This window comes from Rosa rugosa, chromosome 4, assembly GCF_958449725.1.
Source record: "Rosa rugosa chromosome 4, drRosRugo1.1, whole genome shotgun sequence".
Lineage (NCBI taxonomy): Eukaryota > Viridiplantae > Streptophyta > Magnoliopsida > Rosales > Rosaceae > Rosa > Rosa rugosa.
In genome coordinates, this window is record NC_084823.1 from 52,072,958 (window position 1) to 52,143,411 (window position 70,454).

The following is a 70,454-nucleotide window of genomic DNA, read 5'->3' on the forward strand; positions in this document are numbered from 1 at the left end:
AGGCCCCACGTTGAGTGAACCCATGGACCGATGATGATCGACAGTGGTTCCGCCGGTGCATGTGGGAGATCAGCATATTGTTGGCATTTGTGGCAAGATCTCGATATCCGCCCGGCGTCATCACCGAGTGTAGGCCAAAAGTAGCCTTGTCGCATTGTGCGATTGGCCAAGGATCTGGCGCCCGAGTGGTTTCCTCATTCTCCGCCGTGTATCATTGCCAGCACGACCTTTCCCTATTCTGGGGTTAAACAACGGAGGTTGGGGTGGGTGAATCCCTGGCGGTAAAGTTTGCCATTCTGGATGTTGTAGCGGGTTGCTCTCCGCTTGAGCTATCGCGCTTTGACTTTGTCCTCTGGCAATGTCCCGTTGCGCTTGTACTCGATAATCTCGTCCATCCATCTGGGATTGACCTCAATGTTGAAGATCTCCGCCAGGGTTTTTGTAATACTTGGCCTGTCAAGACACTCCACTCTTGTGTCCGCTGGACTTTGATGTGGCTGAGCGGTTGCCAGTCTCGCCAGTGAATCAGCCTTGGCGTTCTTTTCCCTGGGGATCTGTGTGATGGTGTGAAATTTAAATTTTTTGAGCAGTGTCTTGACGTACCCCAAGTATGCCGCTAACTGTTGGTCCTTGGCCTGGAAGCTGTCGTTGACCTGGTTAACGACTAATTGAGAGTCGCTGAAGATGTTGACGTTGTCACCCCCTGAGTCGATGGCGCGGAGTAGGCCGGCGATGAGTGCTTCATATTCCGCCATGTTGTTTGAAGCTTTGAAGTTGAATTTCAACTCGTATTCCGCGTTCAGCCCCCCCGGTCCTGTTAAGATGACTCCGGCGCCGCTGGCCTTGGCGCTAGCGGAGCCGTCCACATGCAGGTTCCAGTTTGACTGCTGGGGAGCCGGCTCTTCAGCGGTCACCATTTTCGTTCCGGGTTCTGTCTCCCTGCTGGGTTCGAGTTGACACTCGGTGAGTTCAGCAATGAAGTCTGCCACCGCCTGGCCCTTCATGGCGGTTCTTGGTTTGTAATCAATGTTGAACTCCCTGAGCTCAATGGCCCACTTGCTGAGGCGCCCTGAATGTTCAGGGTTCTGCATTACCTGTCTCAGCGGTTGATTGGTTAATACATGGATTGTGTGGGCCTGAAAGTACTGGCGGAGGGTTTTGGCGGCAACGATGAGTGCGAGAGCGAGTTGCTCTAAGGGAGGGTATCTTGTTTCTGCTCCGTTCATGGCTCTGCCGGCGTAGAACACTGGGAGTTCCTCCTGGCCTTCACGCCGGACAATGGCGCAGCTTACCGCTGACACTGATACCGCTAGGTATATGTACAGTGTTTCTCCTTGCACAGGAATGGAAAGGAGTGGGATTGCCGCCAGGTATTCTTTCAAGCCCTGGAACGCCGCCTGACACTTTGGGTTCCAGTTGATGACTTTCTTGTGAGTCATTTTGAGGACTTTAAAAAATGGGGCACACTTATCAGTGAGTCTGGAGATGAATTGAGAAAGGGCAGTTAACTTGCCCTGGAGGCTCTGGACGTGTATCTTCCACTCAGGGTCCTTCATGTCGAGGATGGCTTGTACCTTGTCCGGGTTAGCCTCGATGCCTCGTTCGCTGACAAGATAACCCAGAAACTTGCTGGCGGTGACGCCAAAGAAACATTTTTCTGGGTTGAGGCGCATACCATAAGCCAAGAGGATGGTTACTATGATTCTGAGGTTTGCCACATGCCCGCTGGCCTTTATACTCTTGACCAACATGTCGTCCACGTAGACCTCGATTATCTTGCCCAGATGTTCAGCGAACATGGCATTCATCAGTCGTTTATAAGTTGCGCCAGCGTTCTTCAGACCTAAAGGCATAACATTGTAGCAGTACGTATAGGCCCTTGTCGGTGGTGAAGGTGGTGCACTCCTGGTCGCCGGGATGCATCTTGATCTGATTATAGCCGGAGAAAGCGTCCATCATGCTGAGGAGCTCATGTCCGGCGGTTGCATTAACCAGTTGATCTATGCGGGGTAGTGGGAAACTATCCTTTGGGCATGCCTTGTTGAGATTTTTGAAGTCGACACACATCCGCCACTTGTCGCTGGGCTTTTGACCATAACCAGGTTGGAAATCCACTGGGGATAGATGACTTGGCGGATGAATCCAATGCCCTGGAGCTTGGCAACCTCTTCTCCTATTGCACAATACTTTTCTTCGTCAAAGGCTCTCCTCTTCTGCTTGATAGGATAGAAGGATGGTTTGATGCTCAACTTGTGTGTGATGATTTCAGGGGAGATACCCGGCATGTCTGCGTATGACCATGCAAAGACGGCAGCGTTGTCACGTAGGAACTGAGTGAGTTCTTCCGCCACCTCTGGGTATAATTGAGCGCCTATGCGGACCGTCCGCTCAGGGTGCTCGTCAGAGATGCTGACAACCTTCAACGACGTTTGCGGATTGACTAGCTTCTTCTTTACATATTTCTTCTCGTCATCCCTGGGATCCTCAAAGATATTTGGTGGCGGTGAATGGTTTCCCACCGTTAGGATTTCATGGCGGCGGGTTGACCGTCCTATAGTCGTTGAATAATATTCTCGTGCCAACTGCTGACTTCCCCTGACACAGCCCGTGCCGTTGGGCGTGGGAAACTTCATGAGAAGCATGTATCCGGCGATGATGCATTTGAGCTTGTTGAGTGTCGGCCGGCCAATGATGGCATTATACGAGCTGAAACAATCGACAATTATGAATTCTGTATGCACCACCGCCATACATGGACTAGCGCCGATAGCTAGCCGCATGTAGTCAGAACCAAACGGTTGCGTGATGTCACCGGAGAAGCTAAGCAGTGGCTCATGATCTTGGAGTAGTTTTCTGTTCCGCTTGAGGTTGTTGTAACAACCGCTGAATATGACGTTGACAGCGGACCCGCTATCCACTAGAATTCTCCCCACTGACCATTTGTCGAGAATGGCGTCGACCAAGAATGGGTCGTCATGGGGTAGATGTACTCCGCGTTCCTTCTCCTCTGAAAAGGTAATGGGCTCCCAACCAGACTTTGGGAGTTTGGAGGATCTCTCGTAGCGGATGTTGCAGACTTCTTTTGGGTGATTAGCGCGTGCATAGCGCTTTCTTGCCCTGTGAGACATGTTGGTGATTGGAGCACCGCCGTCGATGGTGTTGATGCAGCCCAAGGGCTCAATGTTGGCGATCACAGGTGGTGGTTGGCGCACCTTGAATTGCTTCATCTTGCCGTCACGGTACAAGGTCTCAATGGCCGTTTTGAGAGCATTGCAGCTGTTGGTATTGTGACCGCTGTCCTCGTCGTATTTACACCACCTGCCGGTGTTTCTTGGTTTTCCCGTTTTTGGGTATCTTCCTGGGGGTGGCGGTGGGATCTGATCCTTGCACTGATTGTATATTTCCTCATACGAGGCTGTGAGGACTATAAACATTGCATACCACTGAGAGGACTCCGTTTGTTTGTTACGGTTATCCCCATGGGATGGGCGGTTGCCCTTGTTGTAGTATTGGTCCTTCTGCCGCTTGTTCTGGTAGTGGCCCTGTTGCCACTCCCTCTTCTTGTCAGTTGGCGGCGCAGCAGGGGTCTTGCTAGCGGTCTCCTGATGACTGGAGGAGGGTTGTGTTGACTTTGTTGGTGTTGCTGGTGGCGGTGGGGTTTCTCGATATGTGATGAATTCTGCTTGGGCATGAATGATCGCTTCACTCATGACGTGGTCGTACACCGCATTTGGATGATTGTAGTTGAGGTGATAGAGGAATGGCCCCTTGAGGAGTCCCTGCTTGAAAGCCGCCGATGCCATTGCTTTATCTAGATCGCGACACTGAGATGCTGCCGCCCGCCATCTTGTGACAAATGCCTTCAGTGATTCGTCTGCCCCTTGCTTGACGCTGAACAGCTGACTTGTGTTGTGATGTCCGGCGGACAATAAGATGAACTGAGAGAGGAAGGCGTGTGATAGCGCGTGGAATGAGTCAATGGATCCCGGCGGACATTCGAAGAACCAGTTCATTGCCTCACCGTCCAACGTTTCGCTAAACAAGTGGCACAGGGTGGCGTCGTCAAATCCCTTGTTGTTGGTGACCTTCTTGAAGGTGTCCATATGGACGAAGGGGTCAGACATGCCGCTGTAATGTGACATCTTTGGGGTTTTTGCGTACGCTGGTCTGATAGCCTGCAGAATCGCAACGATGAATGGTCCAGGTCTGGACGCGAAAAGCGGATTTGGAGTTGGCGCTGGAGCGCCCGACTCCGCCCGGATTAATCTCTGCTCCAATTGTTGCATCCTTTCCAGTATTTGGGCTGTTGCGTTGCAGGCGGGATCTGCCTGGATACTCCGCTGAACCTGCCTGCGCCTTGGGGCAGGCGGATTGCCCTCAGTCCTTGCCCTAGCTTTCGAGCGGTTGGTGCGCGGTAGTGATTCCGCCTCCTGCTCCAACATTAGTTGGGGGACGGGCGGTGGTCCCATCCCCAATAGTTCAGGTGGGTTCAGCGGTACCTGCATCTATATGATTGGTCCCGGTACCAACGTGCCAGTGTTGGGCCGGCTACGCCTGGTGCTTTGTGATTGCTCGCTCTGCGCTGGGTTGGCGTTTGCATCCAGCGTCCTCTTTAGTTCATCAAAACGTGACATCAGCGTAGCCACTTGTTTTTGGGCCTCGGCCTTCTCTCTGCGCTCCTCTTCACGCTCTCTGTTTGCCTTGTGAAGGTCCGCCAGTGCCAGCTCGTACAGAGCGGTGAGATCTTGGTTTGGTGGGCGGCTGCTACCTGGATTTACCTCACCGCCGGGGTTGGCCGGGGTGCTGAATAGTGCGCGGTTAATGCTTACCACTGGGTTGGTGGGTTTGGGAGTGGCGGACTGGTCCACCTGCTCTTCAGCGTTTACCCCGCTACCGTTAGTCATGGTAATTGTGGTGGGATGACCTTCTGTTTAAGGAATTCTCACAGACGGCGCCAATGTTAATGCTCAAAATTCGGCGGTAGCCGAACCTTCGTTTAACGCGGGTCCGGTGGGTGGACCGCTACTCTGAGGACTTGGTGATCTTTGCTAGCTGTCAAATGAAAGATAGGGCGTCAGAGAGAGACCGCGTTGGGCGGTCTTCACTTCTCCGATGCCTAAGTCAGTCGATGCATATAGACAGCATAATAATAAATGAGTAGTAAATGCGTAATTATTGAGGAGAGAGGAGAAAACCTTTTATAGATGAGGAGAAGACTGATCTTCTCCTTGTTTTCGATGTGGGACTGATGTGCTTCAATTCCCAGCATTAGGAGCTTCTGATGCTATCTTGGCACGGCGCGTGGCGGCGCGTCGGCGGTGATCTGGGGGCAATCGAGGCTCAGGCGGTAGCTCACCTGGCTGTGTATCCCTAGGCCACTCCTTTGGTGGGAGTCAGTACCTCTGGTGGTACCATGAGCGTAGCTCATTTTAGCTAATTATGCTTGCAAATGCACATGTAGGTACAGAAGAACACCCATTTTCTTTTTTCATGTTTTCTTAGAAAAGCATGCTTTGGTTTAGGATTAATATCAGATGTTCCCTGCTCTTAGATTCTTGCTCAATTATAATGTGGGAGTGGTCAACTTTTGCTGGGCCTGCAAGGCTATTAACTCCGTAGCTAATACGGCGATAAATTTCAGTCATGAATGCGGTGATTATTATAATAATAACTACGCACAATGCTTACGGTTATGAATGCACGATGAATAACCATCGTAAATGAGTCATGATTAACCGTCATCAATGCAGCAATAATTATTATCATAAGTGTGAAAGCAAATGCGACCATAAAAGCGGGAGTAATGGCAGCTTGTCCTCCAAGTAACTCATCCCTTATATAAAGGCAGCCCGACGTCAAAGTAAATCATCTCATTCTAATTTCTCTTACTACACTTGACTAAGAAACGCACTGACTTAGGCATCAGAGGGTCTTTTGCAGGTACTCTCCTCCTCTTCGAGCCGACGGTCAACCTTTCGAGTCAACGCCCCAAGAAAACTTCTCGAACGTTCTTGGTCAACTCCCGCTCTAGTCCGCATTCATTGATGAGTCAAAATCCTCTACGGAATTTTTTATCACTAACAAGTAGCGCCGTCTGTGGGAACCATTTTTCTCTAAAAAGTGATGGCGGGAGCTGCACCTTAGGAAATATCATTTTTGTCACTAAGGACTGGGAGTGATGGAATACAAGCCCCAAAGAGACAAAAGTTCGGGTAACGTAGACTAGCGTTCATTTCTTTAGTAACCATATTTCTGATTTTTGCTTCCTTTTATATTCGAAATATATTTGTGGTCGGTGTTATCGAAATGTATGTGTAAGGCAGGCGACCAAAGTAAATAACCAAGGTCGGTGGCCAAAAAGAATAAAGTGTTATTTATCAGAGCCTGAGGAAAGAATCGGGATGGCCAGGGCTCAAGGAAATATTCGAGGCAAGATTCGAAACAGCTAGAGAATGGAAATTTCCTCGTAGGACGAGTGTCCAAAGAGAAAATTTGGGGGCATTGTGGGAGTGGTCAACTTTTGCTGGACCCGCAATTAAGGAGATTAACTCCGTAGTTAGTATGACATTAAATTTCAGTCATGAATGCAGCGATTATTACAATAATAACTACGCGCAATGATTACGGTTATGAATGCGTGATGAATGACCGTCATAAATGAGTCATGATTAACCATCGTCAATGCAGCAATGATTATCATCATAAGTGTGAAATTAAATGCGACCATAAAAGCGGGAGTAATGGCGACTTGTTCTCCAAGTAAGTCATCGCCAATAAAAAGGCGGTCCGACGTCAAGGTAAATTATCCCATTCTAATTCCTCTTACTAGACCCGACTAAGAAACGTACTGACTTAGACATCGGAGGGTTTTCTGAATGTACCCCCCTCCTCTTGGAGCCAACGGTCAAACTCCGAGTCAATGCCACAAGGAAGCTTCTTGATTGTTCCTGGTTAGCTCCCGCTCCAGTCCGCATTTATTGGTGAGTCAAAATCATTTACGAAATTTTTTGTCACCTACATATAACTTGTTAATTTGTCAATCATTCATGATAAATGTGTAGGTTCTGATGGTTGGATTGGTTTTATACCACCACTCTTCATGTACAAGAGTTAGGAGATAGTGATACTAATGTGTGCTTATCTACCTACTCATTTTTGACATATGAAAAGTCTTCATAGCTAGCTAATCTCCTTTTCAACCTAGCCAAGGAGAAAATCTGATAAGAGACTACAAGAAGATATAGTGCAACAACAACAACATTGGGGAATTCGAACAGTCAAATTAAAATATGAATTTAGCAGAGAAATTAACGATAGAACCGGCTATATTGCAGCCAATCGAATGAAATCAGTGCTACGTGAGAACTGCAGCTCAAGTGGTCTGAGATGGGTGCAACGAGGATAGAGTAGAGATGCTAGGTTGAAAACTCCTTGTCATATAAGGAGAAAAAAAAAATACTACAGCTGCTGATGTGCATAGAAAGTTAGAAACATTACACAAGCTAAATTAGTTTAGATGGATCTAAATGGCATAATTAGAGTGTATTGAAGAGGTCTACTTTACAGGTGACTAGGACATTTTTAGTAGTAGTTAAGAACTACTTACTCTTTAAATGATAATTAACAAAAACGTATTATACTAAAGAATACAAAGAAATCCCATCAAAAAAAAAAATACAAAGAAATTATACATATACTAAAGATGAGTTTACTATTCCCAACTATTAATCACTGTTCACCCAAAAAAGACGGTTTTGCCCCCATCTTTTGACTGAAATTACAATTCGGTCATCATTGTTCACCCAGAAAAGACGGTTTTGCCCCCGGCTTTTGACTGAAATTACAATTTATCATATCCTTTTTTTTTTTAGAAAGAACAATTGTGTTTTGTTTAAGGAAAACTGAATTTGGGAGAGAATTGAGTCATACATTCATTGATAATAGGGACCTCTTTATATAGAGGATTACAAGACATAGAATCAGAGTTGTACAAGGAAATGTAATATTACATTGATTGGATATCTCAAAGATTCTCCAATATTATCTCTAATTCTAACCATATTACCACTAGGTCAAGTAACCTGGAGTTTGGGTCAGACACATATTCTGGATTTCCTTGAACATTCTCCCCTGTGTCGCCTGTTGGTATGCACATACCTCCTAGGCACAAGTATCGGAAGCACAAGACTTGTATCGCCAATATAAGAAGTAAGCAAAGCCCTCAGCTGGCGATCCCGATACCCCACGGGCGATATCTGGATTCCGAGCGTCCCACATCGAAAGAAACGGAGCCAGACTCCCACAAATCTGCTACAATAAGGGCATCTCCAACAACCCAAAGAGGTAACTGTTTACTATCGCTTTCCATTATCATTATCTTATAACGATACTGACTTAGGCATCGGAACGTCGAAGGCCGGCGCACCCGGTATTTCCTCTGACCTTCGTCTGTTTTGCAGATAAGCGAGATCGATAGTAGCAGATCATGACATCCCGTGTTTAGCTTAATCAGACCCCTCTCGAGACAGCTGAAACATTTGGCGCTAGAAGGAGGGTTCCCCTCGCTCCTTGCTGGCAGAACAACACGCCGCCAATGGCCACCAGTACTCCCGATACTAGTGGTGGGGACCCACCCCACGAGGCAGCGACCCGTGAGGTCCAGCGCACGCTCTAGTTCCATAGTCCGAACACCGAGACACGCTCCGTCATGACCACTGACGTAACCACCGCACTAGAAATAGAGATGCGTGACCTCATGGAGACACGTGCACAGTCCGAGGCAGAGCGCGCGGCAACCATAGCGGCTCGCTGAGAGGTCGAAATATGACAAACCAGAATCACATCCTCCGAGAGTCACTCCAGCGACGAGTTGCGAACAACGAGGTATTGGATAGGGCTCGTCAGCAGGAAACCCCGATACCGACAATCGGTGGTGTCCCGACACCAGGATCAGTCCTCACCACCGACCCAGGCACGACCCTCGCTGGCACTTTTGTGCCACCAACCGTAACCTCTAGAAGCCCCACGGGCCCCACGCCAAGCAGCACCAGCACTGGACCATGCCAAACATGGTGCTCTTCTCGTTACCTCATTACAAACCTTGCCGAGTAACAAAAATCCAGTGTGACAAAAATAACCTCAGTCGAATGGGAAAAAGAGCACAACACACCCTTCATGTTTCGAGACCATACATGTAGACATCTCCCCCTGATGACTACGGTCATGGGAGTTCGGATAACTTCCTCAAACGATGCTACCAACACATTTCTCGAAAGTGGAATTTAGGCAATGACTTAGTGAGCGAGTCTGCCTCACTGTCCTCATATCGAACCTAATTCACTCTGATCTTGAGGAGAGCCTGTTGTTGCTGATTATGCTTGGTGTTGTCGCTTTTGATGTAGCCTTGCTTCATTTGTTCAAAACTAGCAGCATTATCCTAAATGCTCGTAGGCTCATCTATGGTAGACTTCAAACCACAATTGTTCGAACATGCATAATTGTGGATCCAATCCATATACATTCACGAACCACTTCATGAAGAGAAATAGTCTTTGCATTGTTTGAAGATATAGCGACTAGGGTCTGTTAAGTAGACCTTCAAGATATCGCGGTCTTACCCATGGTGAACACTTAACCAGTTTGGGAATGACATTTGTATGGGTAAGAGAAATACCTAGTATCAGCAAAATCTTCCAAAACACTAATGTCGTTTTGGGATGGGGACGAAGGACGCAGGCCAGTGTTGGCGGCGTTCCTAGTGTGTGATGGGTCCAAATCCATCATCTCTCTGTAGGGATATAACAAGTCCATATCAATCGTACATCTCAAGTATCGAAAGATATCTTTTACACCAAACCAATGACGTCGCGTTGGAGCAAAACTATATCTAGCTAACAAGTTCACGGTAAATGAGATGTCTGGTCTTGTGCATTGAGCTAAGTACAATAATGCGCCTATTGTACTTAAGTATGTCACTTTTGCCTCTAGCACGTCTTCGTCATCATCATTTGGACGAAGAGGATCCTTTTCAAGATCAAGATTATGGACAATCATGGGGGTGCTTGAAGGCTTGATCTTGTTAAAATGCTTAAGCATTTATCAACACGATGCTCAAGTTCCAAACCGAGACATAATAGTGTTCTCCCAAATCCTTCATCTCAAACTCGAATTTCAAGTGTTCAACGATTTCTCTTAACTCTTTAAAGGCTTCCAATGAAGATCATGTCCAACATGAACAGCTATAGAATCTAAAACTTGTTGTGGAAACGCGTGGGCATATCCCTTCCCAATCAAGTAGTCACTTTAGTGAGCGTTTCAACCTCTTTGTTAACGCGCTCCATGGTCTAGAGCCACTTGACTTGGGTAAATGAAGTTCACCATGAACCTTCATGTATGTTTTGTATCTAGATCCCTATAGAGATACGTAGTAACCACATTTGTAAGCTGCATGTTCAGTTATTCGGAAACTACCAAACTGACAGGGTAGTGGAGTGCAATGACATCCATTACAAGAGAATACGTCTCATCGTAGTCGATTCCAGCGCGTTTTGTGAGAAGCCGTGCGCTTTAAGGCGAGATTACCATCTCCTTTTCTCATCACGCTTTCTAACAAAGACCCATTAGTCAATAGGTTTTATGTTAGGAGGTGTTGACATCATTGGCTCGAAAACCTTCCTATTCGTTAGAGAATCCAACTTAAACTGGATCACATCTTTCCATTTAGGCCAATTTTCTCTACGTTGGCATTCATTCATCAACGGAGTGTGGTTCGATATCATCAGACTCAACAAACTCATGCACGACTACATCATCAATTATGATTGAGTTTCTGTCCCACGTCTCATGTACACTAGTGTAATTTTCATGAAGCTCTATAATCTTAGGAATATCTACTGACATCGAGGCGTCCCCCAACGATAACCATAATCTGGAAGATTCTCATGAGTTGGATTTTGAGTGTCGATGATCCAAGGATTGGGTTGTGCCAAAGTATCCTTCGAACCCACAGGCCTCCCATGCATCATTGCTGGTGCCATGACCTATAACGCCAGAGTGCCACTCTCTATGGCGTTGGCGCCATGCCTACCTCCGTGTAGGGTGGCGCTACGTCCTCTCATAGGGACGTCCATCCTTGCAGGCATGTTAACAGCATATATGTATGATCTCGTCACTTTAACAGGGATCAAGATGAGACATAGTGGGGACAGACCACGACAATTCCTGTCCTGTCATTTATGCTAAGCATCTGTGTTCTTTATCTCCTCCTAACGACGGGTAGACTGTCTCATCAAAGTGACACTCCGCAAGACATGCGGTGAAGAGATCGCCTAGCAAGGGCATTAAGTGGCGGACGATTGTTGGAGTCTCATATCAAACTTATTTGCCTAGTCGTCTGTGTGGACCCATTGTAGTGCGATGTGGCGGCGCAAGAGGCACGTAAATGGCTCACTCAAATATGCGTAAGTACGAGGTACTCGTACCCAGTTACTAGCTATAACGCATAGTTAGATTGAGTGGCGGTGGGTCGTAGACGAATTAGCATAGCTGCATGTGATTAGTGCGTATTACTAATTTCCGAGCTACCATCGTAGTCATTTCCGCGAGACCATTTGGGTGTGTTCAGGGGAATATGATGTCCAACATCAGTCTCAATGCAATAACCATCGAAAATCTTCGATGTAAACTCTCTAGCATTGTCAAGTCCAATTGGCTGAATAGGATGATCCGAGGAGTGAGCCTGTTGTCATATGATATGTGCTAGGAGTGTAGTATATGCAGCATTTATAGGTGGACAATGGCACAACACGTGACCAGCGTGTTTGCGTGTCAACCAACATCATTAGATATTTAAACGTCTGCAAGTTGGTTGAATCAGTCCACAAAATCCCCATGGGTTTTATGTAAGAACAGAATGAGTATTTTCATATCTTTTGCATAGGACGGTCTCAGTCCTAATTTCTCTAAGGATAAGCATCTGAAATGCTATTTGAAGCAAAGTTGTGACTACATCACCCACCATGGCGTCATAACCATGGGAAGTGGCATCCATGGTGTCATAGCCATGGGAATTGGCCGGCATCCATGGAATCATAGCCATGGGTGGCGCCTACTATGGTGTCATCAAGGGGGATGGTGGCGGCCCTAGGCCGGCGGTCACACTTAGTCCGGGAATCAATATTTGATTCTTGCTTCGTTTCGCTCGAAAGAATGGATGTCCGTGTGAAGTCTTTAATAGACGGATCATCATATCATGACTAGGATGACCTATCCTGTCGTGACAAAACCAATATGTGTCTAAATCCAAGAGATCTTATCTCACTACTTTATTGGATTTAATAGCTCAAATAGTGATATACAGTCCACTAGAGAGACACATAAACTTCTCTAAGATGTGTCTTTGTTCGCAATCATTAGAGGTATTGCAAAGGAACTTATTTCCGTTCTCTACATGCGTTTTCACATGGAATCTATTGGCTATTCATAGGGTGCGATTTGCCCTAGGAGCGTAGAGAGTTTCTGTGACAGTAATCAAGGTGCCGTTTGGCAAGAGGAACTTAGGCTATTCCATGTCCTTGACCTAATACTGATGACCTAATATGCTCAGAATCAAAATGGAGTCATAATGAAAAGAACTCGAAATTTTATTCATAAGCTAATGGAGTTACAACATTGTCTCTTTGACCAAAGAAAATCTAATCCAAAATGCTAGCTAATGCAAAACAATGGTAGTCATCTAACTTCTTTCGGTAACTCCAAAATAAATATGACCAGGTGAGTAGAGAGATGTCGGTGGAGCAAAACTCGCTTAAGTACCACTTATCTCAAAACCTTCCTAGATATCATAGTCATTTTGGATGAGCCTATATGAAGAAAAACTAAGCCAATGGCATTTACTGCAAAGTATATGACAATTGTCTATTACATCTCTTGAAAAATAAAGACTTAAACAGAATTGGCGATCTATTGATCCCAGCCAGATTTGAAGTCTTCAACCCTTCACTCTAGATCACCTTCTTGATCTTCTTGTTCTACATAGTGAGCTTCTCTTGCTTCACAATATGCTTTGTAGGCGGTGACAATATCTCCACGAGCTCTACAAATGTGTGCTCAATGACCAGACACACCACATCAGGAACATACATCTCTGTGCTCAGACTCCATTGATTGAGGCATTTTGAAAGCGTCATAAGGATGGCTCTTAGTGTTGGTGGCTCCACCAACATGGCCAGAGGCATTGCCTCCCTTTCTCTTTCCACGTTGACCTGTTCGGTTCCGTGTTCGCCTATTTTGACGGTTACCTTCCCAAGTAGAGCGATTATATGGACCAGAACGTCTAAAAGTATCCCTAAGATTAGGGTTTCACTCTTGACGGCCTCTCTTAGGGGCGCGACTATAATTGGACTCCGGAATATGCTCTGTTTCCACGGATCTCGAATATGCTCTGTTTCAGCGGCATTCATAGCTCCAATGAGCTCATGAAACCTTGTGATATGTTCTACAGTAACATCGATTCAATAGTTCTTAATAACCATCAATGCAGAGACGAGGAAGGTAGAGAGAGTCTTCTCAATCAACATCGCATCTGTGATCTCTTTACCACAGAATTCCATTAAGGACTTAATGCGAAGTGCTTCCGAGTTGTAGTCAAGAACTAACTTGAAATCACAGAAGCGGAGGTTATGCCATCTCACTTATAGGTCAGGAAGCAGGGAGTCACGGACGTTGCCAAATCTTTCTTCGAGTGAGACCCACAACCTTCTGGGGTCTTCATTCATATACTCGTACTGGAGCGAATCATCAATATGATGAGTCATTAGGATGATGGCTTTCGCCTTATTTGCCTCCAAGGCAGCTCTATTTGCTTCCAAAGCTTGAGCTTGCTCAACAATTAGCACGTCCTGGCTAGGCTCGAGAATCGTATCTAGGATTCCATCGGCCTTGAGATGCTGGCGAATATCATGAACCCACTTGTGATATCGAGAGTCAGTTGTTCCCAATGGAGCAAAGTCCAGTTTATTCAGGTTACTCATTCTGAAAAAGAACAAGAAATTAGGGTCAGTTTCGGAGCGTAAAAGGCTACCGCAAAAACATATAAAATTTCTGAGCGTAGTCGCTCCCAAGAAATTGTGAATTTCCGAGCGTAATCGCTTCCAAAAAATTAGGGATTTCTGAGCGTAGTCACTTCCAAGAAATCCGATTCCAAGAGGTATTGGATTAGATCGAAACAATGATGTGTTTGTGATCGATCATAACTTCTCAACAAACTCTAAGTTTGGAGGACTCTACAAGCTCCAAGCTTGGAATGAGCACGAACCCCCACAGTTCGGCTTTTGGTCTCCCCTATGAAGAAGAAAGGGGGTAGAAGAATGGAGGTTGCAAGTCCCCGAGAAAAAGAAGAGAAAAACAATAAAAAAAAATATTCAAAAACGGGAACTAAAAGAACTTTTAAAACATACCTTGAAAAGTGTAGAAAAATTGCCTGAAAAAGTCGCCGGAGGTGGCTGGAAATTGACAGTGAACGGAGGTGGTTGGCGGTGGCCAGCTGTGGCCGGAGTTGGCTGGGCGCTAGCAACCTTTTTTTCTCTTTCGACAATGGGTTGTGGGCCTTCTTTTTTTTTTTTTTTTTTCTTTTCTTCTCGTCCGCTGCCCCTTTTTTTGTCCTTTTCTTCCGTCTTTGGCTGCGGCCCACCCTTTTTTTTTTTCTTCTCTTTCTTTTCTTCTTCTGGGCCCCGCTCTCTCTTTTTTCTCTGTTTTTTTTTCCTTTGTTTTCTTCTTCTTCTTCTACCTCACGTGGGCTTCCTTTTTTTTTTTTTCCTTCTCTTTCTTTTCTGGCAGTGGGCCCATGCCCCTTTTTTCTTTCTCTCTTTCTTTCTTCCTTTGACCGAGACGCGTTCTTCGTCCTCCTTTGTGGGCTGATCCCTCTTTTGGGCTCCTCTGGGACTGGGCTGACTGGAACAGAGGAATTATTAAGGCTGGCGGTTCAAGGTGCAACAGCAATTTCGGTGACCGATTCACGTGTTTTTAGGCCGGTTCCTGGAATTATTTTTTCGGTTCCCGGATTCTGGGGCAGAGGCTCCCTAGGTGATGAAAGATGACGGCAGAATGTGGACTGGAAGGGTGCGAACCGGGCAGGGGACCTTTTGCTTCTTCTGGGGGCCAGTTCGGTATTTTTCCGGCCGGTTCTGGACTCCTAGGATTGAGGGTTTCAATATATGTGGCGGTGGCTGCTAGGGTTTGTAGGCTACGATTTTAGGGTTTCAAGGTTAAGGCTTCGTGCTGATAACGTGTTTAAGGAAAACTAAATTTGGGAGAGAATTGAGTCGTACTTTCATTGATAATAGGGACCTCTTCATATAGAGGACTACAAGGCATATAATCAAAGTTGTACAAGGAAACGTAATATTACATTGATTGGATATCTCCAAGATTCTCCGATATTATCTCTAATTCTAACCCTATTACCACTAGGTCAAGTAACCTAGAGTTTGGGCCAGACACATTATTGATTTCCTTGAACAGTTTTGTATTTGTAAATTTCTACCAATCATGAAAAAAGTTTATTTTTTGTTGTATCCCATTTGTTGCTAATCTATTATTAACAACAAAACAAATCATACTCTAAGTAGCGCTGATGTTTTTTAGATTGCGAGTATTCATCTATTACATATAAAACTTGGAAAAAGACAAATCCGCAGTATTGTGCAGGTCAATTTGCTAGTATGGTTTAATTAAGATCAGCTCAAACGTGTTATTTCATCATAATCATATGTAGTTTGAAGGTTCAAAGGTGGCCACTAAACTATTAATTAACATCACCAATAGTTGTCAAAGAATAAAAGGTTATCTCACAAAATATCTTGTAAAATGGAAAGTCAATTTTTTTTTTTTTGGGTAAAATATGATTGGAGAGAGTAAAGCCTCCCAACCGGATTTATTAAAAGAGTTGGATATTAGTCTATTACAAACAAAAGAAGGGAGGACAAAAACAGAAGAACTACTGAGGTACTAATCTCCAGTCTAACAGATTGAAGCGACAAGAAAACTACAACTCAAATAAACCGGGAATTCAGAAGACCAAGGGAGTTTCGTGGACAAGATCTAAAAGAAAAGGAGGAGCCTCATTCCACCAAACCAAGCCTAACGATGACAGACCAACATTAGCAAGCGCATTACCACCTGATTTCCCTCTCTGAAAATATAAGAAGATTTAAATTGCATGTGCGAGATACGGTGCAAACAATTATCCCAAGCAACACGAAGCCTCCAAGGAACAAGATCGATGGGGTGCATGAAGGAAATTAAGAACCAGAGTTGAATCAACATCAAGCCAAATGTGCTTCCACTCCCTAACCCAAGCAAGCTCAATTGCCTGAATAACTGCCATGATCTCTGCATCGACGGAACTAGGAATATCAAGATTAGAAGCAAAAGCACCCATAAAAGAGCCTTGATAGTCCCTAAACACTCCATCATAGCTTGCTCTTCCCGAAACACATTGCCATGCACCATCAGTATTAATCTTCACCCAACCAATAATTGGAGGAGACCAAATAACGTACCTCAACTATCCTTGGAGTCCGATGAGGACGACAACCAACCCCAAAAAATTCTAAAATTTGAAGCTCAACCACAGAATTACACACGCTCCCTGTGGCTAGCTTACTAGCAGCTTGAACATGGCCCATAATTAACCTCCTCGTAGCCTCCACAGTAACAACACAATTATCATGCTTCATTTTGTTTCTAGCTCTCTGATGTAGGACGAGATTTTAGCTAATTTCAACAAAAAATCTCGAAAAGAAAGAAGCGTCTTCACATTAAGAAGAATAATTTGAATATTGGAAATTGGTATTCAAATAGGCTTCTTAATGATGGAATTAATCATAAATTACTTTTTTGGATATATCGGGATTCTCGAGCAAAATCTTGATTGGGATTCCAAGCGTAATATTCTTTAGTATCTAGGATTCTATTTCTGATTTTTATTTAATCAGGTTTAATTAGGTTTCGTAGTTTTAGTCTACAATAAATTGTTCTTTATGTTTTCTAGTTGTATTAGGTTTATGCTATGTGCCCTATATAAGACATCTCTTAGATTGTAATTTTTATTCAAGTTATCAATAAAAAAACCAAATATTAGAGAAGTCTCTATATTTCTTACGGCTGTGCCCGTAATTGCTAGTGGATTCTAGCTCATCTCATATGACTTTCGACGCTTGATGGAGCCTGTTACTATCGTGTTCGCGCTTCCCGCATCACTCTCCATATAAACCACAAAGTAGTGGTGAAACAAATAAGCCAAACTTCCTTTATTTGGGAGTGTTGGATGCACCCCAGGTTCAATAAATCCAACAATGAAGCTGGCATATATGTCAAATTAAAAACTGCCACCCAGCTATCCCATAACGAAGCAGAGAAAGTCAACTTAGACCAAGCAACCTTGGGTAAACTAGTGTAATGATCTGTTCCAGGTTAAGGACTTTATAAGCAGAAGCTAGCCATCGACTTTCACAAGCCTAATATATAATTTAAGACGTGCCATATACTCATGCTTATATACATATTATCCTCTATATATACATAATCTTGGTTTTATAACTTTATATATATATGCTGACCATGAGTTACATGATCATGATTAATTAGTATAATTCTGAATTTTGTACTTGTAATTTAATTACATATACTAAGACGATGACTAGTTAACTACATGGCACCATGGAATGAGGAAGCTGCGCTGAAAGTTTCTCACTTCTGACCTTGCAGCTAGTATTAGTTGAGCTGTTCAGTTTCTCTGGCATATGCACACAGAAAATGAGTACTTCTATGACGAATCTGGGATCCTCTTCCTCTTCTTCCTTCACTCATTCATGGACATATCATGTCTTCTTGAGCTTTAGAGGTAAGGATACACGCAACGGTTTCACAGGCCACTTGTACAAGGCTCTAGTTGATAAGGGAATTTACACATTCATTGATGAAAGCAAACTTAAAAGAGGAGAAGAAATATCAGCAGCACTTCTTGAAGCAATTGAAGACTCAAAGATTGCTATCATTGTATTCTCCGAAAACTATACCTCATCTACGTGGTGCTTGGATGAACTCGTTAAGATTCTTGAATGTAAGGAATCAAATCAACAAATAGTCATGCCCATCTTTTACAAGGTGGATCCATTTCATGTACGATACCAGAGAGGTAGTTTTGAGGAGGCATTTGCTAGACATGAATCCAAATTCAAGGATGACCTGGCCAAAGTCAACCGATGGCGAGCAGCTCTTAAAGAAGCAGCAGATTTGTCGGGGTGGCCTTACTTGGACGGGTATGTTGAGTTAAATCATTAATAAACATTTGTTTCTGAACCCAACTATTTTTCTTATCTTTTCTCAACTCTATCATCTGAGATGAAACATATGGTATTAAATTTCATATATATAGCAAATTGTCTGTAGAGTATTGCATTATTCTTGAAAATCTCTTAAATTATTTCGTATACATAAGCGACAGGTACGAATATCTATTTATACAAAAGATTGTTCAAGAGATATCATCCCAAACATTAAAGTGTACCTATTTGGATGTAGCCAAATATCCCGTTGGAATAGATTCTTGTTTAGACGAGATAGAGGAGCTTTTAGGGCTCGAAGAAAATGATATTCGCATGGTTGGGATATGGGGCATTGGTGGTATAGGTAAAACCACACTTGCTAAAGCTGTTTATAATTCTTTTGCTCACAGCTTTGAAGGTTATTGTTTTCTAGCAAATGTCAGAGAAAATTCAATGTCAGATGAAGGGTTAGTCCGACTACAGAAGACTCTTCTCTTTGATACTCTAAGAGACGCAAACTTGAATGTGACCAACGTTGGTATAGGAGCCTCTGTAATAAGGGAAATGTTGAGATGTAAGAGGGATTTCTTAATTCTTGATGATGTGAATAAATCAGAACAGTTATATAACTTAGCTGGGGGGTTAAAGTGGTTTGGTCCTGGTAGTAGAATTGTCATAACATCAAGAGATAAATGGTTGTTAACTACTCATCGAGTTGATTCAATATATGAGGTCAAAAAATTAGATGCTCATGAAGCCCTTGAGCTTTTCAGTTGGCATGCCTTCGAAAGAAATGAACCTTTACCCAATTATGCGAAACTCACACAATGTGCAGTAGAATATGCTCAAGGGCTTCCCCTAGCTGTGACAGTTTTAGGTTCTAATCTTTTTGGTAAAAGCATAGGCGAATGGCAAGATACATTAGATTGTTATAAAAGAGTTCCCAACCAACAAAGTCAAGAAATTCTTAGAATTAGTTACGATGCTTTAGAGGATCCTGTGAAAGAATTATTGCTTGACATTGCATGTTTCTTTAAAGGTGAAAGCATGACTCATGTTAGACAAATATTAGAAGGTTGTGTGAGTGGCATTCAAGTACTGAAAGAAAAGTCCCTCGTAACTATTGGCCAAAATAAGAAGATTCTCATGCATGATCTGCTAGAGAAAATGGGGAAAGAAATAGTACGGCAGGAATCTCCTGTTGAACCTGGCAGACGTAGTAGATTGTGGCTTCCTGAAGATGTTTGTCATGTACTAACAGAAAATACAGTAAGTATATGTTATACATAGTATATGCATAAGAAAGTTGAGCTTTCATATGATGATATGATGAAGAAGTTGTATTCTAACACTTGGTTTTGCTTGCGTATTACAGGGAACATATAATGTTAGAGGCATCATCATAAAGTTGCCCAAACGTGATGCTATATGCTTGGGAACTAAAAGCTTCGAAGGGATGAAAAATCTTAAATTTTTTATAAACTGCAATGCAGACCTTTCTGGAGAGATTAGTTATCTACCGAATGAGTTGAGGCTGCTTGTTTGGCCTGGATATCCTTTGAAATCTTTGCCACCTAATTATCATCCTGGGAAGCTTATCGTACTCCGTATGCCTTCTAGTAACATTAGACAGCTGGGGACTGGTTTTAAGGTATTTTACATATATATATTCATGTATTACTGTACTCTTACAAAGATGACGTTCTTCTAGCTACCTGTTCATAATCCTCATACAGATAGCTATTGTATGAGGACCGTTTTAATGTTGTTTAAGAGTCCATGCTCAAATTTGTTTTGTTACAATTTATCTGATCCTTCTTTTTTATTAGGTCTCCCAGAATTTGAAGACTATGGATTTGAAAGGAAGCAAATTCCTATCAAAAATCCCCGACTTATCTGGAATGCCAAATTTACAGACACTGAACCTAGATTATTGTACAAAGTTAGTTGAGGTTCATTATTCTGTTGGACGCCTTGAGAAACTCGTTACCTTGAGTCTTAAAGAATGCTGTAGACTTCAGATATTTCCAAGAAAAGTCAGCTTGAGTTCTCTGGAATCTATTAATCTTTCAGGCTTTAAGCTCGAGTATTTCCCTGAAATAGAAGGAAAGATGGAATCCTTAAGAAGTATAGATCTAACTCTCACTTCCATCAAAGAACTGCCATCATCAATCGGCTGCCTCCTCGGGCTTCGTGTGTTATACTTGAATGGGTGCTACAAACTTTCAAAACTGCCACCCAGCATTTATAAGTTGAAATATCTAGAGTATCTAGGGCTTCACAAGTGCGCCCGAATTTCAACATTTCCAGATGACAAAAACTCTGATGTTTCACAGAGGGCAGTCTGTAGCTTATTAGTTTTCACTAAGCTAGCAGAGGTTCAAATGGGAGGAATGAAGGAGAAAGTTATATCACAAGCATTTGGTTCGTGCATGATTGACTACTTGTTCACATTGCATAGGCTTGATCTCTCCAGAAGCAAGTTTTCTGGCATTCCTGTATGCATCAGCAACCTCGTGAATTTGACAAAACTCGACTTACATGGTTGTATACAGCTTAAAGAAATTCCAGAACTTCCGTCAAGCGTAAAATGGGTTGATGTCGCTGGTTGCAGATCATTGACAAGATTTCGACAATTGTATGATATACCCGGTGGAATTGAGTGGTTCAACTTGATAAATTGTATTGGAACATGTGTGAATCTGGACTATGGAATGATAATGATAAACAAGATTGTATGGAATCAGGTACGTACTCCTGTCTCTCTAGCTAACCCATCTAATTAATTTCTGTCTAAAATGTTAAGCTCCTGATTCGTAACGGTCTTGTTTATGTTTACTGAAGGTATCTTCCAAGCCCTTTAAATTTGGAACTGTATTCCCAGGAAGTGAAGTTCCCAAGTGGTTCAGTCACACTGTGATTCCAGATCATTTCCCTACCCTTCCATTTTACCGCCCCTCTGAATACCTAGTTCCCATATGTGAGCATGCAATTGAAATTCCTGCACAATTCAAATGGGAGAACACCGGAGTGGCTTTCTGTATTGTCTTCAACTTTAGAGACCACTGCAGCCAGGATTGGTACAGTGATTGCAATTGCTATTTCCGAGCTGTAGTTCACATCAATGACGTACACATCGGTGATTATCAGTCCCCCTTCTATCCTCGAAGGACGCGACAGGAACATATATGGCTGCAATATGATCCATTGCCAGTTGAGTTAGGCCAAGGTAGATGGAGAGACTGGGTTGCTGCGTTTGGGTACTCATTACAACTGTCGAGTTGAGTTTTACTTCTGGCTGGGTACAGCTGAAAGAAAGTCATGCATAAAGCTACACATTTTGAAATGCGGAGCACTCATAGTAGGTGGGGATGAGATTCCTGGTCTTGATTTTTGGCGGGAACGGATCCGGAACGGTGGCTTCCCATTCCAATCCAAAGTCTTGCAGAATCAAATATCAACTGGGACACTACGGAAATTAATCCGAATCGGGATGTCACTGATTTTCTGCATTATCCGATTCGCAATGTCACTGATATTCAGCATGTCCATAGTCTTTATTGCTTCAGTCCTTTGGAGCCAGATCCAGAATTCTGACATGCTGCAAACTTATCCAGAGGCTTAGCGACTCAATGAAGAGGAGTTTGTTATTTATATGCTGCATTAAGTGTGTTTAGTTTTCAGCATACCATGCTTCAGTGCAGTTCTTGTTTGGTGTGTTTTAGAGATGACATTTAATGTGTATATTGATGTTATTGGCTAATTGCCGGATTTTCTGTAGCAGGAAAACCATATTCCGATTTCAGAAGGGATCCCATAGCTGGACCCCGTTGTGGAAATCTCGTTTGTTTAATTTCACAACTGACAGATAAATGAATGATTCAATCCGTGGCCTCAAGGAACAAAGAAAAGGATGAACACCAATACTACAAGGGAATCAAGAAAGTCATGGGCTAAATTAGAAAGTCATAATTAACCATCTGATGAGGTGTTACTAGCCTGCTACATACACTCGGGCAAATCCTTGGTCATGGACATCATTGCCTACCCACAAAAGATGAGGCGACGGGTGGGGGAAGGGGTTTAACAAATTTAACAAAGTGTTGTAGTATACATGAAATTGTGGTAAAACTATTATGTCTATATCATGTAAATAGCATTATTATGGCTATGTATGATAGCACTTAAGAGTGGAGAAGTTTGGTATCAATCATGTTAATGTTATGTATGAAAGCACTTAAGTAAATGGATGATATTAAATGTAATAGTGGTAAGAGTAATGGAATGTAATAGTATTACTCCATGCTTTTTATCCCTATATAAACCCTCCATTGTGAGAAGAATAAACACACCAATTCACTCTTCATTCTCTCCATCTAAACTCTCTCCCTCTCTCTGTTAGTTTACGATTTTCCTTAAACACGTTATCAGCACGAAATTGCTCTAGAATTAGAATCGAAATTGTCAAAATAGAGGAAGTTCATAATCCGATCAAAGCCATTTTTCCAAACCTACAAAAAAACCTCCAAAACCTAGTACATATCAAAGCCCTTGATTCAAGAAGCCCAGAACCGGTTTCAGAACCTCCAGAACCGGCCGGAAACCGCCCGAACCGGCTGCCGGAAGTTTTGAACCGCTGCCGGACCGCTGTCGAGTTCTGCCAGACTGCTGCCGAGACCTGCCGAGCAGCTGCGCAGAAGCTGCCGAGAAGCCCTGCCGAGACCTGCCGAGAAGCTGCCGAGCGAACCCTGCCGAGTCCTGTCGAAAGCTGCCGAGACCTGCCGAGTGCATCTGCCGAGCCCCTGCCGAGCCCCTGCTGCGCAGCTGCCGAACAGCTGCCGAAGCACCTGCCGAGCTGCTGCCTAGCAGCTGCCGAGCTGCTGCCTAGCAGCTGCCGAGTTGCTGCCTAGCATCTGTCGACACTTTTCCGACAACTTTCCGACGACTTTTCCGGCGACTTTCGGGACACTTTGCCGGTGACTTTCCGACGACTTTTCCGGCGACTTTCGGGACATTTTTCCGACAACTTTCCGGCGACTTTCGGGACACTTTTCCGGCGACTTTCCAAGCCATTTTCCGGCGACTTTCCGGAAGCTTTTGGGCAACTTTTTCGGTCATTTCCGACAACACTATTTCAAGGTATTCTTTACTAAAAGTTCCCGCTTTTGAGTTTTTATTTATTTTTCTCCTCCTTTTTCTTTTTGGGAACTTACAATTAAAAAGCGGAATTATAGAAATTCACGCTAAACGAACTAAGAGCGTTCGTAGTCAATGAACTAAGAGTGTTCATAATATTCGGACTAAGAGCGTCCGCAAGCATCGACTTATGACCCTATTAAACATCATTGTTTCGGTCTAATCCAAATATTCTTGGAAATTGATTTCTTGGTAGCATAGCTCGGAAATCTTATTGTTTTAGTTTTTCGTGGAAGTTTTAAACTCCGAAACTAATACATCTTTTTCTTCTTATATTTCAAGGATGTCGAATGAACCTAGACTCGAATTTCAAATCCTTGACTCAACTGGTTCGGATTACCATAGTTGGAAAACTGACGTTGAGAACCATCTCACATCAAAAGGGATATTGCCCATAATCCAGGAACCAAACGCGGGCCTTGTGTTCCAACGAACACCCATAAAGCATGCACAAGCAATTATCTTGATGCGACGCCATATGGACAAAGCACTCAGATTAGAGTATATGTCCATCAAAGATGCAAGGGACCTATGGGTGGCGCTAGAAGAGCGCTTTGATAATATCCAAGATTCCCTCCTCCCTGACTTGAAGGTTCAATGGAACAATATACGCTTCTCCGACTTCAAGTCTGTTGCTGAATACAATTCAGAAGCTCTTCGGCTAAAAGCCATGCTGAAGTTCTGTGGAAAACCTCTCACAGAAGAAGAGCTAATTGAGAAGACTCTCTCCACCTTCCCCGTCGCAGCAATTATACTATCAAAGCAATATCGCACTGAATTTAATGCTGGACGACTTACGAAGTTCAATGAGCTTATCAATATTTTGTCGGTGTTGGAGAAACACGACAATATCCTTGTGAAGAATTATAATTCAAGGCCCGTAGGAACCAAAAGCGTTCATGAGGCAAATTATAATGCACCCAAGAAAGGGCGCAAGGAGCGGTACCCTACTAATAAGGGGCATGTATACCCTAATAACAGGGGACATGACGGACGAATGGGTCCATACAACCGCCCCAATAAGGAAGGAAACCGCAACTTTGGAGCGGGCACACGTGGTGGCAATTCCACACGTGGGAAAAGAGAATATAACAACACCATGGGCCATAACACTGTGGGCCGTGGAGGTCGCATAATACGCCGTGGTAGTAGCAGCAACAACCCGCCTAGGGAATATCCACAACGTGCACCTCAAATAAAGAAAGTCAACCACAATGACATGTGTCATAGGTGTGGATCAATCGAGCATTGGTTTAAGCAATGCCAAGCAAGTACTCAACTAGCTGCACGCTACAAGGAGTACAGGGAAATGAGGGAGCAAGAAGCTCACCTTGCTGAAGAAGAAAATGGTGAAGATGTTATTCTCACCATAAAAGACTTCAAAGCTGAAAATGAAGAGCACGAGGATGCCGCAGACTTTGATTAAAATAGTCTTTTCTATTTTCCAATAAAACGGCAAATGTGCCTTAGTCAAATAACAATTGAATTGACTCTTTCTCATGTGGCGTACCCAATGAAGTATGATGTCTAGGCAAGTAATTGAGATCGGGGTACTTAAGCGAGCCTCGCTCCACCAACATCTCTCTACTTACCTGGTCATATTTTATTGGAATTACCAAACGGATTGAGCAATTACAATTTGTATAAAGTTTGATTTTATATTGGAATAAACTTTGGAAACTTTGATGTAATCATTGACTATTTTCCCTATTAATAAAGTATCGCATTACCAATGTCATTGACATGTGTTAATATTCCGAACTTTATTTCTTCAGTATGTCTTCGGGAGAATTGGAATGCCTTCTTGATAGTGGCACCACACATACTATATTACGACATAGGCAATTATTCTTATGGATGACGCCTAGTCAATCTTCAGTGACCACGATGGCAGGACCATCTCAATTGATTCATGGTCGTGGACCAGCTCAATTTCTATTGCCGAATGGCACAAATATTAATGTCGCCGAAGCTTTATATGCTCCAAGGGCTGGAAGAACCCTATTAAGTTTTAAAGATATAAGAGCCAATGATTTTCATGTGAAAACACATTGTGAGAATGGACAAGAGTTCCTTTACATCACCTCTAATAACTACGGAAATACACGAGTATTAGAGAAACTCATGTGTCGCTCTAGTGGATTGTACGCAACCACTATTAGAGTCATTGAATCCAACCATGTCATGAATGAAAATTTATGGGATTCCGACACATACAAACTTTGGCACGACCGTTTGGGACACCCAGGTCGAGATATGATGCTCCGTATATTAAAAACTTCACACGGACATCCATTCTTTAAAACAAAAGGAAGTACGAACCAAAGAAAGGTTCAAAGAATTACTTCTGAAGCATATCATTCGTTTTGCAAAGCTTGCTCTTTAGCAAAAATAGGATCGAGACCATCCTATGCAAAAGACATTAAAGAAAATATACCATTCTTGCAAAGAATACAAGGTGATATCTGTGGACCTATACATCCAACTTGCGGACCATTTAGATATTTTATGGTGTTGGTTGATGCATCGACACGTTGGTCACATGTCATGCTCTTATCCACAAGAAATGCTGCATTTGCTAAACTCCTAGCACAAATCATTAAGTTAAGGGCTCACCACCCTGATCATCCTATTAAGTCAATTCGTCTTGACAATGCTGGGGAATTTACATCAAAAACTTTTGATGATTATTGCATGTCCATTGGGATCGAGGTTGAACATCCTGTCCCTCATGTACATACCCAAAATGGTCTCGCAGAAGCTGCCATTAAAAGACTTCAAATGATTGCTAGGGCATTGGTTATGCGCACCAATCTCCCTATTTCTGCTTGGGGCTATGCAATATTACACGCAGCTGTGCTTATTCGTCTAAGGCCCACTGCCACCCAACCTTTTTCTGCGTCCCAGATGGTAACTGGGTATGAGCCTAATATCTCACATTTACGCATATTTGGGTGTGCAGTCTATGTGCCAATTGCGCCACCACAGCGCACTAAAATGGGTCCTCAAAGACGATTAGGCCTTTATGTTGGCTATGACTCTCCAACCATAATCCGCTACATAGAACCCTTGACAGGTGATCTATTTACCGCTAGATTTGCGGATTGTCACTTTGATGAGACAGTCTTCCCGCCTTTAGGGGGAGACATGAACACTAATGTTCATCAAAAAGGACAGGAATTGTCGTGGTTTGTCCCCACTTTGTCCCATCTTGATCCCCGAACCGCACAATCTGAAAAAGAAGTGCAGAGAATTCTCGATCTTCAGAACGTAGCAGAATCGATGCCTGATGCGTTTTCTGATATCGCTAAAGTGACGAGATCACACATACCTGCTGCAAATATACCTGCAAGGATTGATGTCCCTAAAAGACATAATGCCATCTCAAAAATACATGAGAATGGCGCCAACGTTCCCTCTATGGGTGACACATTGGCTAGGCCCATGGCTCCTGCCAGGAAGCGCGGGAGACCTGTAGGTTCGATGGATTCTCGCCCAAGAAAGAAAGCGAGTTTGGCACAAAATAATCCATTAATCATAGATATGAATAATCCATCTCACGAGAATATTCCGGATTATGGTTATGTCCAAGAGACATCATTGGGGGACGCTCCAATGTCAGAACCAACTCCAGAGAATAGAGAAATCTCCATAAATTACAATAGTGTACATGAGATGATGGATAGAAATTCTATGGCAATTGATGATGCGTTTGCATATCATGTTGCAAAAGGAATCATAGAATATGATGATATCGAGCCTCGCTCTGTTGAAGAATGTCAACGAAGAGCGGATTGGCCTAAATGGAAAAATGCGATCCAGACTGAATTGGATTCACTAACAAAGAGACAGGTATTTGGGTCTATAATGCTGACACCACCAAATATAAAGCCTGTTGGCCATAAATGGGTCTTTGTTAGAAAGCGTAATGAGAAAAATGAGGTGATGAGATATAAAGCCCGCCTTGTGGCACAAGGTTTCTCACAACGCCCTGGAATCGACTACGAGGAGACATACTCTCCCGTAATGGACATTATAACGTTCCGCTACCTTGTCAGTTTGGTAGTTTCCGAAAAACTTGACATGCAGCTTATGGATGTGGTTACAGCTTACAGCATATCTCTATGGGGATCTAGATTCAGAGATATATATGAAGGTTCCTGATGGATTTCAATTACCAAAATCAAGTGGCTCTAAACCACGGAGCGCGTTTTCAATAAAATTAAGACGCTCACTATATGGATTGAAACAATCCGGACGGATGTGGTATAACCGTCTAAGTGACTACTTGATTGGAAAGGGATATGTTAACAATGAAATATGCCCTTGCGTGTTCATTAAAAGAACAAGTTCCGGATTTGCAATTGTAGCAGTTTATGTCGATGACATGAACCTAATTGGAACTCTAGATGAGTTAAAAGAAACTGCTAAATATTTGGAATCCGAGTTTGAGATGAAAGATCTTGGGAAAACACGGTTTTGCCTCGGAATAGAGCTCGAGCACCGTAGTGATGGGATTATGATCCATCAGTCAGCATATACTCAAAAATTACTAAGGCGCTTTAATGAAGATAAAGTAAAGCCTGTAAGTACTCCCATGATCGGCCGAAGTCTTGAGCCCACAAAAGATCCGTTTCGTCCAAGGGATGAGGACGAAGAATTATTAGAGGCTGAAGTACCCTATCTAAGTGCGATAGGCGCATTATTGTATTTAGCTCAATGCACAAGACCGGATATCTCATTCGCAGTGAACTTGTTAGCTCGACATAGTTCTGCGCCAACACGCCGCCATTGGATTGGCATAAAGACAATCTTTCGATACTTAAAGGGTACGATTGATATGGGCTTGTTTTATTCCTACAAAGAGAAAAGAAAAGACGGAAGCATGAGATCAGACCCCATGAGGCAAAAAGCCACCTTCCGTAATGTAGACGCCGGCGACACCATCAATGGTGACCGACGTTCTCCTCCTCCCCTCCATCAAAATAAAAATAATGTTTTGATGGGATTTGCTGATGCGGGGTATCTCTCTGACCCCCATAAAGGTCGCTCCCAAACAGGTTATGTCTTTACCATGGGAAGCACGGCGATATCTTGGAGATCTACAAAACAGACCCTTGTTGCTACTTCCTCAAATCATGCAGAGATTATTGCTCTACATGAAGCTGTGCGTGAATGCATATGGCTAAGGTCTATAAATAGACACATTCGAGGAACTTGTGGTTTGAAGTTTACCACAGATAAACCTACATGCATTTACGAAGATAATGCAGCTTGTATTGAGCAAATGAAATTAGGTTTCATCAAGGGTGACAATACTAAACATATATCACCGAAATTCTTCTACAATCAGCAACAGCAAACACTTCTAAACATTGAAGTAAATCAAATCCGATCAGAGGATAATGTAGCGGACTTATTTACTAAGTCGCTACTAAAAACCCCTTTCGAGAAGCATGTGAAGAGCATCGGATTAAGAAGGTTATCCGAACTCCCATGATCTTCAGGGGGAGAATAAATCAGGGGGAGTATCTAGAAACATACTCCACACTTAATGCGCGTTGCACTCTTTTTCTCCTTCGACCAAGGTTGTTTTTTCCCACAGGGTTTTATTACTTGGCAAGGTTTTTAACGAGGCAATTTCGAAGCGCACGGCTTAGACAAATACTATCGACATGAAATATCCAAGGGGGAGTGTTGTAGTATACATGAAATTGTGGTAAAACTATTATGTCTATATCATGTAAATAGCATTATTATGGCTATGTATGATAGCACTTAAGAGTGGAGAAGTTTGGTATCAATCATGTTAATGTTATGTATGAAAGCACTTAAGTAAATGGATGATATTAAATGTAATAGTGGTAAGAGTAATGGAATGTAATAGTATTACTCCATGCTTTTTATCCCTATATAAACCCTCCATTGTGAGAAGAATAAACACACCAATTCACTCTTCATTCTCTCCATCTAAACTCTCTCCCTCTCTCTGTTAGTTTACGATTTTCCTTAAACACAAAGTACTTACAAGTTACAAGAACTTGAGGCAAAACAGTTGAGTTAATTAACAGAATATAGAACATGGTTGAGTGCCTGACGCAACAATCAATTAGTGGTAGCTACAGTAAACTGGAAAAAAGTATTGACTTGAACAATCTAATCAACTACTCGCTAATAACAAGAAAGAATTGGTCAAGATCGGTGTGCTGTGCTAACCTGCATTGATATGTCTACATTCCACGATGACTTCCCAGTGCCAAAACATGACAATTTACAAGATGGTGAGGTGATTCGACAGCTTGTATAAGAAATACTGTTAAATGTTGGGGGTAGATAATACATTACCATCAGGCATAGTCATCATGGAGAGAAGGCTAGTAAACAAAAATTTAAAATCAAAAGTCAGCCTAGACAAAGGCAAGCATGAGTTCATTGATCCATATCCACAGCATAAAGCCATAAACTAATAGAACAGAAATGCAACCCTAAACAAAACAAGGGAAAGGAGCCACAAACCATTCACTTCCTACACTTGTCTGTGGCAGATATCCACTTCCTACACTTAAGATGATAGAACTGAAGAAGTGTCGTATGTAAAAGTGTGTCATGTACACTCTTGAGCATGGAACTTTGTCAAAGAGAGGAAGAGAAGGATGAACGTGGGCTGATCAAGGTTATGACTTCATAAACTTTTTTTTTTTTTTTGAGAATTATGACTTCATAAACTAGAATACCAAGAGAAGATGAAACAATATCTAATAGATATGCAGATTAATAAATGATGATAAGCCACACTAATAGCTAGATACTTACCACTGCAGATTCTATATAACTGACTAAACATAAAAAGGGAAAAGAACACGCTACTAGTCTTCTAGCAATGTACAGTGACTGGCACTCACATTTCGTCTGCATTAATCCAGCATTTGGCTAGCAAATCATCATACATGACGAACCTATAAAATAGAGTAATTTTAGTGCTATAGCTATCGACAAACCCAGTAATTTTAGTCACTCAAGTTACACAATATGATTTATCACAAACTGTTTCACTGTTCAGTACAGAATATTTAGCCAGACCAAAAGAGCAAGATAAAGAACACAATGCACTCTTCCCTATGGTACACAAGAATACACGAGGAACCTTGATAAACTTTTTTTAGTAGTAGTAATCCGCTCACAATTTATTATTTATCAACTGCACGTTTAGGGAGAGAAATTTGGCATTAAAGTATCTAAAATACAGCACTCGCAGTTCTCATTTCCATTTGTGAAAACCTGCCCAAGTGGTCATTTCTTATCTGAAGAAAAACATATTAAGGGTCTCTATACTTGAAATCTTTCTGTTTTCATATATCGTTCCACCACGTGAAACTACATGTCTTAATACCTTCTGCAGCAAAAAATTACAAATATTACGTCAAACAAATAGATAGCTTCATCATGAACCAAATTTGGTAGAATCAATGGAACACCCCTTTTTCCAAAAATTAATGCAGAAAATTATCTTTCAGTACTTACATATAATATCAAATTCACAGAAAAATTTATAAGGGTGTGATATTATCCTACTAGCTGAATTTATAACATAAAACAGAAGGTAACATCACGATGACAACAACAAAAAACACAATATATCCCACTGTAACTGTCGAAAACTCTACCTCATCCTTCTTCAGCACCATCTTCCCTACTCTAAATCACAATTCGAACTCATCTTCAAGCTTCAGCTGCTCAGCTGCAGCCTCTTCCTCCTCGTCATCGATCACAAAGTACGGATTGTGAGCCTCTGGCTTGAACTTGTACCCAGTAAACACATAGAAGGCCAGAGTAGCCAACTCGGCAGCCACCACACTGGTCCAAAGGTAGCGATATGAAGTAATAGTCTCCAATGCATAAACCACAACCCTCGTAAAGTAAATGTAGCATATAACCACAATGTAGTACTGCCTGAACAGAGTCAGCTTCATCAAGTTCACAGCCGCCTTCCCATCAGTCCTCGCAGCCTCACGCAAGTTCTTGATAGACCACACAATCGGAAACAACACCGCGCAGCAGCACACCACATCCACAAGCAAAAACACCTGCTTCCAAGTAACCCAGTCGTGGCCGAAAGGCCCGGTCTCATCAATCACAACCTGGGCAATGTTGGCAACCACCTGTAGCGGAATCACAATCATCAAAACCTTCTTCTCCTTGTCCGCCAAGTACGGCTTCAAGAACGACCACCCGGTCCCAATCAAAACAATGAGAGTAAACAAAGTAATTCCCTTCAAGAAGCTGAAGATATAGAACAGCACATCCCAGCCGTGAGCCGAACCGGTGCGTTTGATATACGACTTGTCCTCAGCCTCACAGAGCAAGTTCAGAGTCTTGAGAACCAGCACGGCGAGCATGAAGAAATGAATCCGGAAAACGGTGAGTCGTTTCTTGTAGAGCACGAAAATCCAGAGCCCGACGAGAACAATATAGGCCAGAGAGAAAACGAAGTAAATTCTCGGGAGAATAGTTTTACCGGCGGAGAGATAATCCCGGCTATCGCCGTTCTTCCCTTCGAGATTGTACATCACGGACTTGACCTCCATCGAAACCCTAAGCGGCTGGAGGCAGTTGGCGAAGAGAAGCGTGTACTGATCGGCGTCGGTCTCGGAGAACACGGTGGAGAAGCTGTCGCCGCCTTTGAGCTGGTCGAAGGTGTAGACGCGCTTGACGAGATTGGAGAGGAGGGCGCAGCCGATCTCGCCCTCCTCGAGCTGCTGGAAGACGTGGATCCATGAGTCCCGGGTGCAGAGGAAGAAGCCGACCCGGGAGAGATCCGGATCCGGGCCGGGTTGCTGGGAGAGGGCGATCTTGGAGACTTTGAGCTCGAGGCGGCCTTTGTGTGTGAAGCCGAATTCGTCGAAGGGGATGATCGGACGCCAGTCGTCGCGGACCGACGAGGTGCGGATCTCGGCGGAGGAGAGAGAGAAGGCGGCGAAGAGAGTGAGGAGGAGGAGGAACAAGGAGGAGGAGAGGAGTCTGGACATGGTTAATTGGATTTTAGATCTGAGGATTTTGAGAAATGGCTCAGATCTCTCGTTTTTTTTATTGAGATGAGATTAGAGCAGAGTCAGTAATGGCGACCCTTCAACGGAAATTTGGGTTTTTTTAGTGTGGAATTTTTTTGGTCGTTGGAGAAGAAGATGAAGAATTTGGAGGTTTCGTTGGAACCACCGACCAAGTCTATGCGGTGAAATTACGGATTTAGACATGGTTCTTTGGGTTAAGATGTAATTCCCTTTCTTGTTCGGATTTATTTGTTAATCACGGTTCATATGTCACGGTTATCACCTGAGATAGGTAAAATATTCACACAATTCGTCGAGGTAATTAAGTTGTTGTTCCCAAATTTTTTATTTATTTTTATCGAAAAATTTGATTTGTTGAACGGACCTAATTGTATTAATATTTTTCTTATTGTTTTTGACTGTTGGAACATTAAATGAGTAAAAAATCACAATGAGCTGATTCATGTAGAACGTAACATATAGTAAATGTTGATTTCTTCATGGTGGAAGTTACATTAATTTTCCAGCATTTCGTACCCACTCTTTTACTATATGCCATAGTTCATGGATAATGTCATTGGCATAATCCTTAGACCGTGAATGTTACTTCATAGAGGTAATGTTTAGATTTTGCTCTCTAACTCCTCACTTCTCCTTTGTTTTTGAAGTGAGAAATTGGAACTATTTTGGGTTGGTGTTGGCAGAGAAGAAAGCAAGAGCCCCAACAAATGGTGCATTGATGTAAGTGGCAGGCTCGGATTGCTGGTAGTTGTTCCGGTCATCGGCGAAGTTGTCCTTGTTGTCTGGTCCGCCAACTATGGCTCCAACAAGCACATTTGGATTTGGGGAACCAGAGTGGAAGTACTGAAATCCATCGTTGCAGGAAATGCGACCTGGGTGTTCATGTACAGATGGCACAGAAGAACCCCTGTGGTGTACATGCTGTGGATACTTCTTTCCAAATCCCACCATGTATGACATCTTTGCCGGATTGTCACCAAGGATGTAGTCCACTTGCTTCTTTGCCTGTGCGATTAGGGTTTCGGCTGTGACAGCTGAGGATCCACATCTTACTGTTCCTCTGTTTGAACTAAGGTACTTTGCATATGTAAGGAGTAGTAGTGTTGTGGAAGTAACATACTGGAGATTGCTCTCACTTGCTTTGTACAAAAGTCCTCCTGCAAAGTAGATTTATTAGGTAATTTAATTTTGTTGTGTCAATATTGTGCTTATGTCCAAAATGATGTTTGTTGTATCAATATTGTACTTATGTCCAAGATGACGTTATTGTGTCAATATTGTGCTTATGTCAATATTGTACATATAGCTTACCAGGGGTATATTGGGCCTGAAAACTAGATGATCCTGGAATTAGAGAGCATATGTAGTTGTCTGAGTGTGCTTTGTATATCTGGAATTCTTCAGTGTTGGTCTCTAGAAAGCTCTGCACCAAAAAAAAAACCCAAATTGGCCAATTGAAGTTACGTGACCTCTAAGATTTTGCAGGATTTTGCTAGCTAGAGCTGAGTTTATGAGAGTAAAACCTTGGAAAGGAGGACCTTTGTTCCGGCTCGCTTGTCATCCCAACTAAAAGAGTAGTCATCGTCATCAGCACCCAATGTGTGGCCATTGGACTTGATGTATGACAAGTATGAACTGTTCTTCGAGGCTCTATGAATCCAGGACGCGCCCCAAAGAAGCTCATCCTAGTTATAAATCAACAAAACAGGTATGATCAGAATCTTTAATGTGTCAAAATGACAAAACAACTACAAGCAAATTATCTCATTGCTTACTTGGTATCCAGAATATGAGCAGTAAAAAGGACAGACCACTGAGCCGAGGGAGTCACTGTAAGAACCTCTGTACTTGTCTGCAAAATCAAACACCTGCATGGTGATCACTGTTAATAACTTTCTTGAAAATGAAGTGTTGAATTCTGTTTTATTGTAGAGTGTTTACTTTCATAGCTGTGTGAAGCAATTTTCCAGAGTAAGAAGGGTCAGAGTCCTTGAAGACTATGGAAGCTGCAGCCAGTGCAGCAGCAGTTTCTGCTGCAACATCGGACCCTGGATTTTGAGTTGACACCTTGTAAACATTGCGCGGTGTATCCATATCTTCTGGCCTCTCCCAGCAGCTGTGGTCCATGTTTGGATCTGCCACCTGCACCGGCAAAACATGTGACTAAGAGTAAGAGCTTATCTTCAATTTGATATACAAATGCACTTACTGATCAGATGGCCTATTTTCCTAGCTTTTACTCTTGGTTTTCCATAGGTTCTTCTTCATATATTAACTGTGCAAGTGTATCTATCATGCTACTAAATTCATTTATACATCTAATGTGTCCAGTGTTGCAACTTGTGACAAACTATGGATTCAGGAAATACTGGTCAGTGTACAAATTTTGCAATTTCTGATGTAGGATTCCATATTCTTCAAAGTTAAACAGCATTTTGTCTCGCTTACTTGGACATATAAGGTTCCTGGGGTTGTGGTGGCTGCCTTTAACAGATAATCTGTGCTCCAACGTACGGCAGCCTTGGCATTTTCAATCTGGTTAGGCATAGAGCTACCAAACTCAATAACACTCCATGCTAACAATGTAGTAGTGAAGGCCATTGGTAGCCCAAACTTGACATTATCTCCAGCATCATAGTAGCCGCCTACTAAATCCACCTACAATTCGCATCAAAGTAACGCTAAAAGCTTAAGCCATTAAGAAATGAGCCAACCATGCATATCAAACTAGCTAACTTAATCATGTCATAAGTGACAAAAACATATAGTTCAAGGAACTAAAATTAGTACATGATAAGAGGAGCCATCAGACAAGCCAGAATTGCCCCTCCAATTGAGCCTCTGGTTTGATGGCAACTTCCCGGACCTCTGGCCCTCGAAGAAGAGAATGGACTTGTCAAGAGCATCTGAGTAATCTTCAGTAGTGAAGGCAGAGCAGCCTAAGCTAAGTAAACAAAGAGTCAAGCATAGAACTTGTGTCACTAAGGAAAATGTGGCAGCAGAAGCCATTAGTACTCAATCTTAATCCCTCAAGTCTCTAATGCTAGTAATGTAGCAAAGCAGTAGAGGTAGATGTGGGTTTGAAACCTGTGGAGGTAGAGACTGGAATTTATAGAGGGAAGTTAGGGAGGTTGGTTAGTTCGTTGGTCATTGGTCACGGAATCAACTGCACCAAATCAGAGATGGAGGCTAATGGGACAAAACACACACCAAAACTTTATCCTCACTGTTGGGGCATACGAAACTGAAAGGTCTAAAAGTACAGACAAAAAGACGAGCATAAATCCCTCACATGTTTCAAAAATTTGGTCTCATTCTTTCTGAATGGGTTTAAGATCAAATTTTACTGTTAAGTCATATGCCAAAAGTCTTGTAAAATGCGCAATTTACGTGAAGCTGAATTGGGGTTTTGGGGGTTTGAATTCGTTGGTTGCCACAATTTAAGGTGAAAATGAGATTTGTCTGTGGCACCAAAGTCACGGATAGGAAAAGGGAATCACATGGGCCGCCAAAGCAAGCTATTGAAGGCTATGAATGAGGAAGAGGAAGTACAGAGAAGAAGTATAAGAAACAAGAAAGGAAAAGAGGTGGAGTTGCACATGAACGGTTTTATTAGTTAAAGGAGGTCCAACTCCAAACAGTTCTTCCACAGATCATGTGATATACATAGACGTACAGTAGTTAAGCTAGAGACTCAGATTGTAGTAGGGGAAGAATTCTTGGAAATTTTTTAGGGTTGGAGAAAGCATCAAGCTATCTTGAATGGCAGTTCTTCCACAGATCATGTGATATACAGAGACGTACAGTAGTTAAGCTAGAGTCTCAGATTGTAGTAGGGGAAGAATTCTTGGAATTTTTTAGGGTTGGAGAAAGCATCAAGCTATCTTGAATGGCATGTGAAGAAAGAGACAGGGAGGGAAAGGGATGGGTGTGATGATTTTATTTTTATTTTTGGGTTCATTGTTTCTTCAAGTGTACGTGGAAATAAAAAGTTGGTGAAGGATCTGATAATGAGATTAAGAACACAGATTGTGGATTGTGCATGGTAATTCGGTTTGTCAAGTAGCATAAATTAAGGGGTCTGTCACGCAATTTTTAAAGGAAAACATCAAAATCAAGTACAGCAACGACAATTTTCCCTAGTGCAAGACCCAACAATCCCAACTGCTTATACACCATTTTTCAGGTACCAATGGTGAAAAGCAGGCTGAATTCAAGCAGTATCATCTGTAACTATGCTTAAATCACAAACTGCGCTACCCAATTTTTACATAAGCAACTATCTAATGCAGGGCATTGCCATCTTATTGAATTTTGCTCATGGAGCCTGTATTTCGTACTTTATATCAGCCTCACAAGCATACACGACATGAATGTCTGTGTTATCAAACTGATAATCTGTGACTTTTATCACAGGTTCCTCAATGGAGAGAACTTTAGGGAGGAAGTTTACCTCAGTACTCTTTTACAAATGAACTATAAATCAAAGTATATATGAACGATGAGGGCATATAAACAGTAATATATCATCCTGTATTTTACAAACAAATTCTCTTCTGTCTTGAGTTCAGACATATAGTTTGAGCCTAATAAGCATAATGTAACTCCACACATTGCCGTGTTCAACATGTGCAAAATATATGTACTGAAGTTGAACTGTAAGATGGCTGTCACATTTGGATACTGGACTTGCAATGTACTTCTTTTTTTTTTTTTGACTTTGTCAAGGGGAACCCAAAGGCTTCCTAGGCCCAAGATAAACCCCTTCGGCGCATGTGAAATGCTCCAACTGTGCATTGCAGCACAGTGCCTCGCCACTTTGACTTGCAATGTACTTGAACTACTTTGTTTGTTCTAATTGAATTAAGGATGAGTATCTTTCAAGCTTGTAACTTTGGACAGACAGTGGCACTGGGATTCGCAATGGAGCCTGCAGATAAAGGCATAGCTAGAAATCAGAAATATGCGTCCATCAATGAAATTATATTGTGGAGAAGTTCTACAAACTTACATATATCAGTAAAACAGGGTTGTTTGGACACTGGATCCTCTTCAAACGGTGGTGGAACTTGGCCGTACACCATATCACAACTCATATCTTCAAAATCTGAGCATGAACAGAAAGAGAACAAGACATTAGGTAACAGTCTATTGTTTTTCCACTTTGAATGTATTTGATCAAATTCATATAGTAATTTAGTTTTATATGCCGATTTAGGTCATGATCAAACAATGGGATTGACGCATACTTGGAATCATGGTTAATGGAAGCCCAAATTCATTGGTGAAGAAATCTTGAGTAGGAAACTTGCACATATTCACACACATTCCAACACAGCCGCTGTTCTCCAGGTACCTGGATGAGGAGAGTGCCAAATTAACAGTAATCAGTAATTGGCTGTTTTTAATGACAGTCCCATGTCATCTATTTAGTAACCCTACTTAATCCGGTTGCTGCAAAAGATAAACGCCAACTCATACTTTCAAATAAATGCTTTAATCTGTAAGCTTAACTAAAAGAAATGTGTGCACAAGATGAAACAGCTTTGTTCAATCTGTACATGATCAAATATCGATTATACCTGCATTTCTTTATTCGAACTCCACTTCTTTGCTTCACTCCTTCTACCTCAACTTCTATAACCTAGTGAATTTCCATCAATTAGTTATTAGTGAATCAGAAATTACTCCAAGAGGAAACAGCAAAATGTTATACAACAGAAAAAAAAAAAAAAAAACCAATGTCATTTGCTGCACTGAAAGCTCTTGGCCAAAGAACTGTATTTCCAAGTTTTTGACAAAACCCCACTTATAACACATGATAGAAGACTATGGCTAACAGAAGTGACTTGTATAGTTACCTCAGAAGGCCCAACTAACCAGTGGAAGAAAGGCACTGTTAATGCAGCATTGAACTCTGCAGCCCACTTTGTTGGTGGAAATAATTTCCTAAACTGCAAAAGTAACAAGTCAAAAACAACTCACCCATCTTATACCAAATGAGATCAATCTACATCCAGACATAGACTTAAATCATTTAGCCTAATCATATGTTACTCTTAAAGAACACAGAATGCGCCCTTTACATGATATAGACAGAATGCGCCCTAATCATCGATTTCTTGAATGCTAAGAATCAAAAATCAACTCAAATTACTAACATATTCAAATCAATGAGGCAACTAAAATCCAACATTAGAGAAGTGAGAATGGTCTATAATCCACCTGAGCAGGCGCACCTGGAGGTAGCATAGATAACAAGACCTCCCTAACCACTTGTTGCTGCTGAATGCGAGACCTTCCCTGCATAACTCTCTTGGAAACGTCCACAAAACTCTCATAGTCATATTCCGACCATTTCTTTTCCTCAATCTCAGTCTTGGATTTCACTGGAGCTGCAAACCTCTTCATTTTGCGAGCGAAGAGTGTCATGAATGCTTTCTCAAAAAATCCATCATTGTATTTGGTCTTTTGCCCCATAGGAGCCGGAACTCCTGATGGCTCTGCAATCCCACATCGAACACTAGTACTATAACCAGTGGTGCTGGTTTTACAATATGAGAGTTGTTTAGGGGTAGTAAATTGGACAGGTTGAAGGCTTAAAACCACCATGAAGTCAATGCAATTGTGGTGCAAAGAAAAGAAATGGGACTATATGAACACCTCAGAGATATCAATGCAATAGCACAAAGTGCATGAGACAGAGCTTAGTAGGAGTAGGTTTTGTTCATACTATTTACCTCATGTAACTTGAGTATAATTTCTGGGTGATCCAGAAAGAAAAGCATCACGTCCAAAAAAAAGAAAGAAAAGCAAAGGTTTTTCCCAGAAAGGCTGAAAAGGCATATGGTTGGTTGAGTTTGGTTTGTTTGCTTAGAAAATTTGTAGCCACACATACCCTTTTGGGAAGAGATTTTGTGGCTCTATCCATTTCTAATTATTGGTTGCTCTGTATTTGGGAAAATAGAAGAGCATCCCAGTTCACAATTATCTATTGGATTTCTTGAGATTGCAGTGAAGACATGTAGCTTGAGAACTTTATTGACTGGTCCCAGTTGAGTGAGGTTGTAGAGACTGATACTAGCAGCAGATAGGGTTCTTGGGTAGATTTGAGGCTAATTCAAATGCCACGCTTGATTGGTGTTACTCTTTTTTTTTTTGAAATTATTGGTGTTACTCTTTAAACATGGACAAAAAAATAAAACAAAAACATTATTACGTGTACCTGACAACACTCAATGTATCATTCTTCTCAAAGATCGTCTTGTAATAAAACAAAACACGTAACAAAATCGTATACAGCTCAAGGTTTCGTTATACAACTACCGAAGATCCTCTGTTTTTAGAAAACAAAATTAAATTAAAAAAACACTCACAAGTGGAATGATGCAGCACTGTATCTGATTGTACTTCTCGTCACTTTAACAGTATCTAAATTAAGGAGATAAGAGCATCTCCAACAGTAAAAGCTATTTTTTTAGCTAAATCATTTAAAAGTTCAATTTAGATAGTAAATTTTCAGCTTTTCCTCCAGCAGTGTTAGCTAAACTAAAAAAATAGAACGTGGAGTGTTTAGCTTTTTGTTATTTTCTCTCTCCTCCCTAGCTAAATTTAGCTAGAGATTTTAGCAAAAGCCAAATTTGACTTTCATATAGCTATTCTGCTGGAGTGCTAAACTATCTCAAATTAGCCAAATTTTTAACTTTTTATTGAAATAGCTAGTCTGTTGGAGATGCCCTAAGAGCCCGTAGTCCCTCTTCTTTTTCAGTTCATTTTTGGGCTAGCTCTAGGCCCATTTCATAGTAACAATTCCAAACCAATATCAATAATCAGTGATGCAAATTGGATTGGGCTGAGTTGAAGCAAAAACTTTCTCTCCTACTCATCCCAGAACGAATGAGTCTTTTCTCTAGCCCAACCATGTTTGATGTGGCTCATGAAGACTTTTCCCGAGACTTAACAATTTATTTACAGAATTGGTTGCATGCTTGCATTATTGAGAAACCCAATATGTAGGCAGAACTGCAGGGCATCTGCTAACACCCAACTGCATACACTAGCACGGTGCCTTCAATTTGAGTATACATCAAAGCTAGCTTTCAATGAGTTAGACATGTTGACATAAAACGTTGGGATATTTAATTTATAGCAGAAAACATATGGGGATGGACTTTAACTAATGCAGTTTTTATTTATGGGTTTGATGGCAGTTGGCAAACAGAACGATATTATTGTTATGATTCTAATGGAAGAGCCATGCATGATCAGTTCTTTCTTACAAAGATTCAAGATGTTACAGAAGAGAAGCTGCTAAGTGTATTATTATATTTTCTCCTCAATTATTGTCTTTGACTCTATCTGTGATAAATGGTAAAAACCATTTTCCAAGAAACTGAATTACAATGGTTTGAGAGCTCAGAGGATTTGACTTCTCTTTGGAGTTATAGCTATGTCAGGAAACTGTAAATTGCTAGAGTTGACCTTTGTTTCAGTCTGCACTAGCTCTGCACATCAATTTTAAAATGAGGCTATAGCTTCTTCTTCCAATTCCAATCTTCTATGTTTCTGCAACCTTAAACTTGTTCTGAGCTTACTGGCCCTTCTTCATTTCTTTCTTCTTATTATTTGATTTTTCCTAAAAGAACTCAAACTGATCAACTGGCCGGTCTGATTGGAAGTTCTTGTCAATCATCAATCATGTATTGCAAGTCCCACCAAAAATATCCACATGTAAAGTAGAGGAATCTGTTGTTGCTAAAAAGAAAGTAGAGGAATCTGTTGGCCTTACCAAGTTAGCAGTAATTTCAACTGCATATTCTGGTAATTTCCCACATAACAATCATTCAATAATGGTGGAGTTTATGATCATACAATTTGTTTTTGGGTGTTTCTATTTGAACCCAGTAAATTTCTAGAATACCCAGCTCTAGACTTTTTATATGATACTTTCCAATTTTACCCTAACTTAATATATTAAAATATATTTATATCGACGTAAACTCTTTCCTCACGGCCACAACTCCCTCGTGACTATCACCAGCATCTGTTACCTTCTTTCTATGAATACTACCCAGATTGAATATTCAAGTACTAATTTCTTTTTAGCCTTCAATTAAGTGGGACAACATGAGAGATTGAGCAACGAATGATTTTCATATGATAATTTCTGGGTATATTATACTGAGGATTGTGGTTATATACTTACTAGCAAATAATTGCTAAAAGGAGATGCTCTATATCGTCGTCTCCAAACTAAATATTAGGCTTGATGTCTTGTGAAATGTTTTTACATTCTAGTATTGATTAACAAAATTTAATATTCCAAAACCCAACAATTAAATCCATAGATGCAAGACGATATCAGAAAGCATGGGCCAAATACAAATCAGCAAAATCGTAGTTCGAGAACGAAGGGTGAGTTGCCATCAGCTACTGTCTATAGCGAAGAGTGGGAATATTTAGAGAAATATTTTTAATTAATAAACTGAGGGTAAAATTGGAAAATTCAAATTTGCTGGGTTCACTTAGAAATTTGCTGGGTACATTTAGTTTGACCCTTGTTTTTTTATGAAAAAACTTCGGGGATACGAGAGAATTTTATTGATGATACATTGATACATAAACACGTTACATGGTTATTAAAATTTCACTAAGAATTGTAGTTATAAAGCTCCCGGATATTAATAGGTGAGCTAATACTTTCATCTCCATCAAGCAACCTCTTAGCTATGATGACATTAGCAGCCTCTGTTGGATGATAAGCATCCCAAAACACATACTTGGATCGATCACCACACAGGGGAGAGCTTGTGTTCCTTCCCATGAAGCAAAGAAATGGTGGAAAGTATCCACCACAACACGGTGCGTCCGCATCCTTAAACCCTAGCAAATACCAAACATATCGAAACAGATCAAAATAAACGATCACAATAATAAAAATAAACAAAAGGTTAGCCCTAGTTTTACCATATTGATGATAATTCACTATGATCTTCATGAAGATGTCATAAGAATTTGCATACACAAAGATAGCTTCAGGACCCAACACCTGGTTCAGTTGATCCAACAAACCATTGAGTTTCTTATTGTAGCCTTGGATCAAATCATTCACTTCACCAAAGCAGTGACCACTTGGTAAAAGATTAACGGCACGAATGAAGGGTATGCAACCCAGTGGTCCAACTCCAACCACAATGAACTTTCTAGCTCCCAACTCGTGCAGTCGCTTCACACAGAAATTAACTTGAACTCATCACACAAGGATCAATAATATTGTAACTTTAGTTTATTTGTTCAGCTTAGGGGAATATTGATTGATTAAAGTTTAGTATACCTTGAGTTGTATTGTCAAGTTAGAGACCATGAAATGTTGGAACGTGTTGGGTGAGACTTTGTCATGACTAAAAAATGGTATGGATGGTTGGACATAGTTGAGAACATCGTTGGATCCAATTGTGATCGAGAAGATTGCCTTCTTTAGAAATTCTCTTGTGCTTCTCTCTCCCATTACGTTTACCATGTAACTTCTGCTCTGCTCAAAATTATTTACTTGCTCACGCAGTGGGACTCTTCCAATCTGTAAACATTATTACTAATTAATCCGTGTTATTGATCAAATGCATGGTCTTAATTATAGTAATTAACTAAATATTTTGAAGTACTTACAAACAAAAACCCTGTTTCATCTAATATTCCGGAGGCTCCAGAAGCATAATTAATTCCTCTGAGAATTGAGCTGGCTTGGGTGTCTGGGGCTAGATAAGGTGGTGGAAATGATTTGGCTCCAAGTTCTTGACCTGAGTAGATCACGCAAAGCTTGAGTAATTAGTGTAAAGATGGTCATATATCATGACAACCAAAATACCAACTCATTTAATATCATTTAATCAATTCTCTGACCCTACAGCCAGTTAGCTAGTCGATCATTTTCAATTAAGTTCTTCAAAATGTTAGACAAAGTACTAGATCATAAACTGTCGAGTTTAGTACATTCGGCACTCAAACTCCCTACTCCATGTGAAGTCTCATCTCTATTAATTGTGACAAAAGAAAGCGAAGCGTGAAGAAGAGCAATTTTATCATATACCACATCGATAAAGAAGTGGTTAACAGAATCAACTAAATCTAAAACTTTTTTATAAAAAGAATTATTCTAAAAAAAAAATAAAAAAAACTAATATACAAAAGAATGACCGCCGTCGATATAAACAAGCATCGGGCGGATCTCCCCGCCCCAAACTTTTCAAAAGTGAATATATGATAACAATAGACAGATATTTGTATAATTGGCTGAATGGCCCCCATATTTAATTTTGTTCATTGGTATTAGTGACAATTACCACCAATTAGGTGTGGCAACATTCTTCCTAAAACTGAATTCTTTTCCAAATTTAGGAATTGGACATTTAGATCTAAGACCATCAAATGCATGATTGTTCCTTAAAAGCAGGCTACAGTACGTTGGGATATGATTACATGAGTTGATTGATACTTCCTAATATTGTTGATGTAAGGGGGTGATTCGAAAAAATAATTAAGTGCACTATATTTATTGTTTGATTAACTGATTTGTAGTCTGAGGTGATTTGATATTTATAGGCAACATTTTTCTAATGATCAAAAAATGTACTTGATGTTATCCAGCAGTCTATTATTGGTGTAAGTGCAAGTCGATGCACATGCACTGAATACTCTCTCAGTGATTCTTGCTATGAAACTATTTTACCCGTTTTCGTATTGATGATGAATAATATCGTTTTGAGTGTGTGTGTGTATCTATACTATTATTAAGAGAAGAGTTGTTGTTAGCCAAAACAGATTTTTTTTTTTTATCTTTATAACCCTCAAATATTAAAATATCATGGATTGCATTTTGACATCAAGGATAAAAACGTAAAAAGCAAAATAAAACAATATAAAATAAAATAAAATAACGATTTCAAACTCTCAACTCTCAGAATTATAACTCCCCACTACTTTCACACGCATCGGATGTGTAGACATTTTCTAGTGTGTGTGTGTGTCAAACAAAAAATATGGTGCATTTGATTATTTTTACCTATGATGTCCGATATGGTTCGACCATTTGTGAACCTACCGGTGGGTCGTCCACCTGAAGCCTTAAAATCGATGCCATAAGGAGGAGAGTCGGCTTTCGAGAGCGTGAAGATGTAGTCATTGTTTCCTGCATCAACCAGAGAGTCCCCAAACACGAACGAAGTGAAAGCAAAGCAAGGGGAAGCCTCCAAACAAAGAACAATGAAAACTGTACATAGAAGAATAGACTGACAAGTTTTCTGAAGGACCTCCATTGTCGTAGAACAACCACATGCATCAGGGCAGATGGTTATATAAACCTTTTATGAACTGCATGAGCAGGTAACAGAATCTTTGAAGAGGTCTAGTAGCAGTGGTGCATGTGTTAGAAATTTACATGACGTACTATTTGGAACTGGTCTTGAATTCTTGATATTCCTTTGAAAATGATTTCTGGTTTATTCATTGAAGTAGGAATATGACAAGACACTGATTTCATCCAGATCTGTGTATAATCTTTATTACTCTCTCCAGTAGGATTTTGATCGATCCATCATTTAAAATATTGCCGATTAGCACATAAGGAATTTCTTATTTGCTTTAGCTAAACTTTGAATCTTTCAAGATTTGCTCAAAGGTTGTAATCGAAAAAAGATTTGCTAAAAGGTAGTTCTCGAGTATATTGAGCTTGCACATAAACCAAACACTGACCCCGAATCGCTTGCATTCAACACTAATGGACGTAGCACTACAATATTTAAGTATGGCGCGGCATATGTAACGAACTTTTGCTATATATAAACTATAAAGGATTTGATCCATCAAATGATAATAACCTCTTGACCAAAAGCAAATCGATAATAACATCAATCCACCTTGTCTGGAAAAAGTGAAAGAAATTAAAAGAATCGATCTATTAATTGACTCCTTCTAGCATGTGGGATGCAATATTTTGAAGGTACGTTTCTTATGTGCAAGCTTTCATTTTCTCTCAAAAGTGCAAAATTATAAAAAAAGACAAGTTATATTTTTGGTATGATTTTAATTCCTCATTCTCATTTATCAAAAACAAAAAATTATTTTCCAAATAGAATAAAAAAGAGCCACAAAACTAGGTTAGTGAAATTGCTTTAATTAGTTGAAGATACCATGTTGCTTGAATCATTTGTCAAGTGTCATTGTTGCTAATTAATTATCACGTCAGGCACATTAACAATCAGCCCCGGCCCATTGCCCCAATCATTTTTAAAAAAAATCAGCATAACTTACCTCACCCTTATATATGTCAGTGAGAATTGAACTCATGACCTTTATAATGGTAAAATTATAATTTACCAACATGATACAACTCACTAATAGCCCCAAACCATATGCTTCATCCAATAACAAAAATAATTAACCTTTCGTCTCATATCGATGATATATGAAAAATCACTCTATGACCGTCCCGTGAATAATCAAATACCGATTATTAATAGTAAAAACCTAGCATGCGTTATATGCAGAGCATGTTCAAAACTCAATACACCCAAACCATGTCATTTTCCGTATGCTCAAACCTAACTAAGCATGTTATAAAATCATTTTTGATACCCAAACTATTGTTTTGATTAAACCCGGTATGCCCAAACCTAATTGTCGGAGCTGACGAGAAGAACAGACTAGTACTATGTGAATTACTATACGGTTGCATGCTTATAACTTAGTCCGCTTAATTATAGTTTGATTAGTTTCTTTTCATTACTTCTCACATATATACACGAATCTATATTCGAGACCAACATTATTGATTTTGTACAATGAGGGATTTCCGCAAAAGATAGCTTTTGGAGCTCATATATGTTGAGAAGGTGAAACAAGAACAATTGGGCTTATAAACATTTGAGTCAACTTCGTTCATTAGCAATGGTTTTTTATTATGAAGTTTAAATTACTTTATCATGGTATCAGAGTGGGTTATTCATGTGTACGGTTTAAGTGATCATCACACATGTTCAACGTTGATAAAGTAATCTGGGGTTCACATCCAAAATCAATTGGTGATAGATGGAGTGGCCCAAACCCTTATAAACTCATTTGCAATGTCCTATTTTTTCCATATGGGATCTATATATTCTCAACACGCCCCCGCACGTGTGGTAAGTTTGATCTATATATTCTCAACACGCCCCCGCACGTGTGGTAAGTTTTCAAGTCATACACGTAGATAACTTTGGGTGACGTGGAGCCCATGTAGCCGTGAGGCATGCACAAGGGGGATAACCCGCTCTGTTACCATGATAAAGTAATTTGGGGTTCACATCTAAAACTAATTGGCAATAGATAGAGTGACTCAAACCCTTATAAACCCATTTGTAAGGTTCCATTTTTTCCATGTGGGATCTATACATTCTCAACAACTGTCACCAAATATAACTTGCACACGTGTATAACTTGAGAAATCGTCACACTTGTGAGAGCGTGTTGAGAATGTGAAAACAAAAACAAAACTCCCACGTTGAAAAAAATATAATCTTGAGTATAGTATTATAAGAATTTGAGTCAACTTCATCCATTGCCAATTAATTTTGGTCTCATATTATTTTTGTGTGATTGGTGAAAGTGTGAAACTTTCAATAGATGATTTCATTATGAGCTAAAAAAAAGATATTCTAGATAGTTAATGTTTTTATGTTTAGGGTAAGGCTATGGTATGTTAACATTTCTCATACATCAACTATGTTAGCACTTTGAGGACTAATATTACTATTTTGATGACTCATTTTATCACTTTAAGGTAATTGTATGCATGTCATACGTTAACACATTGTAGAATTTCTCTTTTATAGAGCCTGAGCATTTCGCTTTAATTATAGTATATAGATAAATAAATACTTGTTACTCCTCAAACTTTTGCCTGAAAAACAGTTTAGTCCCTCGCCTTTCAAATTAAACTAGATAGTCCTTATTCTTTCTAATTCTCACACAACAAGTCCAAAACAGGTCTAAAATGACTATTCTACTCCCAAGATCCTTTTTTTATTTTTTTCTCTCTCTTTTTTCAATTTCTCTCTCTTTTTTTATTTATTTTTTCTGCTTTTCTCTCTCTCCCTCTCCACAGATCGATCTTCTCTCTCTTTTTTCAATTTCTTTATGCTTTTCTCTCTCTCCCTCTCCACAGATTGATCTTCTCTATCTTTTTCAAGTAACTTAGTCTTCCGCAAAATGTAACACATATCAGCAAACAAAAGATTACCTAAAAGTGCATCCAAAGACCTCAAATTGGCAATGGGATCATCCCCAACCAACACCGAAAACGCCGAAATCTTATCAGAAGCAGTCCCTGACCTCTGTGTGGTCAGCAACAACTTGATATCCCCACTCTTCCCTTTCGAAGCCTCGTAATCCGCCGTGTACTGTGCCATCAACCTCTCTCCAAGCTTTCTCTTCTTGGCCACCTCACCACTCCACTCCTTGCCTCGGCTTTCTTCATCTTCCCGACCACTTTGCCTTCCAATTCTTCAGCTTCTTCGTACCAAACTCCAATGTTGGTGGCTGAACTCAACGGCAGCTTCGGAAGATTCTCAAAGGTCTTTGCTTTTTCACTGTTGCTGGTGACATCAGGGAGTGAAGGAAAAGGGGGTTTCGAAAGATTGGGCCTTTCATTGGGTTTGAAGTTCTGGGTGGTGTTTCGATTTTGGGGTTTGGAATTCTGGGTGTTCCGGTTCTGGGGTTTTTTGGGGTTGCGGAAATCGACATCGTTGAAGCCTGAAGAATCAGAGGGAGGGAGAGAGGTAGAGAGGCCGAGGGAGGAAGCGAATGAGGCTATGTCAGTCTTGAGGTGCTCTGTCACGCCCCGAATTTTGAATAATCAATTCAAATCCGAAACATGATTAACATCAATACAAATAACGTCCTGAATTTTTTTCTCACAAACAACCACACTTCACACCTCTCAATATTACAAAAACCAATCTTCAATTTACTTATTACATCACACTCTCACAACTTAATTTACAATACTCAAAAGAGCATAATAAACCTCACAATATAAATCCAGATTTACCCAATGCAATTTCTCTAAGCAGCTCGATCACCTTCCCGATTCGCCTGACCTGTAGGATTACCCGCTACACCGTTTGAATAGTGTACCGAGATTGCAACAATACAAACCCGGTAAGCTTTTTGCAAAGCTCGTATGAGTAAATGAAAGGATTGCACGATTTAAAGTAACACAATCAACTCAAGCACATTTTAATTTTGTTTTGCATAAGAATTGAAGTGTACAACATCACTTCAAGCATCAATCAACTCACATCTCATCATGACTACTCAATAATAAACAACTTCTTACTCAATATATACTCACAGGCTTATGATTTATTTATATAAATCATCCCATGCAGTATATTATACTTACAGGCTTATGATTAAATATATTAATCACCCCATTCAGTATATCATACTTACAGGCTTATGATTAATTATATTAATCACCCCATTCAGTATGTCATGTCATACCCAAGGGCATATGATAACTCGTTTATCCCCCAAGCAGTATGACGGCAGACAGACTAGAGCTCTAACTGTATCGTAAAGTGTCACCTGGGCCAAGGTTCACCTTACGAATGACTGCTTTTCTCAATTCACTCGACTCCTCATTTAATTCATCTCAACGACTCAACTATCGCACTTTACTCAATTACCCATTATCATAGACAACACAACATCTAAGATAAATCACATATTCCAAAGGTAATGCTCAAAATATAACTCAGTAAATCACACCATCCAATATATATTCCACGTAAATATATATATACGTAGTCACCCACACAAGAGTGACCACTAATACCAACTATAGTTCACATGCAATAAAATCTAGAAATTCATTTTTATAGTTTAAATACATTTTACTTACCTATGGACCGTAGTCGATCAAGTCCATATAATTTAAAACAAATATTTATTTTCATAAAACAATTTCCACAATTTCTCAATTAAATAAAATCACCGAATTTCGGTTCGTGAATGAACCATGTGCGATTTACTCACCTCGATATTCCCGCTGCGTCTTCAATTCAACACAATACACACCGAAATCGCTCACCCAAGGAAGACCGTCAATCACCTAATCACACATGACCTTAACTTAGCCAATAACTCAAAAACATATTCAAACGACAATCCAACGGTCGGATCGAAATTAAATGATGATCCAACGGTCGGATCCTCACGGATCGCCCTTAGGATCACCCTCCAAAAATCATCACGAAGATCCAACGGTCGGATCTCCCTGAATCGTCCTTACTAACATCTTCACAAATTTATACGAAAATCCAACGGACGGATTCTCACGAATCGCCTCCCTAATCACTGTTTTGCATTTATACGAAGATCCAACGGTCGGATCTTCGCCCATGACCACACAAAGCCACTGGGACAGTCATAAGATCATCATATCAAAACTACAAGTCCATCTGACGGTCCTAACTTCACAGATCACAAATCTAACGATCGAAATCGATCTAAACTTAAAAATTCATAACTTAATCATACGATATCCAAAAATTGCGTATAATATATCGAAATGATCGTATTGAAATATAGAATCTGAAAATGTACAGAAACCATATTTTTGACCCCCGGAGGTGGCCGGAAAGGGCCGCCGGAGTTAGTGGCAGAGCCGCCGCCGACCACCACCAATGGTGTCGGGGCCGGGCTGCTCTTCTTCCTCTCATCATGCTTAACAACTTTCATAACTACCATGTAAGCTGAAAATGACCGGAAGTGGTTGAAATTACCTAAAACAGTCGAGGTGGCCGGAATTTTTCCAAAAACCGGCGAGAATTTGCAGAAGCCGGCGAAGCTCCGATCAACGTAAAAATGTCCTCCTTTCGCTTCGATTCCTTCAGGAGACTTGTTCAGAACTTAAAGACGAACTCACTGGTTCAAGAATCACTCAAAACGAAGCTCTACAGCTCAAGATATCTTGATCGAAAGCGTCGGTGGCCGGAAAATTTCCAGAATCCGGCGAGCTTGAATTCCGACGTAAAAACTTCAACGAAACGCTTCGATTCCTTCTGGAGAGTTGTTCAGAACTTCAAGGCGAGCTCACTGGTTCAAGAATCACTCAAAACGACATCCTGTAGCTCAAGATATTTGGATCGATAGCTCCGGTTTCGTTCTTGGTTGGGTTTGACTTGTAGCCACTGCTACGGGCCACGCCGCCGTGTGAGGCTGCTTCTGGGAGCTTCAGGAAGTTGAGGCGAGCTCGAGGATGAAGTTTGGTGAGGATTGATGGCCTGTAGCTCGAGTTATCACAATTGGACCCAATCGGGTTTTAAAACGAAACCGTGTTTCCGCCGCCGTTTTCCGGTTGTGCCGCGGTGCAAGGATGCCACTGCAGCAGTGCAAGGTCTAGGCGAGGCTAATAGAGGTGGTTCGACGTCTTGAGGTGGCCTGAGGAGGGAGAGAGAGATCGAAGAATCCGTGCTCTGTTTTTGCTGGGTTCGGCCGTGAGAGAGAGAGAGTGAGATTTCTTCTGCTTTCTTTGTTGAATGATTTTCAATTATGCATAAACACGTAAGCAAATAAAGCACCGGTCTTGATTGATCCACTAATGCTTAAATCACGGAATACCCTACCTTTAAATCAAAGGTGTTTGCCACCATTTCACTTTGCTTAAAGAAGACAAAACTCGGTTATTACATGCTCGATGTTGTTGTTTGTGGGTTTCTTAGATTTCTTTCTGTCCGCCATTGCTGGCTGTGGAAGATTGAAAAAAGGGAGAGAAGATCGATCTGTGGAGAGGGAGAGAGAGAAAAGCAGAAAGAAATTGAAAAAAGAGAGAGAAAAAAAATAAAAAAAGGATCTTGGGGGTAGAATAGTCATTTTAGACCTGTTTTGGACTTGTTGTGTGAGAATTAGAAAGAATAAGGACTATCCAGTTTAATTTGAAAGGCGAGGGACTAAACTGTTTTTCAGGCAAAAGTTTGAGGAGTAACAAGTATTTAATCCATAAATATAATCTGACATTTGATCTAATTGTTTGTCTAAAACATTAATTTTGTGCATATGTATTGTCGACGAAATCTGGTGCCATTTGGTGCGGCTGGCACATTTCTTGGAGATATGTTTGATAGCACATGTTTACCATCACTGTCAATGCCCTAAGCAGTACTATAACAACAACTCTGCCTTGATTTAGATTATTTAAAGAAGATTCATCTAAGCGCGTATGGTACTGCTAGTATTGTTCCCATAATTTCTGATCGAGTACTTAGCTAATTAACTAGCTAGCTTTTCCCAATTGCCTCATATAAGGACTCGATAACTGCAATGAAATGAACAAATTAAGCCCTAATTACAATGTGAAGCACCCTCTATATGTCAGTTGTAAATAATGTTCTTAGTCATGCATGTATAAGCTCGAATAATATATACATATACACAGAGAAACACACACACACATCTACTTGTAATATTCCTTATTAACAACTCATGAGTAAATTAATCTGTGGGATTCATCGGACAAATTGATACGTTGCAGCCGATGCTCACAAGAGTGCTACTACCAGCCAATGCACGTAGCTCATTAAGGGACACAAACATTGTATCCACCGATCGATCATTTTTTTTTATTTTTTTTTATAAACAAATAAGGGATTAGGCGATATTAGTTCCTCGGAAACAGATGATGTAGGGAGCAAGTCCCACCCTCAATCCCGAAGGAGAAGGGTCTGCCACACTCTGGGAACCCACCGCCCGTCCCCCTATTCATATTTTATTAATAAAACAAAAAAAAAGAAAAATACAAAAAGAGGGGGGGACATAAACCTTACCCCAAAAAACCAGAGAAGTAAATAAAGCACAACTCTAATCAAGTATTACGTTGATAAGGAATGCCCATATCATCCCTAAGCAAGAAAGGAGACAGAATAGATGGTGCGGTTGAGTACCAAACTAATGCAGTGGATGCCAAACCCATGTTTGTCAACCTATCAGCAACTGTATTCCCTTCACGGAGCACATGAGAGCAATGAAAAGTCAGCGAACGGATACGCGCTAAACAAGTCGACCAAGCAATCCGTAGAGGCCAAGGAGGGACAAATGAAGAAGAGACAATGCAAGCAAGAATACTAGTGGAGTCGCTTTCAAGCCATATGTGATTCCATCCAAATTGAAACGCGAATTCAATTCCAATAATGACACCCATTAGTTCAGCTAAAAAAGCTGTCTGATGACCAAGTCCTTGACAAAAACCACCAAGCTAACGACCCTTCTCATCCCTAAAAACTCCACCACATGCAGCTGGTCCAGGGTTACCCTTAGCTAAGCCATCTGTGTTGAGTTTGATCCATGGAGTAATTGGTGGATGCCACAAAACCCAGCGAGGAGCTACTCGTCTTCGTGAAATCGGTTGAATACCCAAACCCACAAGCAACTGAGAATCCACCAAACCAACAGTGTGTCCTGGTGTATGAGGTGCAATAAATCGAAGTCATGCTCTAATGGAGCGAAAAACACGTAATAAAGAAGGAATCTTATTGTCAAAGCGAAGCTTGTTACGCGCTTTCCAAATTGCCATGAGTGCGTAAAGACATCCGACTATCCAAAGATTCTTCAGTTGAGATGAGAATGTTTTACCCTTGATTGTATTCCATAAATCAACAATTGTACCATGAGATGGCAAAGAGCAACCAAAGCAACATGCCAACCATTGCCATACCTGTTGAGCAAAGGAACAAGAAACAAACAAGTGGGTGGAGTCTTCAACAAACCTGAAAGAGCAAAGCTGACAGACAGAAACTGTAGGGATGCCTCTTTTTAAACAACTCAACCTTAGTCTTTAAAGGAACCAGGAAATTATGAGCCTGAAGCTTATCAATAATAGGATTATCGAGCCACTTATCTGACCAAAACATGACTGACTTTCCATCTCCAATTAACCATCTAGAATGTTGAAAAATTAGAGGAAGAGCAATTTTAAGACCATGCCAGATAGAAGAGGCAAAGTAACGATACCGCATTTGATGACATATAGAGAACCGCTGACAAGCAAAAGATCCCCATAGCGATGCTGATGTGATAGTGCAGATATTAGTGTTGCATGTGTTGAGAATATATACATCCCACATGGGAAAAATGGGAACTTGCATATGGGTTTATACGGGTTTGGGCCACTCCATCCATTGCCAATTGGTTTTGGATGTGAACCCCAGATTACTTTATCATGGTATCAGAGCGGGTTACCCACGTGTGCATGCCTAACGGCCACACGGGCTCCACGTTACCCAAAAGTTGTCTACGTGTATGGCTTGAAAATTCGCCACACGTGCGGGGGCGTGTTGAGAATATATACATCCCACATGGAAAAAATGAGAACTTGCATATGGGTTTATAAGGGTTTGGGCCACTCCATCCATTGTCAATTGATTTTGGATGTGAACCCCAGATTACTTTATCAGCATGCGCATGCAGATATTTCTTCATTAGTTAGTTTCATTTTTAATGAAAAACTTAGACTTGTTTCCTTAGATCTTAGGAAGGTGGGGCGAGGTTGTCTATCACAGGGATAAAAGTCATGTGGACTGAGACTACCATGCAATAACTATTAGAGGTTTGGGAGCACCGATCTTTCTTTTCATCAAAATTTAATTAGTCGATCTTTGCCACATTAATGAACCAGTTTGGCAACTTTGAGCTACAAATGATGAGTTGTAACCTAGTGGATGAGAAAACTTGTACCACAACTTCTCATTTCTCAAGAAACGACATCCATTTTGTGAAAGGATGGAAGAAACAATTTGGTCGAGATCTTTAATTAATTGATTAAACAACAACAAAAGTACTGTGATTGGAGAGGTTTTTCATTTTTGTAGTGCAACACAAAAGTATATTATATATATAAATTAATACATGTAAATTTCTTTCCATTTCCATACATGGGGAGGTTCAACTACCACCCACTCTTTTCCTCTTGGCCAACAAACCTTGTTGATGAACAATCAATATACATTTAACTCAGCTCTATCTCTGTTGGTAACTTGCACTGTCAACCAGCTCTCTCTTTCACTCACTGTTTTTTTTTTAAGAGATCTTCAACACTCCCACACGCTTCGAATCCCACACGTTTCCATTCAAACGTATCATGCTTATAGGGTTGAGGCTAGAGAGCAGGGGGGGAGGGGGAGGAATTAGAAGAGTGAACAAGTTAGTTTGTGCTCATAGGGTTTGCTTCCATCACCTATTTGGAAGACTCGTACTAAAAAGCTAGCTTAGCTTAGCCATGAGTTCATGACCCACATCCTAGTCTTCTCCTCTTTACATTATTGGCTTTTTCCCTATTAAGTTAGCACGAGTGAAGAGGGAAACCAGAACACCATTGTATCTATGACATTGTGGTGACCCTATCTCTTTCTCTCGCCGTCTAGTGATTTTAGTTTGCGGGTTGGTGTGTTTTTGGGTCCTGAATGGATGCAATGGGAAAAACCAGATCGGTTCTAACATTGACAGGAAGATTCATAAACGAGGCTGTGAGCTTCTTTGTCTTCTCCATTCTCGACCTTGTCGATTTCCTCCTGTGCTTTCTCTACAAAGTTGCGGACCTTTTCTTTGAAGCCGAATGGAAGCCTTGCTACTGCTCATCTTCCAAAGAGGCCATTACGAACAGCGGCAAGATCTTGCTCTCAGAGCAAGGCGAGTCGAAAATCGTCTGCCTTAGCTCGACGAAGCTACAGCTCGAGGAGATCTCAGACACACTCTACACGCGCCCTTCGCTCTTATCCGAGGTCTCCAAGATGACTACGAGGGAGAACAAGAGAGGTTCGGCCGTTCGATCCACGTTCACGGTCAACTCCACCATCGTCGAAATGCTTCAGGGAAAGATTGGAGGCCAAATATGTCACCCTATCCCGAGGTGGTCGGATTGTGACTGTAAATTCTGCACTTCTTGGACCTCTTCTTGCAAAGAAACCCTCTATGTTAAAGCTGAAGGACCCAAAGGTAAACGAGCATTGTTATTCTCACTTAATAAGAGTGTAAATAACACTATCACACTCATAAAGGTTTTGTTTACTGTATTTATGTTGTTTTAACATTTTCATTATTTGGATATTTACTATGATGTCAGATCATGATGCACGAGAAGATGTGCTATTCATTCATGGGTTTATTTCATCATCGGCATTCTGGACGGAGACGGTGTTCCCAAACCTTTCAAGCGCTGCAAAATCAAATTTTAGGCTTTTTGCTATTGATCTTTTGGGGTTTGGAAGGAGTCCAAAGCCAGCCGACTCCATGTACACCCTCAGAGAACACTTGGAAATGATTGAACAGTCCGTGCTTGAACCTCATAAAGTTAAATCCTTCCACATTGTGGCTCATTCGTTAGGCTGCATTTTGGCCCTTGCCCTTGCAGTTAAACACCCCAACTCCATCAAATCCCTCACTTTACTCGCCCCGGTACGTCACAATATTCTCTGGTAAAATAATTCAGCATCTTACGTCACTTGATATGATTTATTTTTTTGTCCACAAGTCTTTTATGCAACCGATACGTTATAATATTCTCTTATAAAATAATTTGACATGATTCGTCGCTAGACTGTTGATATGATTTATTTTTTTTGTCCATGTAAAAATAAATTTTGGGTGCTTGTTAATTAGCCATACTTCCCTATACCAAAAGGGGCACAAGCAACACAACATACGATGAGGATGGTGGCTCCGAGACGTGTTTGGCCGGTGATTGCATTTGGTGCGTCAATTGCGTGTTGGTACGAGCACATCTCACGGACGGTGTGCCTTCTCATTTGCAAGAACCACCGTTTTGTGGAGTTTGTTGCCAAACTTGTGACTAGAAACAGGTAAAGTATTATTTAATTTGAATCTTTAGGATCAAATTGAGTACCGAACTACCTCACCACCTTATGGAATATATTTTGTCACACCCACCAAAACCTATTCTAGGCACGAAATCATGTTATTCTTATCTACCATTAAATTTTCAATAGTTTCCAAACGGTTCCTGTGGACCCTTTTTCACATTGATTGGGAAACCCAGCCCCATCTGTAACCAGGAAATTAACACAATGCTGGTTACAGATTGTAGTTGCATAGACCAGTCAATGGGTCATGGTATTGGTTATGCTACCACAGCTACAATAAAGTTTTCCTCTTTTACGACCCAACTCTTCATTTTGCATCTTCAAACCAATACTTTTTAAGACCATAACTACACTTAGTTATTGGGTTCTTGTCCAAAAAAAAAAAAAAAACTTAGTTATTGGGTTCTTAGTGTTCGTGGTGGATTCAGATTTTTCTTCTTGTTAGAGGCACTTCTTACATGTTTGAATTACATATCAGATGTATTTAAAAAAATTTCACATGTAACTTAAATTCATCAAGAGGATATCGAAATTGCTTATATACTTACCCCTAAATGTACTTTGTTGATAGCTATGTTAAATTTGGCCCCAAAAAATATCTAATTTAGCTTCATAAAAAAAAATCTAATTAATTTCCTTTCAAAAAAAAAATCTAATTTAGTAGAAATATCGAAAAGTGTATCTGTCAATTTGAAAATTTCTCCCGTTGCTTTAGGAACGTGGCTCAAGTAACTATAAAACAGACGGAGACAGATCACTTCATGTTCGAATTTAATTTTCTTTTCGTCATTTATTATGCTGCCAGAGGTTGCTGCTAGTTAATTATGATACTACATTCATAAAAAAAAAAAAATTTTAAAAAAGAAGGTTAAATTATCTAGCAAAAAAAAAAAAAAAAACAGAGAGAGAGTAACTAATTGCTAGGTTCTTTGTTCTACTTCTTTTACAGGATGAGAACTTTTTTGCTTGAAGGGTTCTTCTGCCACACACACAACGCAGCATGGCACACACTGCACAACGTTATATGCGGCACCGCAGGCAAGATGGACGCCTACTTAGACACTGTTCGAGACAATCTAAAATGCGACGTTAATGTGTTCCATGGCAGAGATGATGAACTGATCCCAGTTGAATGCAGCTACAATGTGCAATCGAGAGTTCCTCGTGCTCGCGTTAAGGTGATTGAGAAGAAAGATCACATCACGATTGTCGTTGGGAGACAGAAGGCTTTCGCTAGAGAGCTAGAGGCGATTTGGAACAATTCATCTCCAAGTGGTTAAGAATATACAGAAAATGAAAAAGAGATATCTTCTATGATATGTTTCGGATCATGAGGCATTGAGTATGTATGTATGTGATGTGATGTTTTTTTTTTTTTCCAAGATATTAGAGAGGCTAGGGATAAAAGCCGTGAGAAGCTGATCAAGATTGGGAGACTAAATTTCTTCCTGTTCGACGTACTTCAAGGAAGTCTCAGAGGGCACTCAGCTAGCTAGAGGCCTCGGCAATGTGAAAATGACTACCCTAGTAGTGTATTGTTGGGTCACTGGGTGACAATATGCCCTAAAGTTTAAGACCTAAGTCATAAAAATGTCAAGTGTTCTTTTCTTTGGGTCCTGATCGATAAAACTTCAAGTTGAAGAAGATAAAAGTTTACATTTAGTTTACAGTTTTCTAGCTATTTGGCCTTTACATGCCTGATCGACATTGTGGCTTTCAATTTTTAGCAAATGAAAATATATATTAGAAGATGAAATTAATGCTTTCGACTTGATCGAACTAACCAAAACCCTAAATATGATAGCTAGATTGGCAATTCTTTATTTACCCTTGTTTTTTTTTTTTTTGGTGGAAGCTAGAGCAGTCATTAAGAGTTATGAATGCGCGCACATCTTATGTAGAAATTCCTCTACCATGACGAAAGCCCTGCTTCCATTTTCAGACCTTATCACAAATCATATCGGACCCAGTGTGTTAACTTTTCGCACCTGATCCATTAGACGTACCTGTGTACTAAATTCTTGCCGGTGGTGTATAGCGATAGCTACTACTCAACTTTTGCCAACTTATTGAGTCACTGCATTTTCTGCGCGTTAATCAATCGGAATTCTACTAGCATGGTCTGCCTGAATAATTGATAAAAAAATAAAAAATAAAATAAAAAAAACAACCACATCCGCCCTCATAAAAGTGTACTATAGACTTTATATAGTCGAGGACATTCTTGACCTAGCTAGCTAGCTCAGCAATGAGGCTCGCAGAATTAGTTGAGAAAACTGAGGTGTAGAGGGAAGAATGGCAACCATATATGTCAATGGTGTAGGGGCAACAATACTGTTATAATGTGTGTGAGGTTAGGCCATGTATTAAGCCCTGAAGCTTCAAAATTGTAGGTGTAGAGTGAATAGAAGAAGTAAATGCATGAATTTGCTGTTAGGTAATATCAGCACAGGATAGTTATGGTTTTGCAGATCTGCTAGAAGACGAATTGTAAAGTCAAAACAAACTGAGAAGGGAGAACATGGATGTTCATAATAATACTGAGCCAGTAGGGCTAAGCTAGCCTAGCACGCGCCATTTTCTTTTTTTCTATCTTCGAAATGACCATGACTTTGCCCCATGATTTCTGGTATGAAATCCAGGGAGTGAATTCCAGATTATAGGTAGGACCTGTGTCGACCAAGTTTGACTCAGATCACTGCATGATGTATACTATATATATTTTTGTATGATATCCAAATTAATGGTTATATATATATGCATGCTTAATCACAAATGGCTTCCCATGCTTAACGTGGGCAGTGAGCTGTTGGCTAGCGCATGAAAAATTCAATTTATAAAACCGATCGATGGTGCGAATAGAGTTGTTTATGTCCACACGGCTGGTATTCATGCAGTTTGGTGAAAGGAACAACCTACATTGCTTGGTGATCGAAGAAACCCATGAAGGATAATTAATCACACAGATAAATATATTACTATAGCTACCTACATCGCCTAATAGTCTATTGCTGATGTACTACGTCTCAAATCAGCACATATTATCAACTACGTATGTACACAGATCTGTGATTGAATCATTGTAATCCGTACGAAGTTGATCACTGTACCGGTTGTTGTTATGTATATGGTTTGTGTAAGATACAATTAATCGGAAGAGTACGTTCAGCCGAATAATAGAAGTTACTAATAAATAAGGTGATTAACATTAATCCAAGATCATCCTTTTTTTTTTTTTTTTGAGTAAATGTGGATTTCATTAAACACATGCTAAGATGGCCATTACATATCCTTTTGCTGCCTTCAACTACTATGATACATAGGGATAGACCCACCTATATTCGAACTAACCGCTCACTTATTAAAGCGAGCCTATGACTATGGAGACACTAAGACATAGAACATAGGCTAGCACCACATGAACCTAGATTTTTCCTTTGCCCTTCAAGTTAGGGCTAGGAGATTTTGTCGAACACAATCTTTGTCTAGTCCATAGAGATATTGGGCTCAATAGCTTGGTGAAGTGGGCCCCACAGCTGCCCAAACTCTTAATGAAGAGCCCAAGTCCACGCTCTTCCTTCATTTTCAGTTTCTGGCTCACAACATTGATGAGCCCATTACCAAGAGCTCTAAGGACTAGCCCAGCAGTTTGCCTTAGCCCATTTGGGCCCAAATCCAAAATCCCTAAGGCAGCACCTCTGCCACCGTCCACGCCATCTCCATCGCAGGTAAGCATCTCGCCGTTTACACGGCCACTTGGACCACCGTCAAAGAGCAGTTTCGCTATCCATGGAAACCAGGCAATCTCCAGCAGAACTCCCAAGAACTGGGCTCGGATTGGAGCCAAAAGCAGTCCCTTCGTACTGATTTGGACACCCAGATCCATGGGCATCGCATCGTGGTCTCTGACATCTTTTGCAGCGCAAACCAAGTTCCGCCCTTCACTGCTGCTAGAAACACAAGAGTAGCATGGTGACGAGGCCCGTTCATCTGCGTCACAGTCAATGACGACATTGAAGTCGCAGAGAGAGTGTGGGATGTCTCCTGCAACCAGACTGTTTTGCCACCACCGCCATAGCTCGGAACACCACCGTCATGTCGAAACATCTGTGAATCATGCCACCACGACCTCAGGCCTCCATCAAGCAGAATACTATTCTTCCAAGAAGATGGTTCAACAATTGGCGAAACAAAAGGATTAGGCCTATCCCTCACAAAGGCAGATGGGAGGAAGAGGATCGGACCCAAATGCTTTGGGCTTGGAAGTCAGTCGGAACCGCCATGTGCATCGCCGACATAGGAAGATGGCGTTAGAGCGAGTGTGAGAACTAGCGTTGCTAGAAAGATATAATAGGGTTTTCATATTTTGCTACAATCCATATACTCACTTTTTCTAAAACCCCAAGATCATCCTTTTATCACACTTATATGTGAAATAGAGCCCATTAATGTAAGATACAGCATGTTAGTGTATTATATGCATGTTTTTTGGTCATCTCTAATCTGTACTATTATTAAGAAAATCGGTACCATTAGTCAAAGTTAAAAATTTTAACGTGAATAACCCTAATGGATTCAAATATTTAAATAATTTATTTAATTATGAAGGTCAATTATGACAAGCACAAAAGAAATTTCTATCATATAAATAAATAAAAATTCTCAAAACCTTCTACAATAACTATGCACATCACAACCCACTTTTATCGATCTCAAAGTACTTTGTTTATCCAATAACTGTTTTTACACCACATACATAACATGTGGGCGATTGCTAATCTATATCTATACTATTATTAAGAGAAGATGTATTGTTAGCTAAAACTAAAAATTTTGACAGACCTAGAAGATTAAAAAACTTTGATAATTAATTAGATTAAAAAACTTTGATAATTAATTAAATTATAAGGACAATTATGAAAATTAGAAAATAATTTTTTTTCTCCCGCTATCTTCTTTCTGCAATAACCGTTTGGGAACTTCTATTCATACCTTCAAAATTAGCATTTGGACCTCTTTTTTTTTCCAAGTTATAGTTGACTTTGTCAACTCATGTCAAATTACTAATAAGGACACAAACAAGAAAAAAAAAAAAAGAGTTTCCTCTTACCTTCAAGACAGTATGCAGTCTTCAACTTGAAGAAAACATTATTCTCCAACGTAAACCCTACAATATACATCAAACTCTATGGAAGAAAGTGACGATTAAGTAATTGAGCAAAACATCCTTTTGGTGTCTTCACACAAGGTATGGGTTTAGAAGTTTTATGTTCTTCTTTTTTCACTATCTTGATTACAATGGGTCTGTTTATTTGAAAATCAAGACAACTTCAGCTTTTAACGTTTTGCTTTCAGGCCATTGAGATATCCCAGATACAGACCCCATCCCTTTTCATCTCCCACGATTTTCTTGTTCTTTATTTTTGTTTTGTGCATGAATTGATATATGTATTTCTATTACTATGAAATTCATAAGATTTTTTTGTTGTCGGTAAGTGGGGGAAGGGTTAAGAATAGTACAATGGGTTTTTGGAGGTATGAATAAAATCTTCCAAAAAAATGGCTTTTATTGATTTTATTGGACAGTGGGCATTTTGGGAAAATTAGGGAGGTGTAGATAGCGTATTAGTTATTTGTAAAAGTAAATTGGAGGTCAATTAAGTAGGGAGGTCCAAATGTCAATTTTGGAGGTATGAATTGGTACACCTAAAATAGGCGTAATAATTTAACCCTGCTATCACAAATATTAGTCAATCGTAGTATAGGAAAGAAGGGGTCTCCCGCAGAGGATTGTGCTTAATATGCAAATCTAGACTCGAAAACAGACAAAACACTAAAACTGACCTCTAATAAAGACGAAATTAAAAACCCTATCTAGACTCAACGAAAAATTATGAAAATTTACAAACACGAACTAGACACACTAAAAACGACTCACACAAAATTTCAGGGGAATCGGAATTGATTTACTATACTAAATAAATAAAACAAAATAGAGAACAGAAAGTGACGAAAATAAAGAATTGTTTTTGGGTTTTTGAAATAGATGAGATTAACAATAGTTAGGAACAACCATACACCACTAGACCATGTTTCACCTAAGATTTGTCTTGACTCAATCTAAGCCAATGATGTGTTGAACTTAACCTATTAACCTTTCATACTTGATATGTTAAGTGCATGATGTCTGCATCCTAACCTAGCTTCTAACATGGAACCTAGAGTGATGTTCTCGCACAGCTCTCAAGTCAAAAGTCATTAAGAACAAAAAGGTTGTGAATAAAGCTAGGCAATTTCGGTACTGATGTTGTCCTAATCTACCTAGATGCTAATTCATGTGAATGGGGCTCAAGTCACTCATGTGCTACTCTAGATAACATGCTTGACATGATGATCTAAACACGAAATCATAGCAATAAAATCCTAGCATGCTTACTACGTTTGCAACCATAATAAACGAAACCAGAATTTCTCAATGAGAAACCAATGAATTAACAAACATTCAATATCCAAGAAACTATAAAATTAACGCCAAAATCTTAGTTTACACATGTCTAGGGCTTAGGCAGCCCCTAACTATCAAAAACTATTAGTAATACATAAAAGAAATAAAATAAAACATGAAAAGAGAGGGAGGAGAGAATGGCGGCAATGGACTGATGTTGTGTGTCCAAAGATGTCTACAATGATGCCCTAGCCTCTTTTTTATATAGTTATTGCGTCAAGACTTCTCCTCCTCCAAGAACTAAGGAATTTGATCTCTAATTAAAGAAGGATTTTTAATTCTTCTTCCCTTACAGCTCTAGGAGACAATCTTTCCTTCTTTGAACTCAGATTCGCGTGCAGCCTGACCTCCTTGTACTAAATCGGTCATAACTTCTTCTAGAAACATCATATTCACGAACCGTAAAAATCTTTGGAAACTAGACATCCGAGGCTTTCCATCAATATAAAGATCATTATCTGGATAGTCCTAAGCTGCTCTCAGTACTCTGTCGAAGTTGACTGATCTGCACAGGCAGATTTGCTGATTTTGACTTTCAATCTCTCTTTTGCTTCTTTTCTTCTTCTTTGCTCTAAAATACCTACAAAACATATAAACAAAATAAATAACTAGAAAATATCAAGAACTAACAATGAAAATATAAAGGAATTTGATATAAATAATGTACAATTACGCTCCTATCATGAATAGAAGCTCCCTCTTCTACTTTTCTTCTACTACATCTTTTTTATTTTCTTCCAACAAAAAAAAATATATTTTACACATTTTTGCATATGTAGCGCATGTGTGGAGGAAGATTAGTTATATTTAAGAGAACTCAATTTGTTAGCCAAAATCAGTATGAAAAGACAATAAAACTCTTACACTTTATTAATATAAAATAGGATTAAATACTCGTTACTCCTCATACTTTTGCATGAAAAACAGTTTAGTCCAAATTTTTTAAATTAAACAGTTTAGTCCTTATTCTTTCTAATTCTCACACAACAGGTCCTAAAATGACTATTATACCCCTCACTTTTTATTTTCTCTCTCTCTCTCTCTCTCTCTCTCTCTCTCTCTCTCTCTACATATATATATATATATATATATATATATATATATATATATATATATATACAGTCCGGCTACACTAAGGATGTCCTTAGTTTTTCTTAGGTACGAATTTCCGGTTTTCACCCACTTTCCGATCAAATTTTCACATCTTAACCGTTCAGTTTTTAGGTCCTAATGTATAGATCACCTCTGCAAAATTTCAGCCAAATTGGTGATCATTAAGGCATCCAAAACTGCAAATTACAACAATGTAAACGAACGGTTCCGGTTTGACAGATTCGGTTCGTTCGTGTAAATTGCAGTTTTGGACGCCTTAACGATCACCAAATTGGCTGAAATTTTGCAGAGGTGATCCATACATTAGGACCTAAAAACTGAACGGTTAAGATGTGAAAATGTGATCGGAAAGTGGGTGAAAACAGTAAATCCGTTCCATAAGAAAAACTAAGGACATCCTTACCTGAGAAAAATCCTATATATATATATATATATATATATATATATATATATATATATATATATATATATATATATATATAGTGTGTGTGTGTGTGTGTGTATATCTCTCTCTCTATATATATATGTGTGTGTGTGTGTGTGTATAGAGAGAGAGAGAGGCAGAAAAAATAAAAAATAAAAAATAAAAAGAGAGAAAAATAAAAAAATAAAAAGTGAGGGGTATAATAGTCATTTTAGGACCTGTTGTGTGAGAATTAGAAAGAATAATGACTAAACTGTTTAATTTAAAAATTTTGGACTAAACTGTTTTTCATGCAAAAGTATGAGGAGTAACGAGTATTTAGTCTTATAAAATAATATTTAATAATTGATTAGCAGTGTATGATATATAGAAAAATAAAAGGGAAAATCGTCCAAACAGTGTCTGAACTTTTCCAGACTATTAATTTTCATACCTATACTTTGAAAAACATCAAAATGGTACCTGGCGATTTAAGCCCGACCCAATTTATGTACCTAGCAATAGTAAAGCCGTCAACTCCGTTAAATTTTGAGGGGTAAAATTGGTACTTCCGATTTTTTTTTTTTTTTTTGAGTTGGCCCCCATCTTCCAGCTGCTTTCGAATTCTTTTCTCTCTTTCTCTGATTGATTGATTCGCTTCACAATAGTGCTCGTATCTCCATCTCCCCCTTCAATTCTAGATGTGAAGACAGGTCGTGGTGTTGAAGAACAACCTCCTTGCTCTCACTTTCACCTTCTTCATCTTCATCCTCTCTCTCTTTGGTCTTGGCTCAATCACCTACAGTGTCTTCCACGGCTTCTATGGCCGCCCGGTCAAGTTCATAGAAGCTGTCCAATCCGTCAAGGTTTCGTTCTGGCCAGTATTGGGTACTGCTCTTGCTTTCCAGATCGTGTTTTTATTGGTTGTTCTAGTTGCTGGCATATTCTTGTTCATGTCTTTGATGGTGTTTTTCGGGGCGTTGACTGGGATTCTGGGGTTCTACAGGTCGGTTTCGGAGCTGGGTTTGGATGGGGCCACTGATGGGCGGAAGAATTGGAAGAGTTTGGCATGTACTCCTTCAGCTCCGACTTTGGTTGTATAGGTGGTGGATGCGTTGAAGCAAAGTTACAAGTTCTATGGAGCTTGGCACCACCGTAAATGGGTACTGAGCAAGGGGCAATGTTCTTTAGACCATGAACTGAAGCTTCTAAAAATTCAAGAATTGCGGTCCAGGAATTTCATATTTTGTGCTGAATTAATTGTCTGAGTTTAGTTGTCTTGATTTCCCTTTCCAGATTGCTGAAGCGGCGAGCAGAGAGATAGAGATTGAAGAAGCTAGAGATTGAGTGAGAGAGATGACGAAACATGATCATGGTCAAACTCAACACAAACCCATATTTTATAGAACCCAATTAGCAAAATCAAATCGAACTTTTAAACCTCCTAGCTCTAATAACTTATAAACCTCCTACAAATTTGTTCCACAAATTCACACAATCTGTTCAGACCCTTGCTTTTTTTTTTTTTATTATCACTTTCTGGGTTTGGAATTTTGAATGATGTGGAAACATTTGGTTGTTGTGATTTTCAGTTTATGAGCATGAAGAGAGGAAGAAGAAGATAAGAAAGGAGGAAGATTCTGATGCTTCTGGGTACAACTTGGATTTTGTAAACTTTTTGAATATGGTTAGATCAATGAAGAGTTTTGGGTTTTTGTTGGAGAATCCAATATATTGTCAAGGATTTGTTATTGTTGTTGGTTTATGGTGTTGAAAAGAACTGGTTTTGGATCGAAGAGTTGAATTAGATGTACATGTAACATGTGTTCCTTCTCCAATTAATAGTAAGAAACTTTGTGGCTGGGAATCTGGAATGAAGAAGGAGGAGAGAGAGAGATATTTGCAGAGATTGCAAAACACAAGAAGGAAGATGACATAATGGTGAAAGAAAAAGTGTTTTTAAACTAAATGATATATATAATTTTTGTTTGCCACATACTAGTACCATGCAAGTATTCTGGTGGTTGGGGCTTTCATTCCCATCTGTGTTGGGATGGATTCGAGTCTCCCCAACCTCAAAGTTGGGGGTTTATTTTGAAAATTGATTTACTGTATCAAAATACATGAAGTACCGCTTTTACCCCTCAAAATTTAACGGAGTTGACGGCTTTACTGTTGCTAGGTACATAAATTGGGTCGAGCTTAAATCGTCAGGTACCATTTTGATGTTTTTCCAAGTATAGGTATGAAAATTAATAGTCTGGAAAAGTTCAGAGACTGTTTGGACGATTTTCCCAAAACAAAAAATTAAATGAAAAAGAAAATAAATAACTTTTAAGACAATTAACTACATATGTCTACAGTAACCACCTATCATACTGATAAACCTCCTCTCTTTGTTTTTTTCTCACATAACTTCAATTTTTTTCTCGATAATAATAATAATAATAATTTGAAAAAACTTTATACATGTCGCAGAAGACCATTTCATTAAGAGAACCAATCAATATTGAATGTTCATTGAGAATGGCCGCGAAACATCTTTAATAAAATCACGTTCTCAAATCAAGTACGTTATGAGAAGTATTTCTCAAAAACATGTTCTCAAGAAAAGTACGTCATGAAAAGTAATTATCAAAAAAATAAAATTAAAATTGTTTAAGGAAAACTTAAATTTGGAGAGAATTGAGTCGTGCTTTCATTGATAATAGAGATCTCTTTATATAGAGGATTACAAGGCATAAAATTAGAGTTGTACAAGGAAAGATAATCGTACAATTAATCGGATATCTATGAATATCTAAGAGAATATCTCTAAGGGTCCGTGACCATCAGCCCCAATATTAGGAAATTTTAGCCCACTTACACCAGCAAAAGAAAATTGTTCCCACTAACCCAAACATGCATGAAAAAGACCATTTTACCCACTAACCCACCTAACTCATTAAGGCGGTTCCGTTTCCATTTTCAGTTTCAAAAAAATTTCGTCTCTTTATCTTGCTCTCTCTCTCCCTCTGGCTCTCGATTCTGGGTTTCCGAATCTCGCTCTCGATTCTCAGTTCCTCCACCAACTCTGCTATCTAGACCAACTCCGGTGGCGCTTCAACATTCTCCGGCGTCTGTATTAATAGAAAGTGAGTGAAAATCTCTTTTCCGTTTCATATTCTTTTCCTTTCTGTGAGATTGAACTTGTTCGTAGCCTAGGTTTGGTTAATCGAGTGGGTAAATGACAAGAATAGGATTATTCATGTTTCAAAATCTGAAAAATCTAGGGTTTCGATTTCAAATCTGTTACAAATTCATGTTGTGGTGAAGTAGATGCCTATTGGGGGCCAATACATGTCTATTGCCCCCCAATACATGTATATTGCATAATGAACATGTCTATTGTCACAATTGACATGTATATGCCCCTAATAGGCATGTATTTGGCCCCAATAGGCATGTATTGCCCCCCAACACATGTATATTGCATAATGGACATGTCTATTGTCACAATTGACATGTATATGCCCCTAATAGGCATGTATTGCCCCCCAACAAAAGCTTCTGTTGTGGGGAAGTAGATGTCTATTGGGGGCCAATACATGTCTATTGTCCCAATAGACATGTTTATTCGGACAATAGAAGCTTTTGTTCTGTGCTGTAGATGTCTATTGGGGACCCTTACATGACTATTGCCCATAACAGAATCATCTACTGGGGGCCAATACATGCCTATTGGGGGGCAATAGATGTTTACTGAAGTTCAATAGTTGAGGTGTTGATCATTATTAATGATTTTTTATTTTTTCGTTTATGAACAGAATGGCAAGAACAAAGCGACCACAAGTCAGTTCCAGCTCTGAAGAAGATAAGGAAGAAACAAAACGGAAAACACTTCAGCAAAGGCTGACAGAATTAAAGAATGAGAAGAAATCTAGAAGAGAAGAAAAAACTTCTACTGAAGATAAAGAAACAGAAGAACAGGCAGAAACAGAAGAAGAAGTAGAAGAAGAAACAGATGAAGAAGTAGTAGAAGAAGAAGAAGGAGGAGAAGAAGAAGAAGAAGAAGAAGAAGAAGAAGAAGAAGAAGAAGATGATGATGATGATGATGACAGAGAAACGACACAAAGGTTCTATGTCCAGACAAGAAGTCAAAGGAGTAAGAAAAGACAACAGTCTGACTATGACAAGGATGAACAGACAACGAAAAAGAGGATTAAAATGGAAAAGTCAAAGACAAAAGAGAAAAAGCCAAAGAAATGGGGAAGGAAGAAGAAAGAAGATACAAAAGAAAATGCAAAGATCAAGTGTAGGCAACAGAAATGCACTCTAAGTGCTTTCTGGAGATTGATTGACACATACAGAGCCAAAATCCCAAAAGAGGCTTGGGATATTTTGAGTACTACTGTATTTTGGGGGATGATCCGGCCATTTTTCGAGAAGAAGCTCACTGAAACTCAGCTACACAAACATGAGGCCGACTTGGAGATTATACTGAAGTACTTTGATGTTAAAAAAGCCAAGTTTGTGTTTGGGGAGACAGAAATGGAAATAACATTGGAAGACATAAATGAATTGTTTGACCTGCCAACAACTGGTATTGAATGGGATCTAAGCAAGAAGGTGCTCAAGGAGGAACGGAAAGCATCTTCGATATTTGACGTCAATATGAGGAAAGAAACAGTAATCAAACCTGATCTGGAAAAGGCACTTGGCAAGGAGCTCAACAAGAAGAAGAAGGCTAATCCCAAGATAATTGCGGCACTGATTATCATGTACCTCTTCAACGCATTCCTCTTCAGCAGGACATCTACAACCTTAACATGGGACCTCATCAACGCTTGTGAAGACCTAGACAACATAAACAGCTTCAATTGGGCAAAGATGGTACTAGATTTTTTGATGGATGGGCTTCAGAGGTATCGAATGGGCTTCAGAGGTATCGAAAAGATCATCCGTCAACTCTTTCTGGCTGCCTCCTTCTCATATATGTAAGTACAATACATCATTTTCTTGAGTATTGGGGGGCAATAGACATCTATTGCCCCCCAATACAGTATAATTGGGTGTCTGTTGTTCATTTACTAACAAAAATGGTTTATTTTACAGTACTGGTTCTTGGAGAATACAAATATCAGAAACTGGATTCAAGGAATGGAGAATGAAAAACCGCGATTTGTGAGGTGGTCAATAAAGGAGCTGTTCAACCTGCAGAAACTCCACCAGAATCCAGACTGGCCGGAGGAGTTAATAAGAGAAGGGCCGTGGTTGGAACCTAACTTCGTCAAGTTATTGGATATGGAAGAGGGGCAGGAAACACAAACTTTCACCAACTGGGTAAGTTAGTAGGTACATTGGAACTTTACAAATTGTCTATTGCGGGGCAGTAGACCTGTCTTGGCACACCAATACTGGGTTTATAATGTTTCTATTGGGGGGCAATAGATATCTATTGGACCCCAATACAGGTTTTGTAAAGTGTCTACTGGCCCCCAATAGACGTCTATTGCCCCCAATATTGGTAAATTTTTTTTGACTTTTTTGTTGTTTTATTGGTTGCAGGTTCCACGAGCGAGTCAGGAAGAGAAAGAAGAGAACATTAGGGTTACTGGGAACATGAGAGTTCTCCTAATTAAAGGAGATGAATACAGTGATTGAAGACGAAGGTGACAAAAAGAAAATGGAAGAGAAAATGAAGACTATCTTACAAGCAAATGAAAACTTCGCAAACCATATTAAGGTGCTTTGGGAAAAGATTATGGTTGCTGATGACAAGATTTTGTCTATGGAGAACAAAGTGACTGAAGTGATGCAAGAAAACAGAGCGCACAAAAACCACATCAGAGCTCTGAACAAATTGTTGGCAAAGGCAAATGGGAAGAAACCTGATGAGGAAAGTAGTGATCAGAGAGCTAATCAACTTCAGATGGTGCTGGCGTCAACGGAGCAAGA

At 40.3% G+C, this 70,454-nt stretch overlaps 6 protein-coding genes and 1 long non-coding RNA gene across 8 annotated transcripts; 2 read left to right on the forward strand and 5 right to left on the reverse strand.

Annotated features, from left to right (window-relative positions):
- The first annotated feature begins 17,775 nt into the window (after positions 1 to 17,775).
- LOC133746536 (disease resistance protein RPV1-like) lies at positions 17,776 to 22,422 on the forward strand. Its single transcript, XM_062174701.1, has 5 exons — positions 17,776 to 18,320; positions 18,506 to 19,595; positions 19,702 to 19,977; positions 20,156 to 21,073; positions 21,171 to 22,422. Exons 1-5 carry the CDS (start codon positions 17,815 to 17,817, stop codon positions 21,609 to 21,611), a joined length of 3,231 nt encoding a protein of 1,076 aa, XP_062030685.1. The 5' UTR covers positions 17,776 to 17,814; the 3' UTR covers positions 21,612 to 22,422.
- A 7,831-nt stretch (positions 22,423 to 30,253) lies between these two features.
- LOC133743356 (protein CANDIDATE G-PROTEIN COUPLED RECEPTOR 7) lies at positions 30,254 to 32,696 on the reverse strand. 2 transcript variants are annotated; one of them, XM_062171252.1, is made up of 2 exons: positions 31,187 to 32,696; positions 30,254 to 30,478 (listed from the first exon to the last, which is right to left on the reverse strand). In XM_062171252.1, the coding sequence occupies exon 1, from the start codon at positions 32,546 to 32,548 to the stop codon at positions 31,223 to 31,225; it is 1,326 nt and encodes a 441-aa protein (XP_062027236.1). In that variant the 5' UTR covers positions 32,549 to 32,696; the 3' UTR covers positions 30,254 to 30,478; positions 31,187 to 31,222. The 2 variants fall into 2 exon arrangements, with proteins under 2 accessions (XP_062027236.1, XP_062027237.1); XM_062171253.1 differs by lacking the exon at positions 30,254 to 30,478 and adding an exon at positions 30,635 to 30,915.
- Positions 32,697 to 33,035: 339 nt separating this feature from the next.
- LOC133745982 (endoglucanase CX-like) lies at positions 33,036 to 35,679 on the reverse strand. The gene is made up of 7 exons (XM_062174140.1): positions 35,381 to 35,679; positions 35,039 to 35,248; positions 34,532 to 34,732; positions 34,366 to 34,458; positions 34,114 to 34,275; positions 33,902 to 34,013; positions 33,036 to 33,747 (listed from the first exon to the last, which is right to left on the reverse strand). Exons 1-7 carry the CDS (start codon positions 35,597 to 35,599, stop codon positions 33,251 to 33,253), a joined length of 1,494 nt encoding a protein of 497 aa, XP_062030124.1. The 5' UTR covers positions 35,600 to 35,679; the 3' UTR covers positions 33,036 to 33,250.
- Positions 35,680 to 37,062: 1,383 nt separating this feature from the next.
- On the reverse strand, positions 37,063 to 39,591 carry LOC133745983 (beta-carotene isomerase D27, chloroplastic). The gene is made up of 6 exons (XM_062174141.1): positions 38,816 to 39,591; positions 38,452 to 38,544; positions 38,173 to 38,234; positions 37,840 to 37,946; positions 37,602 to 37,697; positions 37,063 to 37,520 (listed from the first exon to the last, which is right to left on the reverse strand). The coding sequence occupies exons 1-6, from the start codon at positions 39,200 to 39,202 to the stop codon at positions 37,471 to 37,473; spliced, it is 795 nt and encodes a 264-aa protein (XP_062030125.1). The 5' UTR covers positions 39,203 to 39,591; the 3' UTR covers positions 37,063 to 37,470.
- A 2,518-nt stretch (positions 39,592 to 42,109) lies between these two features.
- On the reverse strand, positions 42,110 to 44,906 carry LOC133742014 (GDSL esterase/lipase At5g41890). Its single transcript, XM_062169710.1, has 5 exons — positions 44,649 to 44,906; positions 43,256 to 43,386; positions 42,924 to 43,166; positions 42,557 to 42,815; positions 42,110 to 42,472 (listed from the first exon to the last, which is right to left on the reverse strand). The coding sequence occupies exons 1-5, from the start codon at positions 44,899 to 44,901 to the stop codon at positions 42,240 to 42,242; spliced, it is 1,119 nt and encodes a 372-aa protein (XP_062025694.1). The 5' UTR covers positions 44,902 to 44,906; the 3' UTR covers positions 42,110 to 42,239.
- A 2,564-nt stretch (positions 44,907 to 47,470) lies between these two features.
- On the reverse strand, positions 47,471 to 51,457 carry LOC133706453 (uncharacterized). Its single transcript, XR_009844532.1, has 3 exons — positions 50,410 to 51,457; positions 49,661 to 49,736; positions 47,471 to 48,735 (listed from the first exon to the last, which is right to left on the reverse strand). It is a non-coding gene; the product is annotated as an uncharacterized LOC133706453 (long non-coding RNA).
- Positions 51,458 to 54,782: 3,325 nt separating this feature from the next.
- On the forward strand, positions 54,783 to 58,175 carry LOC133745437 (probable lysophospholipase BODYGUARD 3). The gene is made up of 4 exons (XM_062173511.1): positions 54,783 to 55,612; positions 55,740 to 56,071; positions 56,276 to 56,475; positions 57,446 to 58,175. The coding sequence occupies exons 1-4, from the start codon at positions 55,081 to 55,083 to the stop codon at positions 57,774 to 57,776; spliced, it is 1,395 nt and encodes a 464-aa protein (XP_062029495.1). The 5' UTR covers positions 54,783 to 55,080; the 3' UTR covers positions 57,777 to 58,175.
- Positions 58,176 to 70,454: the final 12,279 nt, after the last annotated feature.

What these genes read in the sequence shown, in the direction of transcription:
- LOC133746536 (XM_062174701.1), top strand. Translation starts at nt 17,815, where the DNA reads ATGAGTACTTCTATGACGAATCTGGGATCCTCTTCCTCTTCTTCCTTC. An exon ending in GGGTGGCCTTACTTGGACGG is followed by an intron (nt 18,321 to 18,505) that starts GTATGTTGAGTT and finishes CATAAGCGACAG; the next exon opens with GTACGAATATCTATTTATAC. An exon ending in AGCTGGGGACTGGTTTTAAG is followed by an intron (nt 19,978 to 20,155) that starts GTATTTTACATA and finishes CTTTTTTATTAG; the next exon opens with GTCTCCCAGAATTTGAAGAC.
- LOC133743356 (XM_062171252.1), bottom strand. Translation starts at nt 32,548, where the DNA reads ATGTCCAGACTCCTCTCCTCCTCCTTGTTCCTCCTCCTCCTCACTCTC.
- LOC133745982 (XM_062174140.1), bottom strand. Translation starts at nt 35,599, where the DNA reads ATGGCTTCTGCTGCCACATTTTCCTTAGTGACACAAGTTCTATGCTTG. An exon ending in CTGATGGCTCCTCTTATCAT is followed by an intron (nt 35,249 to 35,380) that starts GTACTAATTTTA and finishes TGCGAATTGTAG; the next exon opens with GTGGATTTAGTAGGCGGCTA. An exon ending in TGCTTCACACAGCTATGAAA is followed by an intron (nt 34,459 to 34,531) that starts GTAAACACTCTA and finishes ATCACCATGCAG; the next exon opens with GTGTTTGATTTTGCAGACAA.
- LOC133745983 (XM_062174141.1), bottom strand. Translation starts at nt 39,202, where the DNA reads ATGGTGGTTTTAAGCCTTCAACCTGTCCAATTTACTACCCCTAAACAA. An exon ending in GGTTAGTTGGGCCTTCTGAG is followed by an intron (nt 38,235 to 38,451) that starts GTAACTATACAA and finishes GAAATTCACTAG; the next exon opens with GTTATAGAAGTTGAGGTAGA. An exon ending in ACCCTGTTTTACTGATATAT is followed by an intron (nt 37,521 to 37,601) that starts GTAAGTTTGTAG and finishes CTTTATCTGCAG; the next exon opens with GCTCCATTGCGAATCCCAGT.
- LOC133742014 (XM_062169710.1), bottom strand. Translation starts at nt 44,901, where the DNA reads ATGGAGGTCCTTCAGAAAACTTGTCAGTCTATTCTTCTATGTACAGTT. An exon ending in AACCATATCGGACATCATAG is followed by an intron (nt 43,387 to 44,648) that starts GTAAAAATAATC and finishes TGATCTACTCAG; the next exon opens with GTCAAGAACTTGGAGCCAAA. An exon ending in ATGAAACAGGGTTTTTGTTT is followed by an intron (nt 43,167 to 43,255) that starts GTAAGTACTTCA and finishes TAATGTTTACAG; the next exon opens with ATTGGAAGAGTCCCACTGCG.
- LOC133745437 (XM_062173511.1), top strand. Translation starts at nt 55,081, where the DNA reads ATGGATGCAATGGGAAAAACCAGATCGGTTCTAACATTGACAGGAAGA. An exon ending in TAAAGCTGAAGGACCCAAAG is followed by an intron (nt 55,613 to 55,739) that starts GTAAACGAGCAT and finishes CTATGATGTCAG; the next exon opens with ATCATGATGCACGAGAAGAT. An exon ending in CCCTCACTTTACTCGCCCCG is followed by an intron (nt 56,072 to 56,275) that starts GTACGTCACAAT and finishes CTTGTTAATTAG; the next exon opens with CCATACTTCCCTATACCAAA.